This window comes from Xiphias gladius, chromosome 11 (assembly GCF_016859285.1).
Source record: "Xiphias gladius isolate SHS-SW01 ecotype Sanya breed wild chromosome 11, ASM1685928v1, whole genome shotgun sequence".
NCBI lineage: Eukaryota > Metazoa > Chordata > Actinopteri > Istiophoriformes > Xiphiidae > Xiphias > Xiphias gladius.
In genome coordinates, this window is record NC_053410.1 from 23,386,985 (window position 1) to 23,445,439 (window position 58,455).

Consider the following 58,455-nt stretch of genomic DNA (forward strand, 5'->3'; position numbering starts at 1 on the left):
AGCTTGGGGATTCTTTGAATTATTTTCTGGCGTCAAACAGTCCTTTATGGTTGCCACCTATTGTGGCTGTATAGACACAGGAACAGACGGGGTAAGTTTATGGCTGCCTCAGCATTTTTTTTTTTTTTTTTCAATCTGTTAAATGTGTTGGTAATAATAGACAAGCTCTTACAGAATACTGCACTGGTGCAGCGGTGCCAAGTTGGACTGCAGACTGACTGATGGGTTTCTTATGCTGCATCTTTATTTTTGGTGTTTTCTTGCAGATCCAACAGCAGAAGATCAATTTGTTTTTCTCAAAACTCCAAAACTTTGAAACATTCGGTGTAAATTGTGTGGGGGCTGCACTGCCCTCGCAGTGTAGCTGTGTCTTTTCCTTCACGTCAGGTAACATCTAAAAAAGCGATGGTTGAAGCTTTCTCGAGAATCGCTCATCCAAAAAACTTCACAGTTGACGCCGCACTTCCTTGGGTCCTCAGCCACACACCCATGAAGTCTGAAGTCGATTGGATGAGCGCTCGTCGAGAAAATCCAACTACTAGATAAATAGACAGACCCAGGCTAGGCTGTTTCCCCTGTTCCCAGTCTTTACGCTAAGCTATGCTAACCTGTCTCCTGGCTGAATGTGAGCAATTCTACCAATGGGAAATGTTCCCTTCTCAGATTTCATTTTAATAGTAAACACAATCATGTGTTGCAGAAAAGTCTTTTCCTCTGCTTTTCTATCTTGTTAATTAATCTTGCAACCTCTTAAATTTATTTTAAGACCCCTTGAGGGCAAGAAGAAATGTTTTTTGCAGTTTGCTTTGGAAGAACTTAACTGACCTGACCTCAACTCCATCAGTACCTGTGGGATGAACTAGAACACCAAATGCAAGCCAGACGTGGTCACCCAGCGTGGGTGTTGGACCTCGCAAATTCCCTTGTGTCTGAATGAGAGCAATTCCCTGCTGGCCAGGTTCAAACCTCCGGTGGAAAAACTTCTCGGAAGAGTAGAAGCTGCGGAATATCTACATCGGGCAGTCACATATGGGTGTTTGGGTGTCCTCCTACTTTCAACCATGGAGTGTATTTCTAAAGCTCATTTTTACAGATTTGCTTAAATGTAATGATCCCTCATTGTGTATTACCTTCCTATATCATCACAGTGCAAAAGGTCACAGACGCACAGCGCAAAACCCAAATACCAGGACCATCGTCAGCTCGAGCATCTTCCCACGCGCAGCGACTTCACAGGCCAACTCCTGGATTCTGGCTCTATCGTGTCACGAACGGCGGCCTCACGCCCACCCACCCGCATCGCGGCATCACACGGGCACCCACTGTTGTCCCCCCCCTCGGGACTCTGATGTGACAACTCGGCACACACTCGCCCGCCACACACAACACTTGACACAACACCGTGCACCCCCGCTCACGCTTGCCCGCGCCCGAGGGGGGAAGCTCGCACAGTCGCCAACCGCCTCCTCGCAAAACGTTGCCTCTGTAAGCTAGCGAAAGCTCGAAGGGGAATCCATCCTCAAACGAGATTCAGACGTCACTGAAAGTCAAATCTCAAGAGCTGCCGGAGTATGTCAGCAATACAAGGAGATTCGTGTAGGAAACGGCGACAGTGCTCAATGTCACAAGATAACGTCGCCGTAATTTTTTTTTTTTAGATTTAGGCCTGAAAGCATTCTGCTCAGCAAGCAAGTCCCCGCCTACTGTCAGAGGTTTCGCTATGTGAAAGGGTCGAACTAGGTGTGACTTAAATGGGATGTCTTTATTAGAAGGGCTTTTCGGAGAATGAGAAGCAGCGGGTCTTAGCACCTTACAGTCAAGTGTTATTTCAGGAAATTAGGTTAATCATGCACCACGCTATCTCTCATGAGGAGGCATTAGTCCGAGGACAGCAGTATTGTGTGTCATGTTTACTTGGTAACCGCGGTCTGTTCGTTCAGCCTGAATTTCATATCTGAAATTCCTAGTGCATGTTGATTAGTGTTAATGTTTCTCTACAGGCAAGTCACTCTTGGAATTCAAAATGACTGTTGTCAGCGTGACTGCACTTGGAGAGAGACTAACGAAGATCCTCGTTCTTTGTATAACCTCGGTGCACCACGGGGGAGGGAAATTCCCTCGTGTCTGTATTGTTGTAGGCTGTAGAGGTGTAGGGATTTCTTTTCTGATGAGTTACATCGCCCTCTGCTGGACGGAGGGGAGAAGTGCAGTTTGCTTTACGGCCCAGGCCATACTAGCCGTATGTGGAAAAACATGCAGGGTTGTTTAATAGATTTGGGGGGGTGGTTTAAGCAGTGACAAAATATAAAAATAAAGAAATGAATTACAGTGACTAATGCTTTAGATAGATGTACACAGGCTACGATATAGGAGCTAAATCTAACTTCTACCAGTCGTTCCGGTCTGGCCATAACAGTTCTGACAGCACAGTTGGTGCCTTTAGGAGCTGTCGTGGAACGTTTCACTTATGGATATTCCTTAGGACACTGCAAAACCCATTGCGTCTGTTTGGAGATAAACATCGCGGAAGCAGTGCCAACATTTAACAGACAAAAACGATATGTACTACATAACTCAAATATTGTTTAACGTCATTTATACTCCCATTAGGGCTATAGAACCCACCTACATACCCATGCGTTGCAATAACAGAAGTAGGAAATTACAAGGAGCACGGGAAGGCAGCAGGAGAAACAGTCAGGGGTACAGGTTCCGCAGTCTTTCTAGACTTTGTGAACATATATTTCGCGATGAATTCACAGCCTCCACCAAAGCCATGGGAAAGACGCATTCCAGGGGCAATGACTGCACCTGTAAATTACAGGTAAACGCGCTTTAGCCGCGTTAGCTATCTCGCCGTCGTAAGACCTGTTTTGTGTTTACTGGCTACAGTTGTCTTGCTGTTGTCGCAAGCTAGCTAATACTAAGGCTGTTGCATGAGAAACCAAAAATCTTAAGACAGCGACAAAAGTTATTATTCAGCAAATAACCAGATGGGAAAATAACCAATTTACCCATCGTATTCACGTTTCTCAGTTAGCTATTTGAAGACTTTTACTTCTACCATGGCTCATTTACGAACTAGGCCCAACGGGGCCCTGTCATGTGTCCTTTACCGGTTCACGTAGTGTTTCTCGCCACACTCCACCTATGATTCCCCCGCTTATTTGTTACCTTGCCCATTACTGAATGCAAACACCACATAGTGCATTAAAAGAAACCGAGTAATAATTCTTAATAACCATTCATTAATTTTCCATACGATATTCAATACAAAGTCGAATAAAACTGTATTTAATTCTCTTGTTACTGCCATAGTCTCTTCTGTTTACTGTTAAATATGAGGCACCAGATTCATTTGAGGTTACCGTAGTTTTTGTAATTGCAAGCAGTTTCATACCAATAACGTTTTGACCGGGTTTGAAGAATCTTATTTTCAATGTGTACCATTGTTCGAGAAACGCCAAAGTGCTGTTTTAAGTATCCAGGTATTAACACAGAAGAATGAACCTAATGCCTGCTGTAGTTTTAGCTTATCATCAGGCCCTTAGCTAATTCAAATATCTCTTATAACTACAAAAATACCAAGCATATAGTAGTAGTATGTATATGCATATATATATATGTACACACACACATAAAATATGTCAGGTCACCAAAAAAGTTTTTAATTTTCTCCTATCTTGACCTTTTTCATCAAATAGGTCTGCAGATTTTGTACCAGCTCCAGGCCCCTCCACTTCTGCCGGCCCTCCTGTCCTGACCAGGATGGCACCCCCAGTGCCCCCTCGTCCCGTCCAGCAGTCCTACCGTCCATCCTACAGCTCTTTCCCCCCTTCTTACAGCCCCTATGGGAGCTCTATCTATGGTGGCTACAGCCCCTACAGCTACAGTGGTGGCTATGGCCTGGGAGGGTACAGCCGCTTCTCCCACACGGAAGATGTTGCCCCCAGTAGGTTTGTGCAGCAGGCGGAGGAGAGCAGCCGCGGTGCCTTCCAGTCCATTGAGAGCATTGTCCAGGCCTTTACCTCAGTTAGCATGATGCTGGATGCCACCTTCTCTGCTGTGTATAACAGTTTTCGTGCCGTGCTGGACGTAGCCAACCACCTAACACGGCTGCGTACACACTTAACGCGGGTCCTTTCAGCCTTTGCTCTGGTACGCACCTTGCGTTACCTCTACCGACGGTTACAGAGGCTGCTTGGGCGGAGGTCAGAGACTGAAGTTGAGGATTTATGGGCAGACAGTGCTACTGATGCCCTAGCTACTAGTGCATCCAGAGGGTATGGGACTGGGATGGAGGATCAGACTGTCAAATCCTGGCCTATCTTTCTGTTTTTTGCTGTAGTCCTGGGTGGACCCTACCTCATCTGGAAACTGCTAAGCTCCAGCCCTTGCTCTGAAGAAAATGGTGAGACTTACAGTACATTCAAGATTATGTACTTGCAGAAAGGATAGTGACTTTCGACATTTTTATACACAGAAATTGTTAAGTTCAGGTGCGGTCCCCTCTCCACAAACTCGGGGTCAAACCTGTAACAGCCTTTTTTGGGGCTTTTTTGTACTTTAGATCAGCAGCTCTCAACATGAGCCATTAAGGCCCAAGACTCCGCAGGGGTTTTTTTCCCAGTCAATCACAATGACTGCTGGCTTTACTAGTTACTTGCAAAGAAAACTTGCACCATCTTGTGGTTCAGTGGCAGACAGTTGAGAACCACTGCTCTAGAAAGTATCAGTTAGACAACCTTCACTGATAACTGGGAAACTAGTTAGGAAATATTAGAGACCTACATCAGTTATACCCAAGGCAGCAAGTAGTAGCTGATGTTATCTGTTTTTGCTTGAAAGACAAATTAAAATATTCCTCCAGAGATTAGTGAAAAGACATTAAATACCAGAGAAGGCAGCGAATGTCATAGCACTAGTGTATGTAGCCAGTCTTTTACTCCCAACTATAACGAGTGAAGATGTTTCATGTTTCTTTATTTAGCCACTAACTGGGCCAGCGGAGAGGATGACCATGTAGTCGCCAGAGCAGAGTACGACTTTTCAGCTGCATCTGAGGAGGAGATTTCTGTGCGGGCGGGAGACATGCTCAACCTCGCCCCTAAAGGTGAGAGCTCCTTAATGACTGCCGACTATTGTTTTCTGCCCTCACGTTTCCCTCACAGAAAAATGATTTAACAATCCTGGATGAACTAGGCCTTTATGTTCAGGGTTGCAAATCAGTGAACACATTTTACGGCAACATTGGCATTTGGTATGATTTTTACATCAATGTTACTATTAAAATAACCAGATCTCTGGTCTGGTTATTTTATCCATTAAAAGTTGTGAGTTGATTTTCCAAAAAAATGATCATGGCACACAATATATTATCGATATCATTATATACCATGATTTTATTACACTGTTTTATGACCGGCCTAGAATATTTTGGTAGATTTCTTGTTACCTTGTTTTATAATAGATAACACTTAGAATGGTAAATGGCGACATCCTCTATTTTAAATAACTGTATATCAAGTGTTTACTTTTCATTTATTGTTTTTGGTGAGAATGTGAAAGTAATATTGTCTTCATAGGTGGAGGTTATTTTCTTAATTTTATTATTGCACTGTATTTATGTGTAAATGTTAGATGCTAGAAAGAGTGGTTGGTGCCATGGTAACAATGAGAGCTTCCGAAACATTACGAGTGTGTTCTCCTGTCCATGTAAGTGCAATGTGTATATTGCACCGATATCAATCAAACAGCCTTTAAAAGTTCATCTTTTGAGTCAAGCTTTCATCATCAAACTGTCAGTAATGGAGGAGCAAGTCAGGCCTTGCAACCATAAACTAGTGTTTTTTGCAAAGTGAAAGTTGTGAAGGCACAGTCCCTCTGATTAACTTAGAGTGACCAAAAATTCCTCCATGTTGATGAGCTCAGACCTTTTATTGTCTCCTGTGTGTAGAGCAACAGCCCAGGGTGCGTGGCTGGCTGCTGGCCAGCGTGGATGGTCAGACCACAGGGCTTGTCCCAGCCAACTATGTCAAGGTCCTTGGTAAGAGGAGAGGCCGTAAGCACGCAGAGGTGGAGAGGCTTTCCCAGGTCCAGCAAGGGAACACACAGGCCTCCCAGACACCCTCGGCTGCACACCCACAACCGAATCCTGCCCAAGGCTTTATCCCAGGCCTTGGTTCAGCCTCCACCCCAGCTTCCTCAGAGGAGCTGCTAGAGTCAGTGTACAGAGAAACACCAGCTTCCTTCAGTCTGGGGACATCCAACTCCAGTGTGCCCCCAAGCACAGTCCTAAACATCCCTGAGAAGACAGACCTGTGATGTTTGTGCATGTGTGCATATCTATGCATGCAGGTCTGCGGGTGCTCATAACATCGGTTTGCTCAGTCAGTACTTGTTTGCAATGTTTAACTCTGAAGCTTGACTAATAATCATCCTACAATAGATAATTAGGGAAGCACCATGGACCTCATCAAGAATTGCTCGAAGTAGTTCCTAGACTCATCTGTAATGATTCAAATCATCTAACACAATCTGGACCTTCTGATAAAGTTATTGGTCAAAATGGTTTTTACTGTTTTGTTTGGAGCCAGTGTGTTTGCCTTTTAAATGACTTTAGTCAGAGCTTGTATGAGAAAGTATTGTGTATTCTCTAAATATGGTACACTGCTGTTCTTAAGATCTTGTCAGATACAAGATGTCATGTCTTGCGATTGTTCAATAACAGAAATGATATCAATGTCTAAGTTAATGAAGTGCACTGATATATCACCTGTATGACAGTTCAAGAACAAATCCAAGGTGTTTTGTTTGATACTGTAATAATGTAACCTTGTGTTTGGTCATGGCCCTCACTTGTAGGCTGCTTGGTCCACTGTAATGTCTTTCTTGTGAAGCAAATGGAATTGGATTCATTTGGGATGGGAAGGGGCTAATTTTGCACATTTTCAACAGTTCTAAGGAAATAAATTTGTAAATATTTAATATAATTATTTTGAAAATAAATATTTTTCAAAATATTTTTGTCCACTGTGTAATATCTTTATCACATACATATGTGCGTGGGTGGGCATATATTTTATAGAAGGGTTGTCACATCAGACACATCTAAAGAGTTAAGTAAGAGCTAATCTAAACGCCAAGAGCTTATTTAGTTAATATGTATAATACTACTAATAATAATGATTTTTTTTTTCATTGTACTAAATTAGTTTTTTCAAAAGTCTAAGGAGGATTTATGGCAAAACACTAGATTTACGGCCACTGTCTCTAGGCAACAGAATGCCTAAGCTGGTGCAGTGCGACAACGGGGACGATTCACCGTTGTAGATAACGACGGAACAATACAAAAAGCGTGTAAATTATTTTAGGACTTGGCCGCTGAGTTTGTATTTTGACAGTGCAGCCTGTCGATAACACGATTCCCGTGCTACTGGGTTTAAAAATATACAAAAACCTAAGTACTAGTACGTACTTACTTAGCTAGCTGATATGCTAGGTGATTAAAGCTAATGTTGCCTTGAAGGACTATCGGAAGTACTCGAGTGTATGGATAGAATTGAGCTTTAGTAAATAGTAGTTTGACAGAGGGACCCTAAAGTCAAGATCTACTTTTTCTTAAATATCTTACAGAATTGGTCAAATAGCTGCTTTATTCACAATACTTGTGCAAGACTTGACAACTTATTTAAAAGTGAGCAAATTGTTCATGGGTATAAACCATACAATTTATCCTGACATCGCAACCTAACAAGTAATTCGCCTAATTTGGATAAGAAGGCAGCACAAAACAACAACTGAGCAATACTATGCGACTGACCGCATCATTGTCCGTCGTGACGCATGTTATGGGCTTGTGATTAGGGGTTTACCAGTAGTACCTGAAGGCAGCAGATCCTGTCCCGCAAAGTTAGCTAGCAGTAGCAATGGATGCAGCTAGCCGATAGGAGAAGACCGCAGCATCAGCATCATCCATACACGATGACATAAAACAGGCACCAGCTTAGTTCACTGTACGAGACGACGGGGAGGAATATCTCTGGAACCAAATAAGTATGTAAACAATTTTTTCTCCTTGTTGCTGCTTGATTTATGTACAGAGAGCCATCTGATTTAATTTGACCTAAAAGCATAGGATGTTGATGGAGCAGGAGGACAGAGGGACCCGGCCTGCGCTAGCATCATTACTCTGTTGAGACTACTGATGAATTTAAATCCTACTCCTGTATCAGCAGATGTATGTAAAACGCACGAAAACTGTACCTCGTTTTCGGCTGCTAACATTAGCCCTGAGTGAATCTACGCAGAGCCCTCTGGTTGTTATGACCTGGGATGTATTAAGCGATTGAAAATCATAATAACTTTGACTATTAGTGAATGACGCATTACACAACCATTAGTCACCAAACAGAATCAATTCACGCACAATTTAGTTTAATTAGAGACTACGTATTGTAATGTGTATGTGAAATATGTGAGTTTACCATTTGTAGGTTAAGGTTAGTATAGAAATATGAATAAACTTTATGGAAGCTGGCTGAAGTGATGTAAGAATGATTACCCTTCACTTGCTACATTCTCAGTTGTGACGAGTTTGTACTCATGAATCAATATTGATGCCATACCTCACAAATAATAATGTAATGATAATTTCAGTTGGGGTAGAGCTCATTAATGATTTGGACTAACAATTATTTTCATTATTGCTATAAAATGTCAGAAAATGGAGGAAAAGGTCCATCACATCGTCCTTAACCCCTTCTTTTCACCCAACCAGCAGTCCAAAACCCAAAAATATTCAGATTACTATCACATAAGACAACGAAAAGTATCAAATCCTGCCACTTGAGAAGTTGGAATCAGAGACTGTTCAGCATTCTTGCTAGAAAAATGTCTTAAACGATTATCAAGATTGTTGCCAATTAATTTTCTAGCGATTGACCAGTCACTTGGTTCTAGTTTGCTTCACAGTTCTAATTTGGGTATCAGGATCAGGTAGATAGAGGCATTCATTGTTGACTTACTGCCACTTGTTTCTTGTCTCTCTGTCTCTGTAGAGATGAGCCGCTTCTGCTCGGACAACAACAACTTCCCCTATGACAACAACGTCCTAGTTTTGGACATGGTGCTGGGCTCTCTGTGGGGAGTACCCCAGCCCATAAACTGGGACAATGTAGCCAAGCTAGTTCCAGGATTCACTCCCAAGGAGGTAACTATGAATGCTTCCATCCATCCACCCCTCTATCTTCCCAGTCCCATTCACCAGTCATTCCATGATGCAGTAACATTAGGCCTGACTTGTTGATGAGGAATAATTTCCTGGCACTGATGTGATCTTGCAGTGTGCCCGTCGATTTGAAGAGCTGAAAAACACGGGGGGTTTTCCTCATGTGGACAACCAATGTAATGCCCTGACAGAAGGAGGTACCTCCCCTTCAGACTGCCTGTCCACACTGCTGGGCACTGGGGAGATGGAGACGGGTAGCAGCCAGAGCACAGGCAAAGTTACAGGTTAGTCAGTGCCACCATGAGTAGTGCAGATAAAAAAAACTTTGTTTACTTTCTTTTCTTGACATTGTTATCTTATTTTTGCTATTACAGCTTAGCTTCCTCTCGGCAATAATATAAGTTTAAGTTGAATTAAGTTGAATGAATACTTTTTTGTGTAGCTCAGGCTCAGATCACTTTATTAGTAGAAAAGTCCTCAGGCTAGTAGAAAAAATAGACTACTGGAACAATCGAGTATTTTAGAGCAGTAAAATACTTTGTTAAAATGTACATCAGTGCAAGAAAATGTGTAGCTATGGTACTGACGGTTGCTGTTTTTTGATAAATGTGTTCAGAGCATGTTTCCATTTTTTCTGCTGGTGTCACCAGGCTCCAAATCGACGTTCTCAGGAAGGGCTGGTGCTGTGGAGAAGAAAGAGAAAAGAGTATCAGCAGAGGAGGATGACAGACCTCAGAAGCCACGAGAGTAAGTTGTAGTAACTCATCCTCAGTTTTTACACAGTCCTGTTTCCCATTGTAGTGAAGCCAGCTAACATCAATGAAAGTGTGGCTCGCTGCACATACAGATCTTAAAGCGATACTCACCCCCTGTAGAGTGGAAATGCAGCTGTAAAAAGTTTGCAGTTTTATGTAGTTTTCTTCAGTGGAAAGTTTTATTGACTGGTCCATTTTTGCAAATAATGGCTATAAACTTTTTCCTATAGTCCCAACATGGTCATCCATGTGTGTGATGAGACCAAGAACCTGAAGCAGGACTTCACATGTCCCAGAGATCTTCTGGTTAAAGAGATGCGTTACTTTGCTGAGTACTTGTCTGTGGACCCCCAGAGATGGGAAGAGGTGGACATCTCTGTTCACTGTGACGTGCAGATCTTTGACTGGCTCATGAACTACGTCAGGAGGAACTCTGCAGGAGAGGGAAACAAGGACAAACCCCGGCTCGGTAAAATCCCCGGAAGAACTGTAAAACAATAATTGATATACTGTTATTCCACGTTGGAATGCCTGAGCTGTCACATACACCACCTGTTAGTGTAAATCAGTGTTTGATTATTTTGTCACTGAATGTGGTGTGCGTTGAATGTGGGTCACTGGCTGTGTGTTCTGTGCTGTTTGTTGGTTGTGAGGGTTGCTTGGTTGGTCATGTGGTGTCTGTCGGTTACAGAGCCCAGCAATGTGATCTCAATCCTGATCTCCTCCGAGTTCTTGAAGATGGATACGTTAGTAAGTGTTGTGAAGTGTGATGCTAGGTGTGGTGATGTGCTATGGGCTCCTTGTTTTTCGGATGCAACGCAGAGAACTTACATTGCTATTTAGAGTGTTGAAATTGAATGGTGGGAAAGGTTTTTGCGAATTTTTCTATTTACATTTACACTATGATACCAATAATTTTATGTTTTGCAACTAATTACTTCACCTAAGTCAGGGAAAACAAGAGGCCCATAGATAATCTTTGTTAAGTTGATGTTGCATGGATGTTAAGAATGTAGATGTTCTTTTGCCTCCAGGGGTTATTTAGAAATAAAGTTAAAGTTATTCAGAAAGTACTTGCTATACTCATTTAGGCACTGTAAGAGGAGCTAACAATGTAGCAGCAGTGTTCTAATAGTGTTTGTGTACATAGGATCATAGAAATGAAAATTACAGTCCTTGTGAAAGGCTCCTATTAAGTGGTATATCTTTGTCCATGTTCAGGTGGAGGAGTGTATCCAGTACTGCCACAAACACATGAGTGCCATCGTGGCTACACCCTGCAACATGAACTGCATCAACAGCAACCTGGCAACACGCATCGCCGAGCTCTTCAACCACAATGAGGCAGACGACATCAGGGACAAAAAAGACAAGTTCAAGAGGTAAGATGCAAGTGTAAACAGTCAACACGACAGTCAGTCACTGTGTGGACTGTGCTTGGCCGACCAGTGTGGAGAAAAATGGACAACGCGGGAGAAAGAGAGAAGAGGAGAGAGAGAGAAAAGGTGGAGCTGAGATGGAGCACATTAAAAGGAGAAAAGCCTTGGAGGAAAGTGCAGGCAAATGCTGCTAAATTGTAGATATGTTACAGATATGTATGGGCAAGGGACATGGTTAGTGTTAAAAGAACATACTAATGGGGCTTCCACGAGCACATCATGATATCACAACTATCCTTCCCCAATTTGATTCTATTTTTGATTACAGTTGTGTAAGAAGTATTCAGAGCCTTTTACTGAAGTAAAAGTACCAGTGCAACAATGTAAAATACTCCATTAGAAGTTTAAACTCCTGCAATCAAAATCCTTAAGTAAAAGTACAACAGTGTTACCATGGCAATGTACCTAAATCATCAAAGTGTACAAATCACACACATTACTATTTACAAATTACAAATTATATGAATATATGAAGTACAATTGACTCACACTTGAAACTGAACACACACACACGTGGCTATTCTTCAGCTATTTTTAAGCTTTTTTTGAAGCAGTTTTTGTGTGTAGCACTACAACTGAAAGATATGTTACTAGTATAAACAGTTAACAGAACAAATGTGTCAACAAAATGGTTAAAGTACTGTGTATGTTGTCTGTTAGGAATATGTGGAGACTGGCCTGGGCTGATGTTAGATTCCCGGGACAAATTATTATTTCAGTCCTCAAAGCATCTTAGTGGCAGCAACTAGCTGATCTGACAGTGCTGTGTGGAGAGTCAGGCCTCGGGTCTTACAAATTCAGTGATTGAATTCCTCACAAAATATACTTTTATGTTCGTGACGGCATCAATGCAACAGCAAACAATGTTGGATTTTTCTCTCTCTTCCTTTATTTCCTTTCACCTTGAAAGCAAATTGTTCCAGAAGAAAATTGAGCGTCTCTTTGATCCCATCTATCAAAACAGAGATTCACCGGGGAACGCCTCCACTCTCTACAGGTGGGTAGGAGCAGTTAGCTTCTTAGTTCCTCCAAGCAGAGTTTCCCTCAGACGGGTTTTTGTCACTGCGTAGCAACAGCATTAATTAGTTAATTTGCTCATGCTCTGGCATGTTTGAGAGTTCATAAATATTAGCAGCATTTTTTTCAGTTACCTTCATTTTTCATGTTGTCATTATTTGTCATATGTGTGTTCAATCCCAGGTGTGGTCTGTGCCTTAAAATGCTGACCAAAGACACAGAGAGGAAGATTTCTTGTGTGCCAGGGAAAATCAACATTGACACCCAAGGAGAGATCATCTACACACACACTAGGTATTATAGCAGCCAGTCATTATGACTCTGTTTCACAGCAGTGTACCAGGACAAGATTCACATAATCATAGTTCCTGTATTTTCAAGGGGTAGTAACAATTCTTTATTATTATTCTTTATATTTGTGTGTGTGTGTGTGTGTGTGTGTGTGTGTGTGTGTGTGTATGTGTGTGTGCGGTGTGTGTGTGTGTGTGTGTGTGTGTGTGTGTGTGTGTGTGTGTGTGTGTGTGTGTGTGTGTGTGTTTGTGTGCATTTGCAGACAGAAGAGCTGGGATGTGCATGAATACATCACTGGTCTGTATGAGGAGTTCAAGTCCTGGGTCCTGGTCTACTGGAGAATCTGGGGTACCGTCAACTACCTCACCTGTTCCAGATGCCAACAGGTTAGTGTGTGTTTGTGTGTGTCTGTGTCTGTGTTTGTGTGTGTGTGTGTGTGTGTGTGTGTGTGTGTGTGTGTGTGTGTGTGTGTGTGTGTGTGTGTGTGTGTGTGTGTGTGTGTGTGTGCATGCATGCGCGAGAGACTTCACATATATGTATTGCACATGTGATCAAATGAGGAAAAGTTAATGGATTCACTGGGGATTCTATGAACCTGACATATTCATCAAATACTTCATGTGCGTGTGTGTGTGTGTGTGTGTGTGTGTGCAGGTGTTTGTGTGTGCGGAGCTGACCCACTGCAAGTACCACCCAGACAGTGTGCTGTACCCCGGCCTGGGTGCCGAGAAAGGCTTGCATGGCGCAGGAATCTACCCCTGCTGCAACCAGAGGGTTCTCCGCTTTGACCCCACTGGTATTCCCAAGGCACGGACCCACATACACACACTCACTTACTTTATCCCTGTTGTGTAATAATGCTGACTGTAGTGTGATAGTGCAACAAGAGCATAAAAGGGAACCACAAATGAATTGAAAAGTTGCCAGATTACTAATGTTTGATCAAAACCTTTATAACAGCTCTTAACCAAAACAGCAATCTACTTGGTTACTAATGAATATTTAGTTGTTAGATGAATCAAACCATGTTTGCTTTCGCATTCCCCCTAAAATGGCAAATCAAACAGGTGGATTGAGTAATGGCTGCCCTGTCAATATTTAATTTAACCCTTTCTACTTTTGGTTCCATGCCCTCCATCCTCCTCCAGCTGGGATAGCCACTGACCCCTGTTAGTCCTCTATGGCCACAGAGAATGAATAAATACAGCTCGCAGTTCATCCTGACACACATAACACAAAGCACAAAGGCTGTGTGACAAAGGACGAACAGTGTAACCTACGAGTTTAACAGTGTGTCTTGTTATTACATGCTCTTTTGTAATAGTGGTTCAGTGACGTGGCGTTGTGCTTACTACAGAATAGAACTCTTCTTTCATTATTTTCCACTACATTTCCTTTGTAACCAAGAAATAAAAATGTAAAACAAAGAAAGGACAGTAGAAACTGAAAAGTAAAGAGCATTCTTATTACTAACATTAACACAAGATTAATTCAGTTCATTGCTTGTCATCCTACCATTCCAACATCTTTAATGTCCCTTGACCAACCCAGACATTCAGTGCACAAGCAGATATCTGAGGCTGAAACACACTGCAACCTGCCATTGCAAAGCATTAAAGATTCACACTTGCTGTCCAGTTTTGCCTCATGTTGCTCAGCTGTGTTGAGTTGCATTGCTGCTCATGGCCGGAAAATAAAACCGTGCCAAACAGGACTTGCAGTTTGCAGCACATTCCTAAATGTCTACACGAATGGTAAGAGGAGGCCGTTGAGTTTACTTTGACGTAATTGCTGGCTCTGAAAGTCCTGAACATTTGGAGTTTTCTTGTGCTGCTTCAATCTGCTGCTGCCTTTGCTGTCTACGATTCTACTAAGAAGAGGAAATCCTGATAAAGTTGAGTGTGTGTGTCTGTGTGTTCAGGGCTGTAAGATGCGAGACCACATAGTGAACGTACCCGATGAGGAGAACTGTGATGAGGTAACCTCAGCCCAGACCAGGGTCCTGAATGACCTGCTGCTGCACAGAGACGCAGTGTGTTTGTCGAACACACCACCTGCAGACGGGTGAGCATGAGTCCGTGGATCATTTCAAGATTAGTCTTTTTCTGGCAGTGTGTGTGTGTGTGTGTGTGTGTGTGTGTGTGTGTGTGTGTGTGTGTGTGTGTGTGTGTGTGTGTGTGTGTGTGTGTGTGTGTGTGTGTGTCTCATTGTTTTAAATAAGCACATGTTTTGAGAAGTCCAAGGAAATACAGTTTTCTGATAACGTGTCTGTGTGTCAGTCCGGAGGAGAGTCCATCCAGTGCAGAAAAGGTTCAGGACTGTGATGTGCTCTTGGAGCCAACACTCCTTGGACCTCTGAGAGGAGACGGCAGCACTGTAAGTCTCCCTCTCTCTCTCAGTCTCTCATTCTCATTTTCTTTCTCTCTGTCTGCTTCTTCTCTTTTACCTGTGTGTCTCCCTCTGTCCATTTTCTGCTTCTGACCTCAGTTTTCTCTTTTTAACCAGTTTTCCCTTTTGAAAAACTGGAGTCTGCAACTGGTAGGACCTTTTCCTTATTTCCTTCATTACACAGTATCTGATTCTATTCTGGTATTGATCATTTTGTTAGGCAGCCATATTCAGAGCTGCAGACACATGCATGTGTATGCAAAGGGAACTGTAGATGGTGCTTTTAGTGAGATCCTTTGTTAGATCAAAGATTGAGGGTGCCCTCGCAGCTGGGTGGTAATGTCTGTGACCTCGCAGAGGCAGCAGTCTCTCCTGTCAGAGGATGAGGAGTACACCACGGGGTCAGAGGTCACTGAAGATGAGGTGGGGGATGAAGAGGAGCTGTCCAAGAAACAAGGTGGAGTAACAGTCTAGCTTTTTGTCACAGATAACACCTGCGTTATTTTGTTAAATATTCATTCTGATTTGGATGCTGTTGTTGGAACCACATTTTTTGGTGTTTGCCATCAGGCAGAAATACTGAGTGATAAAAGTCTTGGTTGTGGTAAATGCCTCCCCTTTGGTACCTGCAGCTTTGATTTGAGCCACACTTATTTCATCATTCAAATTTTTCAAGGGATGGTTCATTTTGTACACTTGTTAATTTTCCTTCCATTAATTAGATGAGAACATTGAGACCGTTCTATGTCCGTGCATTTAGTACACAGCTGGAGCCAGGACATGGTTAGTTTAGCTTAGACAGGAAGTAGAAAAAGCTAGCTTCAAAAATATGCCCACTTGCACATCTAAAGATAACCAAGTAAGGTAAAGTCACACGTTGCATCTCATACACAAACAGAAAAGTAAAATGGAGGATTTGTAGTTTTAGGGGAGAATTTTTTTTATATGTTATACTTTTCAGCAGTCAAATTACACTAAAGTTTAATTTCATAGTAGATGAAATATAGACGAGCAAGCTAATCTTTTGGTATTTTTCCCCAATAAATGACTAAAATGATTCATCATCAACATTAAACGAAAACAACTAAATTCACTTTGTGTTCAACTAAATGAATAATCAGCTGGTCATTTCAGCGCTGCAGAGTTTGTCCAGTTGGGGACAGACTGATTAGACACAAGATTTGTTCCATAATAACAATCACAATCAGTCTTTGACCCTCAGTTCTTTTCAGTAGTGGTTTAACAGTTAGAGGAAGAAAAAGATGGAAATGGATGAAAATTGTTAGTGATAGTTTGTGATACTCATAAGTTGTCCTGGTTATATTTTCATAATTAAAATGCTCATAACTCATGCTCAGGCTCATAACTGTACTTGTCATTACTATTATAACCACAGTTTTGTACTGTAATGACAGTTTAATTGCAGTGTATATGGTTGATTGTGTGGAATCACAAAAACTGTCTTTATCAGTGGGCTGTGATTGAAAGTCATAACGGTTATTTCTGAAGTGACGGGGAGAGCATCCTTATGGCTAATCACATGAATTCCAAAAGACATTTCCAGGCACTTTGTAGTTATGGCAAATGGGTGAATTGAAGAATTGTTACTTTTTATAGTCATACTAAGATTATACATACGTAGTTGTTTTTCTTATAGTTTTTCATGTTGTTATCTGAAGATTGAGAGTGCCGTGAGAGGTGAAAATCAAAAGAATTAATGATAGAAGTAAACATGTTGCATCACTTGGACTGCCTCTTATCACGTAACATGTGATGCCTTCAGGGTCTGATTTAGTGTGGCTAATCACCCTTAACCTCACAATAAATGTCATGTTTATTTGCATTTAATGTATCAGTGAATTTTGGTTCCTTTGGCCCTTGCAGTGCCGATAGCAACTTCCCTTCATTACCGAGTCACTGTCCTGGTGTAGATGATGAAAGCGAGGACACATGATGAAACGTTGCTCTATTTATAGCGTACGGGCGCTGTTCCACCCTCACGCTACATTTCCATCACATCTATTTTTATCATTTCGTTTTTCTAGCCCTTAGATTTTCAAGGCTGGAAAAGAGAGCAGGTGCTGAGTTTGGCCAGCAGGTGGCATCAGAGGCCGTAGGCATATTCGTCATGTTTTCTGTTTTTCTCTTTCCAGCTGCCAAGAAGGCCAAAAAGGCCCAAAGACCTCTGAAAAAACAAATGTCCTCTCCAAACTTCCAACGCAAAGACAAACCCGAGAAAGTGAGTCAGTGATTTCATTCATATTCAATTCAAATTCCTCAGCGGAGTAAAATACTGCAGAATGCAACCTGTGGTCTTAAGGTATGATACGGTATAAGGTAGCAGCATAGCAAATGTTGTTGGTCAGTAACGGAGTGTGTCAATTATGGAAATGTCTCAAATTTTGAGATGGAACTGGCTTTTCATAATAGAGGGTCTTTTTATTTCTTATGAAATGAGTGATACACCCTAGAAATTGTTTATAATGTGTTAATCCAAGCAAAATAATTCAGCTTCAAAGAATTTGTACCTGCTCTCTAAATGAATGCATGACTACACCAAAACATCTGCTTAAAGAGACAGAGTTGAACATCATTTCCGTAAACGTATCTGGTACGCTGCTTATTTGTGGTTCCTGAACTTCCTTTATTACTGCAGATTCAACCAGAAACATTGGAGTCTGTTTGATTGGACACACTCTGTTAACACTACACTGCTTTCCCTATATTGTTTAATTCTACTCAAATAACTCAGTACAGTATTTTGCACTTAAATGGCAAACTGTGACTTTAGAGCCTGCATTGGTGTGTTTTCTAAATCTGATTCTCTTTCCCTCAGTCACAGACCAGGGACAACACACCTTTCACGTGAGTTCAGCTGCAAACGCGATCATTTAGAATATCCTCATGCACATGCTTACGCATATCGGTATCCGTTGCAGTAATTATGAGTGCATCTGACACTGTACGGGTAAAGAAATGAATGCTTCTCAGTACTTGTGTTTGATATTTGACTGAGCTTTGGTTTACACTGGTGCCTGTGGTGTGTTTTGTTTTTGTTTTTTTTTTTTGTAGAGTGAGCGTCCAGAAAAGTAAGTGGGACAGCTCTCGCTCCATGCGCTACAACCAGGACGCTCAGAGAGAAGAAGGTAAAGGAGGACTCTACAGGAAATGAATGTTATAAATACTTTTATATTTTTAGGCATGACATTTTCGTACCATCCACTCAAATCAGGCTGAGACTTACTTTATTCTTTCATTATTGCATTTTCACCAACTGTACATCAAGTTCTGTCTTGTTGTGTTTTTATTCTTTTTGGGCATTTTTGTTTTTATGAACCAGACCAGCGTCGCATGGTGGAGATCGTCGGCCACCTGACTAAGATGAGGTTTGGAGACCAGGAACAGAGCAAATCTAAGGACACTAAAGAGGTGTGTGTGTGTGCGCGTGTTGATAGGTATGCATGCAGAATGATGTATCACAATGCTGGAAATGCAAGTTTGACCAGGATTTGACATTATGTTAGTGTTGATCTGTCAGACCTGTTTCCCTAGTTGTTACAGCTGCCTGGTGTCCTGATGATTGTTTTTGGTCTGGACTGTGTGTGTGTGTGTGTGTGTGTGTGTGTGTGTGTGTTATTGCAGCCTGCAGGGGGAATCTACTCCAGGCTGGAGGCACAATTTAAGAGTGCCTCTCAAGCCAGACAGAGTTCAGAGAAGACACCCAGGTACTCTGTATAGTGCTTTACACACACACACACACACTCACTCACTCACTCATATTTTCTCGTCTTCTATTTCACAATTAACCGTCTTCCTCTTATTCTGGCTCTGTAGATCTAAAATACGCTACGCTCAGATCCGGACAACATAAAGGACTCGATGGGGAAAAAGGCCGCTGATCTGTTGAAGAGAAAAACATGAGAACTGACTAAGAGTCAATAGAACGAAGAGGAAGAGGCGAGATCCTTCTGTGAGGGATCAGGACAGAGAAAAACACCTCCGACTGGCAGCCCCTGCAGCACGGCCACCACTTATAACCTCGCTGTGGACTCTCCTCCCCCTCATCCCCTGTCAGTCCTTTACCCTCCCCTCTCTTCTTAACTCAGGTGACTACGTGTGGATCACCATCAACTGCGTCCTCTGTCACTCAGCTCGCTGTTTGTTTTTGCAGCTGTGACCAGTCCCTGAAAAACAAAGAGAACTCTGGATCCAGCTCAGCTCTTAGGAAATGCACTTTGACTGATCTCAGTGTTTCTTCAGGATTTTTGTTTTGGAGCCAGACAAGCGGGGGTTTCTACAAAAGACAACATGAGAAATGTTCAAGTAGGAAGAGAACTCAATTCTCTTCCTACTTGAAGATCTGAATTGTTTAGATCCAGTAAAGGCCACACTAAAGAGAGTAAAACACTAGTTTTAGAGAGAAGGCCGGATCCCCCATCTGCTAAAGGCCAGTTTGGGGATAAAATGTTCACTGCGTCAACACAACTTCAGCTTGTTTCAGTTAATCTGCTCATCACAGTGCACCAGTACATTTAACTCTGCAGTAACTCTCATTGTCTTCTGTGGGGAAGTCCAGCCACTGGATGAGACAGACGCTACAGTTTTTGACAAATATTCACCCCAGCTCTGGTGGGGATGGAGCTCTAGTCATTTCTATGTGTACTGGAATGCGAGTGTACTGTTCAACACTGGGACCAATAAAACATGAATGGCACTGAACCGAGGCCAAAACCTGCATTTGACATGTTCTTTCTGCTCGTTGTCCACTGGGTGGCAGTATATCACCTCAGAGGAGATACTGGGCCCTCAGAAGTCAACTTTGCCCCAGTTTGACCACAACCTGTCACCTCTGCTCCAACTCACAGCCAGGTGATAACATAGAATTACATCTGGATAAAGAAGATAAAGAAGTTGTGTTCTCCCTTAATGCAAACCATGTCTTTTTAGTCTGCAATGGGTTTTTTTTCTTGCCCAAAAGACTAAAAGAACGAGAGCAGTTTGTAGAAACTGAAAGTCCCGGGCAGAGGGCTGGTATGTGCCACTGGGTAGAGGGTCAGCCACCCCCTAGGTTTGAGAGGCACCGATCGGTGGGTGTGCTAACCTGGGTCTTCCTGTCTAACTTACTCACAGGGGTATTAATAACCCTGCCTGCCCACAGTGCAGACACAGAGCAGGGCATAAGGGGGCATGGACTGTCGAGCGAGTGGGTAGGCGGGGGCTACCCCAGCTGTTCCCTCTTCTCCTCGACAGCAAATGCCGAGAATGTCTGAGGATATCTGGATCTGGGTCAGGAAGAGAGAGAGGAGGGGGGGGGGTCCAGTTACAGCCGGACTGAATTACGGTCCCACAGAGATGGGAAGATAAAGAATCAAAGCAAACATATGCACCAGTAATAAACCAGAAGAAAGAGATACTGAGTCCTGAAAAGATTACAGGCCACGCAAAAGGTAGATTCAATGCTAATAAGCGCAAAAACCTTCCTGGACGGGGGAAGCTGGGGCATAAGAAAAGAGATCTGGCCTTTGTAGCCAGAACGAACATAAAACCCACGACTGACGCTCTTGACTTCCAACAAAATCAACCAACGTCCTGTGAAATTAACTATTTATTGTAGCATTTCAAGCCTGACGGTGACTATCTGCTTGTGCTTCAAGTCCACCAGCTTGCTTCTCTGGTTGCATCAGAGCTGACAGGTTGTTGGTTGTTGTGTTTCAACTTTCAGTGGCAAAGCATCATCATAACCTTTAATCTAATACCAGTAAGTTAACAGGGATTAGTGGCAGGGTCAATTTACACAGCACCTACCTTGGCCAAAGATGTCTGAGTGGAAATGAGCGGATGCCGCAGGAGTACTGTGTATGACAAATGGCCTCCGTCGCCTCCGTCATCATCATCTACCTTACCCTCTAGGATTTATGTCAGTGTGTGAAGAGAAGTGTGTTTGAGTTCAGGTCGGAACAGTCCAGGTGAGTCACTGCACTGGGACCAGGACTGTCCATATCCTTTTTTTATGTTTTAAAAAATCTAGTTTAATGTAACTTCCAAATGTACTCGTTTAAACTGGGAAGTTTTTTGATAACAACTTGCCTCATAATACCCCAAGACTTTCCTAGAAAAGTTCTCGTTATACTGACACTAGACTTCACTATTAAAACCCCAGGGTTTTCCTGGAACTTAAGTGAGCATGTTGCTTTAACAAGAAACATTCACGTTTTTATTAGGAGATACACATCCCAGTTGTTGCCTGAAGAGAGGACCGTTGGAGAAACAATGACTAGTTGACTCCGTTTAATGAAGTTATATTTTACGCTTCGGGATGAGACACTGGAATTCTGCTACTGCCCAGCAGACAGTCTTGCTTTATGTATGCAAACACTAAGCACCATTTTTAAACAGCATAGGGCTGCACACGAGATGGTACAATATAGTTACCATGATCTTCAAATTCAGTTTTCTGAGTTTTAATGACATTATAGTGAGAACTAATTTTACATGCCTGTAATACCTAACGCTTCCTCTATCTAATGCCAGAGGAAGCGTCGTCTCTAACAATACAGATGTACAGGTAGCTTTTCCTGCTGGTTCACTCTCAATGTAGATAAATGCTGAAAAATTAAGCTGTAAAGTTACTTGTCCACGTCCCAGGACAGGAACACCCTTTTTTAAGCTCCCCTGCCACCATGTTATCAGCTCCAAATCTTTCACACTGCAGGATTTTGAGCTTCATTTCTCACATCACTCGAGCGTAACCTTTACATGATTTGCTGTTTCTACTAGTTTGGGCCGAGGTCTTGTTTAAATATTGGTGATTATTTTTCCATTTCTGTAAACTTATTTTTAGGTTTGCACTTGCCTTTACATCTCTGTCAAATACTTTGCAACATTTAAGAGGCAGTGATGAAACAGATGCCTATAAAAATGGGTCCCTGTTGTGAAATAAAGAAATCTGAGCAAAGGCAGGGTTATAAAATTCTCAACTTTAATCAGTTCAAAAAGTTCACAACAAATGTAACACCTTGAGAAGGGAAATTTGCCATTAGAGATTGGGTGCTTATTTGGATTTATACATTCTTTTCCTAATTAAACTCGTTGGCAATTCATTTGCTCTGTGGACAAAAAGCCTTTTGTTTATTTGGACAGAACTCAAACAGGTACAAATGAAAAATGCAAAAATACAAAATTAAATGTAAACCCAGTTTTATTTTTCATTTTGCTCTAAAGGTAGTGTCTTGGAGCACTACTGCATGGTAAACAATCTAAATTAGTACAATTCAAAATCTTGAAAGCCATCTGAGTTAAACAGGAGTTGTTATAAAGATGCAACCAACCAAGAACCCATAAATACCTCCGCCACTTCCTTAAAACATCCCATTAATGAAGGCTCACAAATGAGCAACAATCCTCTTAGAGGAAAACAAAACGCTGATGTCGACTAGGCGACAGCACACACGCGCACACACCCACAACAAAAAGAAACAATAGAATAAAAGGAAAAAAAAAAAAAAAAATGTTCCCATGGTAGTAAAGATGCTATACAATTGGGATGATATGCACATATTCGGTTTTGCTTTCCCTAAAAAAAAAAAACTTCCTGCCGGCAGCAGCCAAACACTTTTTTCAGGGGAAGCATAACTTATGAGCAACAGATGCTGATACACAGAGCAGCATCTCTCAGCCTTCATTCATTATCCGTTAGATTCACATTCTCCCACAATGCCGTGGGGCACCAAGTAAGCGGTGCGTGTGCCTCTAAAAGTCCACTTCCTGTCTTCCTCACCACAGGTCTAGAAGCCCCTATGCCGACTTGACACATATGCTGTTTTCACAAAAACCCTGCTCAGACTGTATATATAATATATTTATATATAAACAAATATATGGGAAAAAGGGAAGAACTAGGAAAAAGAGAACGAGGGAGGTGGAGGGAACAGAACAAAAACAAGATGGTTAACTTGTCCTAATCGTCACAACCTCATCATGCAGGTCTTGGGATGGGACAGAGACCGACAAAACGTAAGCTTAGATTAATGGTTCTGGAAAGATATTACACAAAAAGTCCCCATAGAAAACGCAGATTATGTAAAAAGGGCCACAGGGTGATGCGGTAATCATGTACATATTATTGGCATTGTTTTGGTCGACAAACATCCAGTGGGACGGCCCACTCTGCAGAGGGTGAGTGGCCTCACGCCACACTCAAGTGCCTCTCTTGGGTTTTGTTGTGTTTTCTGTGGTTAGGGTTGGTTTGTTTGTTTGTTTGTTTGTTTGTGTTTGTTGGTTGGTTGGTTGGTTGGTTGGTTGGTTGTCTGGAGTACTGTACAGTTTGGTTGAGCTGGTGCTCAGTCACACATCTCCTCAGGGATCTCATGAGGGTTGAGGATGCCCGGGACCGACATCTGGATCTTGTGTTTCTCCTCCTGGGCCTGACGGAGTGACGCCTCCCTTTCCTCCAGGAACAGGTCCGAGGTGTCCTCACCTGCAAACTCCTGAGAAGAGCAGCAGAGGACAGGGTCAGCTGCAGGGTTGACGCTGTCCTCACATTTTCTAAATCCACCTATCCTACTGCAGGATCCTGACTGGAGATGTAACTAATGATTGTTTTCTTTATCCATTATTGGATGGTTAATTGATTAGTCTCTTACTCTAAGAAATACGTCAGAAATATAAACTACCTAGAGCCCAAGGTGGAGTCTTAAACTGTCCAAAAACACAAATCCATTTACTTTAAAACCCAGAAAAAGCAGCTACTTCTCCCATTGAGAAAAGGAAGTAGTCAAACAAGTCATTTATTGAACAAAAAACGCTAAATGATGAACTAATTATCAAAATTGTCAACAAATATTTAATTTGTTGATCTCATAATCAGTGAACTAACTGAGTGTTTTAGCTCTAATCCTGATCACACCTCAAAAGATCTTTAATTTTAAGATTATAGTCTGGAAAATAGCCATCAATAGCTGGCATTGAGCCTGATAGCTGAAAACTGGACCCATCATCCGGCAGTGTCCTTCAGTGACTTAGCACATCACTGTGTCACTCTCACATACCGTTTTATTACAACAATGAACTGGCCCAGCAGCCGCAAACCTTCCATACACTTAGAAGGGCGACCTGGCCATGTAGGAAAATGTTATTTCTGGAAACAACGGCTATGCAGCCAGCTATGTAGTCACTGATAACCTCTGTGAGTAGAGACAAAGGCCGCGCGGCACAGAGGTATGCGGGGCCTTGTTCAGTTTAGCTGAGCTTATTAGCATAGAAATAGACACTCCAAACACATTACATTAAATTAATGCTTAGTATTAGTGATTTCTGTGTATGGTTTGATTCATACCCCAGACAGTAGCTCCTAGGCTGTCTCTATGCCCCTCAGAGCTAGACAGATAGCTGCTGCTATCCAAAGAGACGTAGGAATGAGTAGGACTTTTGACATGACTCGTGCACTCTAACCACCTCACCTTTATCTGGACGAGGAAGTCCCTAAGGTGCTCCTTGAAGGCAGGAATGTCCTGGTTTAAGCTGAACAGCCCAGTCACAAACACCTTCACCTGAGCACTGAAACAAACACAACCACAGTGATGATAAACTAATGCGTATTTTACAACAGCAGAGACTGTGTGGGTGTGTGTTCGCTCATGCTCACTCTTGTAGATGAGGGAAGGCAGTCTTGAGCAAGTTGGCCACATACTCCTGGATGAACACCTGATTGTTTGTGGGGCTGGTGGGGTTCAGCCCTGTGGTGATCTTCCCCTCCTCCACCAGGTTGAACATGTAGGCCAGGATGGATGCGTGCATGGTCAGGCCTGCAGGACACACACCAACACATGCCCGTTTGCTACAGAAACTTCAAGAATGTCATCTTTTTAGGATGTTTATGTCGATCGGTGAGCTCTGGCTGTCCCCGCATCTCCTTTGTCAACTCACCGGCAGTGTGCGATGTGTCTGTGACCACGGAGAAGATGTGTTGCAGGATATCACAGAAGTACGTCTGGTAGAAACTCTGAGCGGCTGCCTCCTCCTGGGCCACGTTCTGCAGCATCGTGTAGAGAATCTGGAGACCTGGGTGACCACGAACATGCACAACACTTCAGCTTCCCACATAAATTTCTTCCTCACCAAAGGAACAGTATAGCTGTGCCAGAAGCCCCACGTGATACGTAAATATGAGCGAGAGCTGAGGTAGAGTATCACAGTGCACCTGCAGTGTCAGATTTCTGACCTCTAAGCAAATGAACTGGCCCACATCCAGTTTTTGCTGTTTGAAGATTATCCCCACCGGTGAATTAAGTATTCATGCTCTAGGTGTTGTTTCTCAGTGTGAACATTAATAAATGTAGTAAAGTGTGTGTGTGCGTGTGTGTGTGTGTGTGACAGCAGCCTTACCAGTGTCGGCCACGTTCCTCATGGTGTGTTTGAAGGCCCAGATGATGGAGTCCAGCACCAGTTTGAACTGGGCGGGGGGGATGGCGAGGAATGCAGGAAAGCAGTGAGAGTTTACAGCTTGGAGCAAGTAGAAGAAGTGGGTCCTGTGCTCTGGATACTCCTCAAAGTTCTGGTGGAGAAACACAACAGAAAAAAGGTTCAAGTTAAACTATGTTCGGTCTGGTCTACCCGTTGTTCACAAGCCAGAACAGGTATTCAGAAAGCACATTTGTATAACACAATCAATGGAATCAACAAGTGTGATACATTCCTTCCATGCAGAATATCACCACCATGAGCCAGATGTGGCTTTTCAGGCACGCCTGACCGTACATGTTGAGCTTCAGATGCACACAATATGTTCGAGGCGGGATAACTAAATGAACAAAGAGGGCGACTGCGTTAAGGCCACAGACCTTCAGGAGACCCGAATCACATTTTTGTCCCAGGGTCCAATATTGCGGTAACCCATCCCTGAATGGGTCATCTTCACATTTTGAGTGCTGCATGCTCCTTTTTTTTTCCTCTTCTTCAAACATGAGGCTGTGGGCAGGCTCTGAATAATTTTTCTTGTGGTTTCAGAGATGACACCAACGAGCAGTTAGGAAACGTGAATGACTGACAGCTTTTCGCCCGCAACCTATTTTTTCTGCATTTTTCCCCCAGCATGTGCTTAATTCAAGGGCCGTACAATCATCAGGGATCCTCCAATCGAGTCTGGTCGGCTGGTTTCTAGCTAGAGAGCCATGACTGGAAAAGGCTGCAGGCAAACCCTCCAGCCCGAGGACCACTGGACTGCAGTTGTCCCTGAAATGAAGTGAATGGAGTAAACTGACCTTTACTTTGAGGGTACAATGTGAACTAGATGTAAAACATGAAAAAAATAAGACTAAATATATATACAGGATATACACACTGTTAAAATGTAACCTGTTACAAGACAGACCCTGTTCCTGTACCGAAATGCCCATATCAACCACGTTCCTCTTGCTTCAAACAGAAAGAAAATCCCTCCAGGACAGCACTAGTTAACTGTCTGCTGTGAAGGCCATATCATATAGATTGATTACCTATGTGCAAATCAAACCTGCCAGGGTTTTCCACTTCCGTGATAAGACTTAGGCGCAGCGCCTCAGCAATTCTGCGCGGCGCCTAAACCAAACGACCAGAGTTCTCTGGCGCTCTGGAGAGAAAGGATACCGTATTGGCTCGAATATAAGACAATATTTTTCTCTGAAACTTCGGTTTAAAAAGGTGGGGGCTGTCTTATCTTTCAGGACAATTGTGTTCATTCATTACAACAGTTATTCTTTTTGAATGGAGGGAATAGCAGTGTAACTTGTCTTTTGCAGAGTGTTGCACTATCGGTTATTTGTAGCCTTATTATGTTGCCAGGCTAGTGAGTGTCTTCGAGTCCGTCCAAATGTTATGTTATTCCAGTTTAACCTGCAGGAGTTTCTGAAGGCTGGTGTAACATGTCCCACTGCCACAGAGGAAATAAATTCACGAGGAGTGAAAATGACTTCTTAGCGTCTCCTGACGTCTTGACTGCAGAAAGAAACCAGGGAGAAAGTCTGTCAGAGGGTGTCAGAGAAAATGATTCTGAGAGAGGAATCGACTGGCTACAGTAACACAGTCAGCTGACCAGTGTCCACTGGGAAAGCGAGGCGTCCAGAGACGTCCAACCCAACAAAAGCTTTGGTAAACTGACAAACGCTGTTATGCTGTCAGAGGACTATAGGAGGATGAGAAAATTGCAGTTCAAAACCGTCACTATCAGTCTTGTTTAGCAATGTTATGTCCTACCTTGTTGATCATGTTTAGGGTGCATTCGAAGACAGCGTCAAAGATCTGGGGTATCTCGCTGGTGATGTGCCCCCCCAGCTTGTTGACGATGGTTGCCATGGTGCTGAGGACCTCGGGTTCTCGGGCAGCGGGGACATTGCGCTGGTAGTCGATGAGGACAGCGTCCAGCAGCGGTGGAACAAAGTTCTCCCCGACCTGGAAGACAACGGGGGGGGATCAGCAGGGATCAACACATTAACATCAGAGGGATAAAATCAGGAGCAGCCAAGTCTTTGAGAACAGGTGAAATTTAAGACTTCTTAAAGCCTCGGTTTTGACAGGTACAAAGGTGCAGCTCAAGCATTTGTATAAATCTCTGAAAAGGTGATCAGTCCTGTAGTACACTGAGACACTATGAATATTACACACAAAACTGAAGACTGATTGTTATGCAGATAAAAACACAGCTGAGGGCAGAAATGAAATTTTTGTGCTTGATCTAAAAATACCAACTGGATTAGCTCTGCTTCTTTTCTACTGTCAGCCGTTTCGCTGATTGCCACAGCGTGCATTATCACCTGAGGACACACTAGAGTAAAAATATATCACTGCTGTTTGCTCGGGACCACATTCATTTTTGTGAATTTAGAGTGGACCGTTCATCACCCCAAAATAGGGGCTGTTGTTCCTCATGACAGCTTCAGAAATATGACATTTCGTCCGCCAGCAGTGATGTGCTTCCACGTTTCTCACCATCTGTGGGTCGTTTGATCGGCTGACCCAGCCTGAGATCAGTTTGAGTGTCTCTCGTTTCACTGTCCTCATACTCCGGATCAAGGGCTGCTTTGTCACCATCTCACCTGTACATAAAGGGGAGACACACATTAAAAAAGCTGTATGGGGGGGGAGAAAAAAAAAAAAAAACTCCCGGAACGTGCACGCAGCACGCTCTGAGGCTCACCCTGGATGACAGGCACACAGAGAGGGCCGGTAAAGAGACAGATGAGCACGGTAAAAACTTTATGGATTTTTGGACGGTCCACCAGCCCACCGATGCGACAGGATCTCTACCGGTGCCCCCATTGGCCAGTCCGACTATGACAGACGGGTCCATTGCCAATCAATCAATCAACTGATCGATGTGCTTGACACAGCTCTACAGTGGAATAAGATTTAACCCATTTAAAATTGTAAAAGAAAAAGATGATAGATTTGTCAACCGTGGAGACTTGGTTAAACCACGATTTCTATGAAGATACTGTAGCTCTCCTTTTTAATACCAGTATTGCAATATTTACCCAGTTGTAAGCAAATTTGCAATTCAATGATCGGGACTGCTGAAAATGGACATTCCCAACAGATAATCCCAACAAATATCAGCACCTTTTTCCCAGCCCTAAAGGTAAGGCTGCTTTATCAGGTGTGGTCACTTCATTTCCTGTCTTTTGAAAACCCATCTGCTCTGCACTTATTAGAAGATTAGATACTTAGATACTAAAATAGACTAGATACTCTTGTCTTTTTTTTGATAGCCAAAAATGACCACAACATTATTCTCGAAAAGGTTAGGTTAACATTTGAAGAGAATTTTTTTCCCTAATGTACAATCACCATATCTCCCCTGCTCGCAGTCAGAGAAGAGTGCAATTGAAAAAAATCCTTGATATTCGATCATTACTGACACATCTCATACTGCACTTCTCCTTCCCTTTTAAGCACAGAAAGCATCAGAGATGAGTCACCAAAAGCGCATGCGAGGAAAAAAAGGAAACAGTCTTGCTAGGCTATAAACCTGAATGACAAAATACTAAAATGCTACTGAGCAACTAAAGGCTATAATAGAACAGAAATCTATCGCAACTGTAGGGCCCAAAAAAAAAAAAGGAAAAAACCAACCACACAAAATGATAGGTTGTTTTAGTGAATGTAGCTTGAGCTTTCATTTCCGAACCAACTCTTTCATCACAAAGTACTAACACATGGCGATGAAAGCATGTGGGTATTTTTCAAACCTGGCAGCAGACTGAGGCAATGCTAGATTTACACAAAGGACTGCCGGCCAAAACAACAATGAAGCGACACAGTCTATGCACTGTACAGATCCATACGCAGGTTTAACAACCAAAACAAGTCCTCCACAAGTGCAAAGTGCTACACAGAAGAGCAGACATGTCACGTTAGGACTCATTTACTTTGCCTTTTGAGGACAATCCCATTGATATTCTATCCAGAGACACTACAAATGGTAGAGACATTAAAGACTGACCCTCCCTGCCATGGTGTGTGGCAGGATATCACACCACACTCATGGGGAACCTCAACAATCTCTTGACATCCCTTCCAAGCTCGTTACATAGAATTCACACCTTAAACACACCTGTGTTCCCTGACTATCATGTGACTCATTTGTCGTCATTGTGTGAAGAGCAATGAGATCAACCTAGAGACATGTTATCAGTCAGCTGTATTACCACAAACGCACATCTCCCTTACCATTTGTCTGAATGGCAGCAGAGATGTTTTCACTGAGGCACTTGTAGACATTGAGCATGTCAAGGTAAATCCGTCCCAGCTGGATGACAAAAGGGTGTCCCACCGCCTTACAGGCTCTGACATTGGTCTTCAGGATGCTGCCTAGCTGTTTCACAGTCTCGGGGTCCTTCAGGATGTCCACGTTCTGACGGTGGAGAGATGGAGCAGCAGGAGGAGGAACGGAGCAGATTATAGATGAACACGCTGTTCTTGTTTGTCGGTCATGGACATATAAACTGTTATGTTGGGTAATAGTAGACTTGTCTCTTACCTTAGTGGCCTGCTGGATGATGCTGTCCCACACTTGATTAGGTAGCAACATATATTTCTCTATGAGGTGCTCCTGAACAGCCTGATCTGTCTGGGCCCCAATCATATAACCTACTGCCTCATAGAATGTGTGCACCTGGACACCAACAGGAAAACTTGTCAGAATGCGAACTCGATTGGGCAAGTTAGAGAAACGATGTGGGAAGAAGCTGAATTCTGGTAATAGATGTGTCTTTTTAGTGCTCAGACTACGCATGATAAATCTCTAGATGATGAAAATGCCTGTGTATCACTGTACTGACCTGTTGCGGTTGGAGGTCGCAGATGATGGTGTTAATGTTGTTGAGGATTTCGTCGATGAAGGGCATCACCTCTCCCACCTGCACCTGAATAAAGTGGCGCCGGCACTTCTGGGCAATCTTGATGAACGTGTCACAGGCCATATCCTGAACTCCATCATGGGTCTCTGATGAAGAGGAGGCATGGAGGATGGTGTTAAGTTTTTAAAAAAATGCACATAATTTCAAAATATGATATTTATAGATTCAACATTTTCAAATTGATCAAAGCGTTGCATGCAGGTTAAAAAAAAAAAAAAAAAAAAGAATTTCTCACCATGCATGAACTCAAAGAGCTTGTTGACCACAGTTTTGAGGAACTTCCAGTGGGCCCTGAGAAAGCGTGGATACTGGCCAACGATATACATGATGTTGGAGGCTATGATGGCCTTGTTGTCCTTTCCTCTCTTCTGTTCACACAGACCCAGCAGATCCTGAGACAGTCAGAAGATTATTCAGCTTCACATACATGCAACCTCGGCTCAGTATTTAGTTTTCATTTATGTACAGCGGCTTCAAAAAGTATTCAGACCCTTCACTTTTTGCACAGTTTATTGTATTGTTTATTAAATTTCATATGGATATAACTGGCATTGTGTCCATCAAGCTACGCTCAATATTCCATAATGACAACGTGAAAACACTTTTTATTTTAATTTTTGCAAATTTATTCAAAACCCATGCAAAAAGTGAAGGGGTCTAAATACTTTCTGAAGCCACTGTTTATATGATCTCAACATTTGATAGCCTCCGCCTTAGCACCACCCAACTTCTGACTAATGAGTGAGGGAAACAAGATCTTGGATCTTGAGCTGCTTAGATTTAAAGTTTTATAAACACTGACCATGCTGGATTTCCTACTGTCCATATAAAGCCGTGCTCTTAGATCTCCATTGCCACCCTGAAACTGTTCAGATATGGACAAGTTCAGTTCTTTTTTTATACCTTGATAACCGTGACCAGGAACCTCTTCTCGTCCTCCTCATGCATTGCTCCACTGATGGATCCGATGGCCCAGCACAGTGTGTTGAGGTTCTTCCAGGACCATTCAGTACCGTTCACCTGGTTGTGAAGCTTCTCTGTCATTATGCGTTCTGTGTCTGCATAGTCCAAGTGAGTCAGGTACACTGCAGGATGACAGAGCACATTTTTACCAGTCAGTCAGTATATGATGGCTGATAAACAAAAAGCCTAAAGGACATCTCTGTACAGTAGTGAACCGGGACAAAAGTTGCCATAAACATGACAAAGATGTGCAAAACAGAGGAACTGAAATGTTTTACCCTACGAAACATCAATGGTCGGTGTGGCGAGTGACACTGATCAATACATCCATCAATAGCCAATTTTACCCGCAGCTGGGGCTCTACAGCTGCTGTCTTATGACCCTGCAGCAACATAATCATCACTATCCTTATGTTTTTAGACTCAATGTTACAAGCAGCCGAGTAGAGAGTCCAAGTATAAATGCTACAATTTTCACTGCATCCATCCATTTTTTTAAATAGCTCATCCGCTTCTGGGTCGCAAGGGTTGCAGTCTATCCCAGCTGACCAGGTTGCCAGTCTGTGAGTTTGCAATCGGTCTAACCTGCATGGCTGTGGACTGTGGGAGAAAACCAGAGCACCCGGAGGAAATCCACGCAGACACAGGAAGAACATGCAAACTCCACACAGAAAAACGCCCCGGCCAGTCGGCAGTGCTAACCACTGAGCCACCCTGCCGCGGTGTAAAATTCACCTAGTCTTTAGGAGGGCTAATGTGATCAGTGAGCATATATGCAGCTGTTTATCAAAAAAGTTATTGAATGGATGTATAAATTAGACGATATACAAAAATAATGGGACTCTTATGTGGCTATGATCAATTAAACACAGCATATTTAAATTCAAGTGGCCAAGAAAAAGTAGACTAAGCATAATGACAGTGGATGTGAACTTTGATGCTCTCATTACTGAGGCGTACCAAGGGTTTCCCTCATGTTCTTGTAGAGGTTGATGGAATCTGTGTCCTTCATGAACTCTCTCACCACCTCCCCCTGGTCATTCTCCACCACCAGTACCTCCTCCGGCTTGGCCATCCGACTTACCATCAGCAGACGCACCTGTCACGAGTGATAAAAATCTGTCAGCACATACACACATGGAAGGCTAACCTGCTTATCTCACACTTGCGCACACGCACACACTCGTGCACGCGCGCGCGCACATTTCAAACATGTCACGGTGCTGTCTGTGTGGGCAGAAATGTGAAAGGATACAATGAAGTGTTTGTCTCAGGGTTATATTCATACACTACACAACATGTGGTGACATGTAAAATATTATCACCACAGAGAAAAAAAACTGTTGTTATTTTGCTTGACTGGCTGCTGATTTTCAGTAATCTTGTAACTAGCAACCCTTTTGGCAGCAGTGTAGCAGCCACCTGTTGCTTGACCAGTGCCAACTGATTTGAGTGTGACTGTGAGCTAAGACTCTGCAGGTTCCACAAACTGAAACCGTTCTGCCCCCCTGAACACCACCCTTCTGTACCATCTCTAACTTCTAAGTAAGGAATGTTTCTTCAAAGAAAAAGTCGCATTCGTAAATTTGACAACAACCGTACAAATTCAAAATAGTAGTTGAATTTTTTTTAGCTGATGGCCTTGTTGTTAACATCCCAACGGTGCATTAATTCGTCATACTGCATCATATTACATCAATTTGTATGCAAATGTCATCATGTGCAAGGACAAGGGATATCAAAGCTATATATGTGTTAATTCCTTAACAGAGCAGTTAAGTAGAAGGTAATTGGCTGTGTGCAGTACCTTGGAGAGTACGGGCAGATAGAGCTGTCTGCGTGGTGGCACATCGAAGTGCTGGTTACCAGAGAGCAGAGGGGACGTTGATGTAGAGAAGGGACTCTCTCTGTAGAGCTCAGCAGCCAAGTGGTTCCAATACTCCAGACATATTTTAAAGATCTCTGTCTCTTCCACCTCTGACACCAGCAGCATGTAGTGGAGGGCCTGAAAGAGGAAACAATGCGACTATGAACGTAGCTGTTGACATGAGACAGTGTTTGTTAAATAGAATTATTTGCTTAATCTGTAATATATATTTCCGGTTTTCTCCTGTGTATGTAAGCAGTTATACCACTGTGATAGACAGATTGTTGTGTTCCTGTTATTGACGGTGTTCTTTCTTACTTCCATTAATGTTTCTCTGAGGTTGAGCCGCTTCTCAATGAGCTGCCCGTGCTCCTTAAGGAAAGTACAGAGGAAAAGACTGAGGTTCTGGATGAAGTTCTGCTCATCATCTTTCCCGTTGGCGTAGGCCAGCCGAATGTTGGTGTTCAGGGGCAGCATCTAAACAGATGTGGTTCAGATTAAAATTCTGCTCAGCACCTAAGACACGGGGAAATGTCAGTGTTCTTTTATCTGAACCCATTATTTAGCCCACCTGCTTGAGTTGACACATGGTCAGTGTGAAGAGTGTGACGAACTGCTCCTCATACTGGCTGACGCTGACGCCGGCAATCTCTGTCAGGCACTTCAGTGTCACGTTGCGGAACATGGGCACGTTCAAGAACTGAAAACAGATGAGACAGATGTTCAGTTTAAGACCATTTTGGTTAAACATTTATGTCTCTTTTGCAAATAATTCATTCTGACACAGGAACAGTTCTACAACAGCAATAAAATTGCTACATGACACTGTGTGCGTCTGTGTGTCCACACCTTATACACCAATGTGCTGATCAGTTTGGTTTCGAAGATGTAGCCCAGAGGAATCCAGTTGAGAAAACGTAGGAGGGTCTCCAGAGTGGCGTGGACGAGAGGGGCATTCTGGGAATTTTCCTAAGGTGCAACCAATGAAATGACAAATAGGTGAAGAATAAACACTGGGCTATAACAGAAAAATAAATATTGTATAGCAATGCTAAATAGTAAGAGATGAGGATGTGCATACCATAACAAACTGGCAAAGCTGGAATATCTGGGAGAATTCATTGCACATGCTGAGAAAAACAAAGGAACATATTAAAGAACATATGCACAGTTTCCAACATAACATTTTTTCCCACACTGGCCTACTTGGCCAGAAGATCAGTTTTACTGGCCCCATGTACATTTTCACTGGCCCGGCAGCCAAAAAAAAGGAAAATAACCCTTTTTCTTCTATAATTTAATAATTGCAGGGGCCCTATATTGCAACACTTACGGTAAAAAGACGTTTCAATCAATCCCTTGCACTATAAGACATTAGTGCTTACGTTAGACCGCTGAAGGAGATCACGCGCTCAGTAACAGTCACGTTTGGGATCTAAACGGTCTAATGAGCAGATTTACAGCAGTTCTGTGCTCGAATTTACCTTCGACATGCCACAGTGGGAGCCCCTGTCCACCCGTCTGTTCATAAGCGGACCGTCAGTCAACTTGTCCTGCATAAACTTTAAGTGGCCCCAGGCCATCGGTTAGGTCGGATGCTGATGATATGCTGATGATGTGCATCTAACACACAACATTCCTGCAAGAGAGACGGTCTCTCTTTCAAGAGCTCCTGAAACTAAAATGTAAAAGTTTAAATTAACTGAATATGGTGTTTACTGTGAAAACAGTCTGGCTTCAATTCCATTAATCGATTGCTGTCATCTGTGAGCTGTGACTAACAGATCATGACGTATTCCTTTTGATCAGTTTACTTAATAGTTGACTATCTAAAAAAAAATAAAATAAATCACTTATTCATTGAATTTAATTTTTCATGCGGAATAGCGCCTCTGATCTTTTTCCATGAAAGTGAGTGCACTGAGACCAAAGATACATTTTACTCCATTCTGCAGACATCTGCCATCGAGTTTAGCTTAAAACAGTGAGGTGAAGATTCTTTTTCCAGCAGACAATATACTTAAACATGCACTACAGATCTGCCAGAATTTTAAGTCCAAGAAAGTGCAAATACAAAAAAAAAAAAATCAGTCACGAGACTTCAACCCCAGGAAACATCCCTGGGAACATCTGAAGAAGGAAGGAGCAAAATAATCTGCAGACCAGCTGGAGCAACAGGATAATGTAATGAAACATCAACCACAGTGAATTGGGCTATATTGGAGAAAACTGTCTCACGATATGGGGGGAATGAGGCTCATTCGTCTTTGACTTCCTGCCTCAAACTGTTCTCAGTATCAAAATATCAAAGATTCCTATGCTGCCCGGACCAACAGAGCGACTGAAGAGCTCATTTACACTGTGCTTGCATGCCGGTAATTAAGACAACATTGAAACTGCACAATACTTATAATAATATTGATTGACTTGTCAAATGTGGTTTTGTGGTAATAAAAGGTATCAATGGCAAGAGGCAAATCTCCTGTGCATGGCAAAGGCAATTTATCTGCAACTGAGCATAGACAAAGATCATAACATTACATCATTGGATTAACTCCCTGCCGCAATATTTTCAAATGCCAACACAGAGATCATTTTTTGATGCTCTGAAAGTGCTGGAATAATGTGGACTCTTTAAATTTGGTAAAACTTTGTCGGTGCAATGACAGACAAATGTTTTATAAATACTGTAATTAAGTTGAATATTTAGAAATTTGACTTTACTGAGATATTCCACACCCTGTAGGTTTGCAAGGTTAATTAGGATAATGATGAAAGCAATTTGTAGGTTTTTCCGACATAATCATCAAAACAAATACTTGACACTTGCTAAAAGTACCCTGATATTGCTTCCCAGGGTTGAATACAATAAGCTGTAGCATGCTGACCTGTCTTTTAGGTGCTTTGCCTTGACCTGGGTCATCTGGCCACTTGAGAAGTCAAAGACCTCCTCGCTGAGCAGCTTCAGAATGACCATGTTGTTCTGACAGAGGCTCTCACTGGTACGGCTTGCCCCCACAATGTCACTGATGAAGGTCGGCCAGTGTTTGGGCCACTCCTGCTTCAGGATCTACAGACACAGGGGGCACACATATATATCAGTGTTACACAGCTCAACAGAGACATTTTCTGCTCAGAGAGACATAAGATCTGAAAAAGAAAAATTTAGGGGATGAATCTGTGACTCGCTAAAAATAACAACTTCTTTCAATCTCAAGTCCCCTTTTAAGCTTTGCAGAAGAATTTACTAGCAGCATACAGTAGGAAACAGAACGTAAACATGCGTTTACGACATTACATGATAACAAGGGATCCCCTCAGTACAACATTTTAAACACAGCCTCCTGAATGAGTGTGGAATCTGGAGCTCTACAGACCCTCAGGGCCAAAATAACGTTAGCTCAGCTGACGCAAGAAGTGACTCATTCTCACTGGCATTAATGCCAAGTCACTCATGTAACCAGTGAGCCAATCTCTCTCTCCTTCATGCAAATATACATTAAAAAACACACACACACACACACACACACACACACACACACACACTCTTTTCTACACTTACACTAAGTCAAGTTTGTGTGTGTGTAGTTATGATTGATATCAGTGGAGAGGTTACACAAAGACACTGTGAAAAAAAGAAGTGCTTTTGTTAACATCTGTGTGCACATACAAAGCAGGAAACCCCCCCCCCCCCCAAAAAACCCCAGAAAACCACGTGTAAAACTTAGCGCTTAAGGTTCCTACACTGTGTGGGATGCTGAAGTTACAAGTACAAATTTTGACCCGAACCTGATTGGACAATGACAATCGAATCACAAAGCAGACTGTCTTAACCCTCAAACAGCCTTTTGAAGTTGTGAGAACCGGCCAAAATGTCCTCAGGGCGATCGTTTCAAACCAGAATTTGTTCACACAACCACAGAAAGAGACACAGACACACACACACACACACACACACACACACACACACACACAGTGGTGGTATCAAAAAGGGGACCCCACTAAATCATAAGGTTCTCAAGGCCTTTCCGATATATATCTCAAATGACTCACAATAGTGTCCTGAAGTGGACTGGACTATTTTGTTAATCAGACAGCACAGGGTAGTGAACAGCTCATTTCTACAGCTGAACATTTACAGGATTCAGCACTTTCCTGGAGTAAGGGTACAATTATCACTGACACTATGTTATATATTAGGCTGTTGTGTACTTATTTTGTGTGTCATATTTGATAACTACTTTGCTGGTTAAAAACTGGTATATCAATAATGACTAGAGCTTGCGCTCTCAAAATGATCCTCTTTTCAATCAGGAGGCCCCAGCCGCACTTTTTATACATCGGCTGCCTTGGCTTAGACATTCAAGGAGAATTAATATGCAATTTTAATAAGAAAACATGAACTTAACTGACGCTGACAGGTTAAGAGCCAGTTAGACTAATTAAGAGTGACATCTTCAGGTAAAAAAGTATCACTACAAAAGCTGAGGGGAGCAATGAGGCAGCAGCATGGTGCCCAAACCCATCCTGCTACCCTGAAATTCTATTTACATAACGACAGTCAGCGTATCTTTCTCTTTTTATATGAATTGCATAGTGCTGTGTTTCACATGCAGATGTGATAAACTGTCTAACACTTAGAGGATGTGAATCTGGTGAAAAGACCACTATATTTTTACCTGTTAATCACTGAATTGCTCTGCACATACCCCCTCACTGTAGTTACAAAAAGGCAATTAATCCATAACCCACACATAGCAATGCCGTTAAGATTAAATCACTGATTGACAAATAAAAAGTTACGGGTTAGTACTATTAGTTTACAGTTGCAGCCATAATTTTCAGACAGAGGGCTTCATCTGCTATAATTTATTATTAATAGTCATCTACCTCAGCTTTTCATCTGCCTAATGTCTAACAGGCCAACACTCAGTAGCCACTCTGACGAGTTAGCCTGTGAAACATCGCTTACTACACTTTGTACTACATATTATATTCTTGTATACTGTACTCTGGATCAGAAGGTGCAGTCAGCAGTCTTCCCGTGTTAGTGGCTTTCAATTGTCCTAGGCAACGAGTGGGATGCGAGTAGCTGTTGTGAACCGAGTTCCCTGCTACGGTCTACTCTCCTTCTGTCAGTGTGGATAACTTCACCGAAAGTGTTTGCTGCCACTTCTTTGTGCCTCTCCACAATTCACTCACATGCAACACTGGGGGGTTAGAACAATATTGAAGTGTTTTGACACAGCACAATTATGTTTGGGCATCATACAGACACTAGTGATCAATTTACACACAAAAACCCCCCTCAAAAAACACGCACTCTCTTGCAGACTCACCTAAAATATCCATACAAAAAACACTTTCATTTTGAACTTCACTCTAAATCTGAGTCGTAGGCCTAAATAGTACTGAAAACCCATGCCTGAAACTATAGTGCTAAACATGAGGTGCTTTGCCAGATAACGTGACTTTGGTATCCTGTTTGCATTAAAGAGTGTGCTCCTGCTCAACCCTCATGTCAGAGTTTCCAGTTTCCAATTTGAAGAAGAGAAAAACAATGTCTTTACTCTTCCATAGCCTAAAGGTGTAGTACAACAGGGAGTGTGAGCTCTAAAAACAGCTGATATATGGTTCTAAAAGCAGCTTTGAAAACAGTTAATTTGGTAAGAGATTTTTTGACTTACCTGAACAAGGATCATGTTCAGCTTCCCAATGTACACCTTTTCTTTCTAAAAAAGTAAAGATAAAGAAGGTATAAATGAATGGTGGTGATACCCTCTCAGTTTCAGAACTCAAGCCCTCTCTCATGTTATCATTAATGTGGAGCATGGCATAACATACTGAAATGTAATTACACAAAAATAACGAAACGAGGAGTTTAAAAAAAAAAAAAAAAAATGAATCAAACATTGAGACAATTAAACCGTGGTATGACTGAAAAAGCACAGCAACATAATTAAGGTTTGACATTTCTTATTTTGTAAGATTCAGAGTAGATCCATAATGTTACCCTTTGTCATAAGGAATTAAAGATATGTGTTTGCAAGAGACGGTGGTTCATTCAATTTGAAAATAAACTTCAAAAATCTAATTTATCCTAGAATTATAGCCTATAGTTCTCATTTAGCTGGCAACAGCACTCTGTAATTTTTAAATGTTATCTTCACCAGAACTGACTCTTTTCCACAGCTAACTAGACATGTTTGCCTCGTAACATTTAACTGGTACCAAACAGTGGCTACTGTCCAGCTCATCTCTGATTTCAATTCCACTTTAGTTTAAAAAGCACATTTAAAGTTTTGTTTTAGGTTTTATTTCTGGACATTAAATTAAGTTTTTAATTTTGTTGCAGTTTTAGTTTTGCTTTGTTTGGTTTTTTTTTTTTACACTGTCATGAGTATCTAAAAAAATGTTTTTAGTTGTTATCTTTGTTTTCATTAACAGCAATAGTACTGCTAATATTAGGTGCTAAAGGGAAAATATAGCCTCAATTAAAACTTGTAACTTCAGCTACGCTGGGCAGCTATACACGTACATACACACAGATAGCCAACATGGCTTCCTCCTTCTCATGGCATGCTCATACAACTGGGTTACACAACCAAGTGACAACCAACCAAAGTGACTGTCTGACAGTTGCTGTAAACAATGACAGATAGAAATTTCAGTTCATTTCATTCCATGGCTGAATCACAGTAGACACCTGTGTTTGTTGACTTGCTTCCTCTCTTATGTGATCAATGCATTTTTTCAGGTGGGCTGCTAATAAACCAGAGACAGTGACCGCAAAGAAGTGATAGGTTACATTTTAAACCCAGTCACTGTGTTTGCTGGGTTTTTCAGCCAACTTTTTTTTTTTTTTTTTGAAGTTGGCTGAAAACACTGCTGAAGTCACCATCTTTGGTCTGAATTACACAGCACTATGGTTACCAGCATTACGCACTGCTATCCTGAGACACACTAGGAGAACTGACTGTGTACCTGCTGCTACTGATGTAACATGGACACAAAAACAAAACAAGATTCACTCACATTACTAAATGTGTTTGTCAGTGTCAAATGCAAGAACATAGCCCTGGTTGTGGTAAGTAATACTGTAGGCCACATCAGTGTAGTTATGTGTTAACCTTGACACTAAAAAGTCCATTTCACTGGAATTATTTTAGTTACACGCAACTGAGATGCGGCCATTGTTTTGTCAACTTCTATGGTATCAAGTACAAATCCTACACTAATGCACCCATACAATTACTTAAATTAAATTCAAAGTTTACTCACCTCCACATTTGATGCATCTGATGAAGTCTTGATAATGAGACCAACAACATACTTTTTTATACCTGGCAAATACACAAAGATATCAGAAGAGCACTGTTAGCATGCACCAATAAAATTTGTAAATCTCAACATATCCTGAGATGGCGAGCTGCCTGGAGCACGATACTCAGTAACCCTTACACTGTCTGCTGGCTCATAACTAGCTGAATCTGCCAATCTTACCCCAGTACAATTGTACTTTAAAAAAGGTGTGGTCCTCCATTTACTCTTGCAAAGCCAGTTTGTAAATACATGGATGTGGGCTGCAACTGCCACTGAACTTCTATTGGGCAAAAGTTTTGGTCAGTTCAGTGGAAGCTACATGTGTTTTCACAGACAGTCAAGATTGTCAATGTGAGCAGAGCATCTTAGAAAACTGTGTTTTCAGCTCCCTCGCATTTGTTTCTGGACTGTAACTGTACTCAGTTCTGAAAATTATGTGCTGGGGTGTAGTGAGCGGAGCCGAAAACAAGGCAATACTCTGGCACAAGGGGGGAAAAGACATACTTGCCGGTCGCCCTGCACTGGGTTTGCCACTTGAACAAAATTCAGGCATCTACGGTCAGAAGTAGGGAAGTCTTAGGTCAATGAAAAAATGAATTTTGAGCAAAATTATAAAATAATGGAGGGAGGAAGAATCATCTGATTTGCACATGATTGTTAATTTTATTTCATAATCATTCCTTTTTGCTCAAACCAAAATCTTTTAAGACATTTTATATCCCACTCTGTTTTCAGATTCTTAAAACAATCTAAAAGCAAAAATGACTTCAGCAGCAGGCAGTAACAAGGGACAATAAATTTGAGTTTTTAAAACTAAGTAAACAGGGAAATGTTGAGATAAGCTGAAGTACAATTGGCAATTAGGCAACAATTAAAGTCTGAACATTAAAACCTTATGTTACTGTATTGGTATACTGCAACACTCTGTAGCCTTTGATGCTTCTACTCATTGTCCTAGGTCTAAGAAAAAGTAGAATTTACAACTTCACATAATGTTCATAATAGCCATTAATGACATTTCCAAAGGCATATAACTAAAGCTCCTGTGTTGAATGTGAAAATTTCTGACTTTGGCAACGCTTAAAGATAGTTTCAAAAAAGGACACTGTGGCAGAGATGAATGCATGCCAGTAACCCATTCCTCTTTGACCTATGGGTACAATGAGATGAATGATCTTACAGCAACACGGGGAATGTCTTATTTTCTACAAACAAAATCATATGCCTCCAGAATAATCTGAAAGACTCCGTCACATATAAATTCAACAAATGGGGGCTTTAACATTTCAAAGCGATGTAGGCAAGTGGGCTAAAATGAACTCCGACTGAAGTTTCCCTACGTCTTTATATATGCGTCTCACAAAGCTTTAAAATCAGTGCTAGGGTGTTTTGGTTGTTTTCTCTCTAAAACAACTGCTACAGTACAGAATCCAACCATTTTGCAGCGGCCAGTGCACACCAGTCAAGCAGAAAACAAACCTGCATGCTTTATGGGGGAATACTCCTCAACTTGGGAACAGCACATCACAACATTTAAAAAGGCACTAACACGTACAGACTGCACGTATTTTGTGAATTATACCACAAAATAAAGTTTTACCTTCACATTGATTCCTGGGAAGAATCTTCCATCTTGTTTTGATAACCGTTTCCAGAATCTGAAGAGCATAGTACTGTAACACGCAAGGAGGAAGGAGCATTAGGATGAAGCTTTATGATAAGAGTCGACAAAAAGCATTGTGTAATTTTTTATACAAACCAAAAACAGTATGAAGTGGACCAGCCTGTAATAACTTGCATTTCTAAATTGGATTGGACTGAACCACATCTTTCATGCAGATTTTCTAGTTTGCAGAACATTCACTTGTGGTTTGTTTTTTATATCTATGCAAGCAGCATTAAACTGGAACACTGCAGAAGTCCTGCTGTTTCTCCCAGCATCACACCAGACAGCAAAACACAGCAGAAAAATAAAACAATTCATTAACCAGCTTTGGTTCTGATTGCTCCAAGGGTGATTCTCATATTCTAGAAGACATAACAAGGTCTAAGTTAAATGTTCTTTTACGGAGACTGTAGAACCTATGTAGGGTTGGGCATCAACAACTGGTCTTGAATTTGGACTGGTTCCAATATACAGTATTTAAAAACTGTAAAGAAAATTTAAAGAAACTTGCCATCTGATTTTGCTTAACTACTCCTGAAAGTAAAGTCTGAACCTTCTGTGCTTCCATCTACCTCACTGGTTATACGTTTGTCAACACACAGCTTTAGTGCTCGCAGTAGACAGACTGTGGCTTGAGCTCAAAAGTTTAGTTTAAAACAGAAAGTAGTGATACAGTGAAATCTAATCACAGCTCAAAAGTTCGCTCATGCAAGGAAGAATGTCTGTGTATCCTGAGAAAGCATTTATTTCAGCATGGCTATAAGGCCACATTCAGACCAACTTTACAAGAAAATGTTGGGTGCATGAAAAAATGCACTCCATCCATTCATTTGAATGGAACTATTATTTATTATTACAACTATTATTGTAACTTTAATTATAATTAACTATTATTTATTGAGGCAGCAGGAGTGCCAGTTCAGGGTCGCCCCACAAAAAAAGGTGAACGTGGCTCATCTTTCTCTGCAATGCAACCTGACGTCTTCTGGTCTAGCTGCTGAGGTGGTCAGCCTAATACATGCGAGTGCACTTTTGGATTATATTGTAATATGAATGCCTTGTTTCTAAATCTCATCGCCACAAAAAATAAAACAATTGTTGATGTGATAACTTTCCAGAGCAGTAAAATACTCCCTCAAAATGTTATAAAGCACTGTGCAGTCTGATAAACCTTCAGATTCATGGGATTATTACTCACACTGGACCTCCTGAACTGAATTTCACCTTTACCTGACACTACACGCCCCCAACAACGCAGCTTTGCATTTTTTAAGCACAAGGCCATTTTTGGTCTGGTTGCCCACTAAGAATGCATCACTTCCAACTCCCCCAGTTGAAGACGTAAGGCCCCAGAATCTAATTCTACATTGTCCAAATTAAATACAGCCAAGTATAAAATGGGGTTATTATCATAAATTAAATATGTATCCTGTTTTTTCTTCCTAAAAAAAACTGAATCCCAAAATACCTTGTCTTTTATGACAAGTCACTTTTTATGGCAGCCTAAATCTGCTGAAAATTAACGTAGTTTGTGCATTCATAATTTGGTTTCTTCTACTACTCAAATAGTATGAAAAGAATCTAAACGAGCACTTCAGAACCAGGTTCAATAATCAGAATCCAGACCAGTAAAATCTCATCGATACCCAACCCTAAACCATGTTTGTCAATTTTCCTAACAGTAATATATGCAGTACATTATGGTTCAAGTCTAAGGTAAACCTAAATTAGATCCCTTTAACTGGTGTGTCATAAGGAACAGCAAGAACAACCACAGGTTATGCTCTGTATTAATTTCTGATTGCTTAATAATGAAGTATGAAGAAAACAATTAAAAAAATTTAATTTTAATTTCAAGTTAGTTTTCGATCTAGTGTTACTTCAACTGACTGTTTCAACTGTAGGGATCATCAATTCAGGAGAACAATGATTCCAAAAAATAATGAATGACATGTAGTATAGGATGTTCCTAAAGCAGGATTAACAATGTGCTACAGACAATGGACGCTGGAAGATTAAAGGTGAAATCTCCTTACAGACACACTGACTATTCACCACTGACAGGTGTCACTTGGAGAGCTGCACACATTTCTGGTATGTTTTGTTTCACCTTTAACTCCCAAACACTTTGCACAAACCACCACAAGAGGTAGAACGAGAGAAATTATCAGCAGGAAAACTGCCAAATGCTTTGCAACTTTTTAGCTGGGATAAGTACATCATTAAAGGGTCTTGGCTGAAGAACTGAGGGAAACAGAGGGGAGAGGAGGAAGGGTATGCACTGTAAAGAGAGAGAAGGGTGGGGTGGGAACAGAGCCATGATCCCTACAGGTGAAATTAAGTCACCAACAGATTGTCTCTCTACAATGGAGCCTACTGACTGCAGCCTGCACCCTCCCTCTGTCCAATGAAACAGATGCAATAGAAACGGATGAACAGAATTCAGTCAAAGGGAATTTAAAAAGGGTAGACCTTGTGGAGGCCTGCCGTCAAAGCCTAGCTGTGTCATGATGCACAGGATGACACACCCCTTTTCTTCCTATTACAAGCCATAAACATAATGGAACATTGTGATTAATATCAAATAGTCACAGCTTGAATTCATTACATTTTTTTTTCAAATATTATAATTACTGCAGTTACTATGGAAAAAGCCAAATATTCAGAGTGCTTTGAGATTATGCACTTTTTAAACTAATGAAACAAGATAAATGCAGAATTCAAGAGGTGTTTACCTTTTGTTTCCTCTTTTCCTCTAATGCCCCTATTTTTTTTGGCAAATTACAAATTTAAAACTAAAAAAAAAATTAAAATAAAAAAAAAAAAAACACGGTTGATACATCAACTCAGACATTAGTAATGAACGTCAGTGTTAAAAGCAATCTTACAGGCAAGCAAAACAGAAAAAGGCAAATGTCACCATTACTTTGAGGAAGTCGTGGATGTATGGCACTTTAATTACTTCATACTCAGTTCATACATTCATTTTCCATGGACATAGGATTAGGCTAAATTATTAAATATCATAGTCAATTTTGTTTGGATGATAAAATTGTGTATCTTTAGTGAGTGTTTTTGAAGACTGAATCACTGGGTTCACTATTCACAGTCAGTTTGCTTTATCGGTTGCATCACAACACAGAAGGGCATGCTGTAAGGGACGGGACCCTTATCTGAGAACTTCAAATGACAAAGAAAATGAGGGAAGGATATTAAAGATTTATCAATAATCAATTTATTACAGTTATCAATCTAATAAATCAAGAATATATATTAACTAAAAATACTAGATACGGTTTATTGTTTACAACTGTGTGTGTTTTTAGAAGCGAGACATGCCGAAAAGTTAGTGTGTGTGCAGATCACCAGTGCTTTTATGTGACAGGAAACTGTGGGGTAAAAGGTGTTACTGGCATGCTTCTGGAAGATTGGCTTTACTCAAACTACACGCCTATTAACAGCGGTCCCTTATCTAAGCAGTTTACTGTGTTTGCCCTTACCTTAGCTCACTATCTCGCAAAACTGATGCACCAAATCTTAATCAAAGAAGAGTTACAGTCACAGCTTGAACATGCAACTGACCCCTTGCCATGCAAATGTTACCATATATCTAACTAGTAAGGAGACCGGGGGAGCCAATTTTAGGTTTCCACTTGATGTCATTATTTGTAAACTACAGACCGTTTTATTGATGCAAAAAACAGGTTATACTAATCCTGCATTTTGAGTCTCATCTAATATATGTGCAGGAAAGCATTTAACTTGCACCGAGGCATCTTTAAACTTTAGAATTTTATCTGACCATATGTTGAATAATTACAAGCGATGCAGGTGCAACAGTTTTTAACAACTGGATCATTTTGTTTTATCTAATCTGTGACTCAGAATTATACTTGTGTTGATTTATGATTCAACTATCGAATTTACTTAAATAAATAATTTACTTAAATGTGTCTCTCTAGACAAAGGAGTGAACTGACCAATATTGCTTCTGATTACATATTAAAACAACAAACTACTGCTAACATCAATTGAGTTGATAAGGCTGCTATGATTAATAAAAGGTGAAATAGCAGGAGTTCATTCTTATCCAAAACCAACAGGGCAGAGTCTTAAAGGCTTATTTGGTATTTAGATTAAATTACCACCAGAAGTTGTCCATTGTTTCTCTGGTAGGTACAGATCCAACAGAATTTGTTTTATCAGAAGGACAGAGGTCCTGCATAGCTCAAGAGTTAGGGCATGGAGCAAATCCTGCCAGGACTACATAGCCAACCTCTGCCGGGGCCATGCGCACCCACAATATCCATTTACGGTGCATAAAGTTGCTTTCAATGAAAAGGATCCACCCTATAGTATCTTTTAGATGAGAAGCATGCCATAAACAAAGCACTGTGACCTAGTGTAACTGTTTTCCTTCTTTCCCTGTTTTGTTTCTTTCTCCACACATTGTTTTTTCAAAAACTTCTTCCTCAAAGCACCTGTAGGTGTCTTTCCACCAGTGTTTTCTGGACCGGAGCTAGCTTACTTTGGTGTTCATGTTCTGGGAGAACTCGAGGATGGTGTCCACTCTTGTCCAGGCATCCGGGTGCTCTTTTAAGTGTGTCAACACTTCTTGTGCCATTCTTTGCTGTAATACAAATATGAATGACACATTAGATTCATCTATTAGGAGATCTGCAGGTGCATTTTGGAAAGCGTGGCAACTATAATTTCTAGAAATGTCTATAACCGTCATGTTGTCACTCCCAGACAGGTTTATTTTACAATTAACATACAATGTGTTTTAGGTCACTTTAGGTACTTGTGTCAGATGGCTTATAAAGCATTTGTTTGTGCTTTAAAACGTACCTGTGGTCCCACCCCATGATATAGACAGTTCACCACATTATCCAGCAGGTTGATATCCAGTTTCTGGTTGAAGTCCAGCAGCTGCTGTGCTGCATGGTCTGCTAACATTGTCATAACTGCTGGCATAGAGCTCTGCAACAAGGACAGCGGAGGGAGGGGTCAAGAGTGCACAGAACACATTCAACAGGCAAAGTCATGTGAACTGTGTGTTTAGAAACAATTCCAAACAGCTGACCATGTCACAAACACGCCCCCCCCCCCCCCCAGAGCCACCAGTGGGCCATCATTTTAAGAAGTTAAGCTCATGGTTTCACAAGCCCATCACTGGTCAGAAAGTATACTAATGAAAGGAAGGTTTTGTCTGCTCTACTTTCGGACTGATTTTGGAAAACTGCAATTCAGCTGAAATTTTTAGACACTTTGCCTTTGTCAGGTGTTGTAAGTAGGGACTTTGGTAGCAAAGACAGATTAACTTTATAAACTCACCCTGTGGCCTTTAACACCAGGCTGTTACTGTAAAAATAACTTTATTTGTGATAGGAGGGCTTCTACCAGACTGACACCACACCATCTTGCTTAAAATAGGTCATAATGACCTGTAAATGGTTGAGCGCACCATTCATAAACCAAAGCCAACGACATATGCAGTTGGCTTAAACAAAGAACTGAACAACAGATTCAAACTTGGAAATGAGCCGGCAGTTACTGCACAGACCCTCCACATTTCCTACTTTGATGTCCTAATCGAGCACCTCTTTCCGCGACCATATTAAGGAGGTTAGCCGAGCCACGTGCCAAATATACAAGGCTACGTCACGTTGTTTACATCTGTAGGAGACAGAGCTCACTCCTCCAAACTGCGACCGCAACGCGAGTGGCAGGCATCGGTGCTTAAAAAGCTGCCTACGGTACGCAGTTTACAGCTATGCTGACAGTCACAAGCCTTGCCCGTACTGAGGCTACTGCGAAAAGCGTTTACGCTGCACTAGCGTGCTAAGCCCAGAATGCTAACACTAGCTAGCATTTACGTTACATTTCTAGCTCTCTGTTAGCAGTGTGTCGCACAAACAGTTCACATGTGGTCCTACACCGCTGACTACAACCACTCCCACCGAGGACACCAGGGACGGGGGCGCTCATAATTTTACTCATTGTACCATTTAACAGTGCTGTTTTGGGAAGTTGACGCTTTGTGTTTGGGCTACTCTCCGGAAAGACTGGAAACGGTTTGTCCCAATGGTCAACATAACATTTTTGGACGCTTTACACTACACAGAGATAAAGTTAACACTGGCTACCGCTAAGCTCCTAGCAACATCAACTTGACATCCGCTCACATCACGCACACGAGTGATGCTGCTGTGGTGGGAGAGGCACAGATTTAATCATACAGCGTTTGGTTACTTATTCATCTGCAGTGATACACGTAACGTTACAAAATTCAGCCTAGTTTAGTTATGCATTTAGTTAGGTTTAGTTAGAGCACTTTCTCTGACAACCAACATTAGCTAATCTTTATAAAGTGGTAAATGCTAGCTAGCGGGCAGTCGATGGCTATTTGGTTATACCACTGATGCTACTTCATTCTGAATTTAGCTCGTCTTTTCATGAGCACTATGGCAGGCAAGGTAAACTATAAGCTAAGACAACTTAATATCCACACCACAATGCATTTGATTCCCTGTACAAGTAAAGCCAAGAAACGTTAATCACAGCATGGCAGGTTTGCACTTCACCCCAGTTACCTACCTAAAGTCCAAGGCTCTGACTGAATAGAGTGGCGTTTGCCAAAGAAACTACAAGATATAGTGAGTACTTCAGTATCACTGTTGATTAGAAAAGATTTCCTATTTCTGCAGCGTTGACTATCTCCAGCTCCAGCAGTGAGTGATGTCTGGCTGGTAAGAACCACTGATGTGGATTCCAAAACTACTATCACGGCAAACCCAGGAATATGTTACTCCGATACATTTTACGAAACAAAGTAAACCTTGATTCACTAATTATTTCGTTACTCTAACAATTTCCAGCGGGGCGGTATGGAGGTTGTGTGCCTGCGCCTCCTCTCCTCTCTCAAGCAACTAACTCGCAACCGGTTGAAACCGGTTCAGACTGGGAGATTCCATCTCGGTTTAGTTTTCAGCCGATGGCGCCGCGTAAAGTTTGGACTGGGGTTACGCCCACACCGCGCCGCCATTGGCCGCTGCTTTGGCGGAGACTTCCTAGTTGATGTCCTATTGCGTGGCTGACCTGTCAGTTTATTTCAATTCGCTCAAGCGCCCACGCGACTACTCCGCCCGGAGAGAAAAAGAGGGCAGACTCCCATGCAGAGTGGACTTCTTCACGATTCCACTTATCAGAATAGCGAATAACTTAGCGGCCGCTGTTTTATTGCGGCTCCCGAGGGTTAAGTTATATATTACTTTCATTCTTGTAAAGGATGTCTGGCGTTACTGCACGCGCGTAAAATACGTGGTGTAAAACCAATGCCATTTAGTGCTTTTTCTCCGCTCAGAGTCTGTGAAGGTTCTGCTACTTTTCAACGTGATATGTCCTGAGCGGACAGTAGCTGTCTCTCGCAGGTACACTGAGGTTGCGTGATGTGATTAGCCGCTAGTACCATTCATTTGCCTGTTGCTTGTAAGCTGGTAATTTTCCACCAGCCACGAGTGGGAGTGGTTACATGATCATGAACGCACGGGGTTAGAAAAACGACCTGGAGGAGAATTTGTCTCTCGAATGGGCAACAGTATCAAAGTCAACGGTGGATCTTTCAAATATATGGTTGCCAGAGGCAGCAGAGACAAAGAAACGTGTTGGCGCTGTCTGTATCTCGCTAACTGAGAGCTATACAGTGTGCGCCGCTGTCAATTGAGGATGCAAACATGACAGCGTTTTTTTTTTTTTTCGTTTTTTTTTTCTCGCTGTGGTCACGTGGTCCAGCGCGCTACTTGATGGAAAAATACTGGATTTGGTGTGTAGTGGAGACAGTACACAACCCAGTAAAGTCATTCAGGAAGGATTTTTCGAAGGGCGTTCGAGTCCTTACCCAGCAACACTGTCTGCCACTCATTTCTTTATGTCCCTGCGACCCATAGAAACATGCACAGGTCACCCATGTTATCCGAAGTAGTTTGGTGCTGAAAGGCTGTTTGTGCACAGCATCTCATTTCTGTGTTTGAAGTGGAGGTTGGATCTGGATCGGAAAACAAATGTCATGCTAGTCCTTTCATGTTTTAGATGTATCAGGAGATGAAGATGTGTAACAGCCGCGAAACCTATTATGACCCTAGCTGTGTTGTTTCAGAGTTGCACATCAGCCATTATAAGAAGGGCTTTATAATAAATCAGTTCACAGCATATACTGTTATGGCATGGATGCATGTCGTAATGGATTAAATTGCAAGTGGATTTGTGATTGTAATATAAGAATCAGACTTTGGTGCAGAGTTTCATATGCTTCATGCCTCACAAAATCCTTAAAGTGTAACCTAAAATCCTAATGATTTTATTGAAAAGAATTTTATGAGCATAGCATTTTGCATCTCAAATGTAAGTTATCTGTCATCTCACCTATTGTATCTGTGCACTGTTGGTGTCATTGTCCTTGGATCAGCCTCGCACCCCAGACAGTTGGCTTATATCCGAGCCTTTGTTATTAACAAACAAGATTTCAAAGCCTATTATCTGTGTTTTTGATTCCTGAATGCCATTTGCTTTGCCCTCCGTGCTGTCACGTTCCAAGAATCCTAGAAAGAAATTGAAACACAAACATTTCAAGACACAAACAGGTCAGCCTACTTTTTAGGAATGGAATAGTTTTGGAAAAAGCAGTGTCTGGAGTTCAGCGCAAGACATGCGGGATGTGGGATGAAAGATGTTCATGTAGGTCCCTGTAACTCTTTCTGTCCCATGACTGCTGCTTTGACTGTTGATGTGGTTTATCATTTACACGTACTGTATGCCCACAGTTGTATACACCTCTGATATCAGATTTGCAAACAAATACATAATTTTGCACATTTTTTAAAATATCTAAAGCATGCAAACACTTTATAAAGTTTGCATCAGTTTGCTGTTTTTTTTTGTTTTTGTTTTTGTTTTGTTTTGTTTTTTTTAAATGTGCTACTGAGAAAATTCTCATCATTTCATTCAGAGAGTGTTTTTTTTCACAAAGAGTCAGCTGCCTTCAGGCCCTCACTGTCAACACAACTGAGCCTCTGTCTCTCTTGGTCCAGTGCCGGAATTTATTGTTAGACATGTGTGAAGTTTGGAGGTAAGCAACCTCAGCCAGGCGTAGGCTGGTTAAATCTTGTTCTGTCTGGTCGGGGCATGGTAGCCCATTTACATATATTATCATTGCACCATGGTAGGGGGCTGACCTCCATGTGGCAATCAACTAAAAACAACTTGTAATTTGTTGTGCTGGCTCACACTGCTCTTGCCCCACAGGCTTGACATGTAAACTTATAAAAGGAAAAGGAGAAATGAAAATGGGTTCACAGTTTCAGAGATATTACGCTATAATAACAATGTGACAACAAAAGTCAAACTGTTGTCATATTTAGGTCTCTTGGACATCTCAAAGTGATATAAATCATTTCATGTGCTTATACTTAATGCAGGAAATAATATCTGTTAACCCAGGATAAGAATCATACCTTTTGATTACCCTGCTACTCCAGTCCATGCTTCAGTCCGGACATTATATAAACAAATAACAGCGCCATCTTCTGCAACATGGGTGTTTAAAATGACTGCATCTGATAAGTGATCCTGGACCACCCTCTGCTGGGGAAATGACAGGCATGTATTTATTGGAACGAAAGCCACACTAAAACCAGGTAATACAACTAAAACACATAAACTCGGATAGAAACCAGCCAAAGTGGAATCAAAACAAAATTAATTTGTTGAGTTGAGTTTTTATGTAAAGGAAACAAATAAAATCCAAAATTCAAGCTATAATTGAATTGTATTCAACTGTGAAAAAACATGGTGTTGCAAGATAAACTACAATAACTCCACTAATTCTAGGGAGAGCTAACATCTAAAATATGTATAAAATGTTAATCAAATATTATCATTATTTGTATTTGAAATATGGTTGTCCTAGTATAGATTGCCCTTTTAGAATATTTGGGTATGGCTCTGAATTATTGCTTTCTTGCACTGCTCATAGTGGTTGTGACCCCCATAACACTAACAATAATTGGAGTTTGAGCGCTACAGCAGTCAACCCTTTCAAAAAGTAGTTTCCACATGTTCAAAACAACATAAAAACATAGCATAAGATTAATAATTGCCTTTATCTCAGCAGATTTTATTGCAGAGACACCTTATTCCAAAATTGACTAAATGGTTAAACGTAAGACTAAGCAACCTACTAAGGAACTGAAAAGCTGTAAAAAGATTTGTACAATTTTGTCCAATGCACAAGGTGCTGTATAAGGACGAGTACAAACTTTTAGATGCTCTTTTGCTTTCAGTAATAAGGGAATTACAAGTGCCATCAAAGATCTGGACATAGAAGCCCTCACAGCCTCAAATTCATTTGAAATCATTAAATGCAGAGACTGAAAATTCTATACAGATTTTCGTTCTTAGTGGCAGAAATCTTATTTTTCTAACCATAACTATCAGTGTGATATAGAGCTAGGGAAGATTTTCAAAATCAAGGTATGACCTTAGAGTAGCAAAGGCTCAGGTTTGTATTTGCATGTTTGGTTTAAACAATCACCTTAAAGGACCAGTGTGGGAGATTTAGTGACATCCAGTGGTGAGTCTGTAGACTGTAACCAACTGAATACCCCTCCTGTTCCAAGTGTGTAGGAGAATCTATGGTGGCCTTCAGGTAAAGTAAAATCACAAAAGGACCTCTCTAGTGCCAGTGTTTGGTGTGTACGTTCTGGGCTATTGTAGAAAAAAGTCCGGCTCTGTGGAAGAGGACCCACTCCCTATGTAGATATGAAGGGCTCATTCTAAGCTAATGAAAAGACATCAATTCTTAGTTTCATGTGAGTATACACTAATGACAACATAATGTTTAGTATTATGTTTAATTTCTGCCAGAGATCCCCCTAAATCATACACACTGGTCCTTTAATGTTACTCAAAAAATAAATACATGTGGTCTACTGGATAATTTAACAATATAGAAGAGCTAGAAGCCATCAGTGAAAAATGTTTTAAGTTTTTTTCTGAGAAATGTTGGAATATGAAATGGCACTAAATGCTCATGAACTTCAGAAGCTGCTGCTAGAGAGAAAACTCTAACAACAATCGTGAAAACAGAGTTTAGTCTATTCTGAATGCTTTGTTGTTGCTATCAGGAATAAACATACAGTAGATGCTGGGCAAAAATGTATTTATTCAAGATCAAATGATACAGGTCTTACTGACACTACAGCTGGATCTTGTTCAAACTGAATTGATTGGACATAGTTTAGAAGGGCACACACCTGTGTATATAAGGTCTCACAGTGTACCCTGCATGTCAGGACAAAAACCAAGACATGAAGTCCAGGGAACTCTCTGCATGACAAAATTGTAGCATGGCATAGATCAGGTCTCTACTGTAGAGTGGCTAGATGGAAGCCACTTTGAGTAAAAGCCATTAGGCAGCCTGCTTGGAGTTGTCAAACTCCAAGCAGGCTGCTAAACTGATGAGAGAAAAACTGAACTCTCTGGGCAGAGCTCCAAACACTATGTCTGGCGAACACCAGGCAGTGCTCATCCCCTCGCTAATGCCATCCCTACAGTTAAGTGGTGGTGGCAGCATCATGCTATTGGGGTTCTTCTCAGCAGCAGGGACAGGGAGACTGGTCAGAACCGAGGGAAGGATGAATAACAATCATCCGAAGCACACAGCCAAGACACTGCTGGAGTGGCTTCGGGACGATTCTCTGACTGTCCTTGAGTGGCCCGGCCAAAACCCAGACTTAAACCCCATAAAACATCTGTGGAGGGACCTGAAGATGGCAGTTCAGATTCTTCCCATCCAGTCTGATGGAGCTTGAGAGGATCTGTCAGGAGGAACGGGCTAAAATGCCCAAATCCAGGTGTGCAAAGCTTGTAGAGACTAACCCAAGAAGAATTGAAACAGTAATTGCTTCCAAAGGGGCTTTGACAAAGTACTGAATAAAGGGGCCAGAATACTGTTGTAAATTAGATACTTCAGTTTTGTGATTTTAATAAAGTTACATACATTTCTAAAAATATGTTTCCACTGTCATTATGGGTCATTGAGGGCAGATTGATGGGCAAAAATGGCAATTTTATCTATTTAAAATTAAATCTGAATGCTTTTTGAAGTCCCTGTATATCAACAAACAGGCATTTATTACTAAATGGTATGTTCCCACATATTCCTGGGAAAGAAGGAGATAAAAAGGCGTTATGTAGGCCAACTGTGGTTTAGCTTTGTAAACATCCAAATTATATTACATGGATACTCTACACTAGCAATATTTTATGATATATTATGTTTAGTAGAAGGAAAAGTAGGAAAAAGTCAGTATGACCTACAAATACTCACACTTGCATATACACTTCAAAGTTATAATCCTTAAGATTTCAGTCCTGGTTGATTTAGCAACACCAAGTGCAATTTTATACTTTACAGCCAGCACTCCTTGAACAGCTGCTTTGTCAGAAATGCAACTGGTGTATTTGTTTACAGTGCAAACAGAAAACTCATGTTGTACATAGTTGTGTGTAAGTAGGCAATTTGAATGCAGGACGCGAATGGTGGACTCCACCACTAACAATGAAAACTACTATATAGAATGGTATTTACATTCTGTAAATACATTGAATGGCTATTGCAATAAATAAATAAATAAATATTTTAAAAATGGGGTTTGATTTGATTTGATTTCATGAAAATTTTAAGGATTAAAACTTCAAATCCCAACAGGAATAATATGGAAATATTTATTTACTGTACTACACAAAAATTACAAATTACTATAATTCAAAACATCCAAGTCTCAGTGGTATATAAGCTTGAATCTGAAACATCCTGCAGTCCTGTAGTGTGTAGCAAGAGTACGGTAGCCTTTAAAATCATTACTTGAAAAAAAAAAAAATATTTAAAACGTGAGTGCTATTTTTTTGCAACACACATTGAATTTTGAGTTGGTGGAGTTATATGTTTCCTGGTTTAATATGAAAGATTTTTGGTAAACTAATATGACTTCCCCTGACTGAAGTCAGCTATAGGCTTTGCTGCGGTTCTGCACATCAATAGACCTTTAGTTGCTCTGACGTAATCTTCAGATATGTTATAACGAAGACACTATGAAATATTATACTGTTTTGCAACCATACAGATAAGTAGGTGGGTTTTTATCTTTGGCTTTATTCTTGGGTCTCGCATTTCTATTAATGTTAATGTCCAGTTGAACGATGAAAACAACTGAAAATAATAAAAAGTGGTATTCACAAGTAAATAAAAGGTGCTGAACATTTTATAGTTTGCCTGCAGAACATATGTCTATTGGTCACACTAATTCTACTTTGTAGCTTCAAATGCTTATTCTTTTCATATGTCTGAGATACAACTTTCAGGAATTGACCTCTTTTTCCATTCTATTTCCATTTCAATTTCATGACATGGTAGTTATATCAAGCATAATCAGAAGAGGAAATCAGTTTTGCTGGACTCACTCAGTTTAAGAACTCTTAGAACTACATGCTTTTACATGCTTTTTTTTGTTCGTGAACAGACATTTTCCTCAGAGAAAATGTATGTTGTCTACTTCAAACTGAAACTGTTTACTGGCTAATAACTGAAATCATTCAGCTTGTTAGTTTTAGTTCTATAAATATGTCTAAGCCGCTGTGGAGGCAGAAATAAACTCACTGGTTGCATTAATCCCCACTGAACTAAGCTGAAGATCTGCGATTTTTCTTGCCCATAACTTCAGGGCACGGTCAACCTGTGTGTGGAGTGGTTTATTTGAACTCTGGAGTGTTTCCTCCTTTGGCTCACTTATTTGGTCAGGTGAGAGCATTTGATATAAAGTAGCAACATACAACAAACACAGTAAAACAGATGAAAATGTGAGTCTCAGCTCTCCTCCAGTACAAGTCAAGGTCCAAAACCACTGGATCCTACATTTCCTATAATGCAACTCAAGTGCATCTTTGATCATCCCCATGTCTTCAAAACTCCACATCTGCTTTCTGTTAAAAAAAAAACAGTCTTCGAGATTAATCTGAGATAATTCTGATGACATCATCAGGGTTATTTTTTCGGACTTCAGAAAGAGGCCTCCAGCACCACATGAGACATTATACAACTGTTTATACAGGCTAAATAGTACTCCCTATAATGAGTAAACTGAACTTGATGTTTAGAATCGGGTGGAGTGCCGTTTTAAATCTGACCACTTTCTTCCCCCAATCATGGTAATGCTTTACAATACGGCCCACAAATTAAAGTGTAATTATATACTACATTCAAGGTTCAAATAAAATGTGTGTTTTTTGTGTTCTGCCTTTGTCATTTTTAAATTACTAAGGCAATATTTTAAAATTATATGCTAGGGTAATACTGTCACTGCATAACGGGAAATGAAAAGTGGGGTAACAATGCTGATATTGCAATGTAATTATTGTTGGTATTATTTATTTTAGAATGACAATAGTGTGACAAAAACAGTTTTTGTGAAATAATTTATTAAAACTTTTTTAATGAGGTGTAATTATTCGTTATAATTAATTATGTTCTCGTGTCAAATGTAGTGTACTGTACATCTTACGACCAATATACTGTAGATGTTAGCGAAAAACTAAAACAGCTTTTATGTTATGTCATATCATTGAATCATAAATAATAAAGGAGCCAAATACATACATACTTTCACTTATAAAGAGACCTTACTGAGATTTATTGGACAATTGGCCATTGCCTTTTAGTGACAGTATACCACCAACAGGTCAAAAGACTGGAAATGTGGGAGAAAGCTCCCTTGTTAACTTTAAGTACAGGGTAAATGGGCTGTAATATAAAGGCTTGTTCAATCTGTTTTCACCATTATATTCTCAACAAGTTATCCAACCTGAACGAGGTTCAGGAATAGGTCGTTTGTCTCTCCCCTCTGATACGACCCATGGAAGTGTCTCCGAGGCATACTGGAACTTCGTCGTCATGGTTACAATAATCAACGCGCGGTTAAGCTTATGGAACGGTTGTGGTTTGGCTTAGGCACAAAAACAACTTGGTTAGGTGTAGGAAAAAAATTCTGTTTTGGGTTACGAGAACTACTTCGTTAAGATTAGAGGACCTTCGTCGTCATGGTTGTTATAACAAACACGCAGGTAAGATTGTGGCATGGTCATGGTTAAAAGAAACTATGAGGTTCGTCAGTGTCAAATAGCAAACCAACAGCGGACTCCTGTGTCAAGGTCCTGTGTTTTGTCGACCCATCCGTCCATCCACCCCAACCTCCTCTGAATGCAAACTTTGTTGCTCCTTATACAACATCACCTGACTTCCTCTTTTGCTCTCATCATAATTACTACAGTCAGTGGAGGTCACCTAACAATAAACTGTAACTGAGGGGTAGTAGTAAGCTGCTTACACAGAAGACCTAAGGCCATTTTTTAGGGGAGGACAGTCTTTATATTCTTATCAGCGTAAAAAAGAATCTGAAACCTTTGTGATTTAAAAAAAATTACACTGAAATGGTCCTGGGGCAATAATGTGCTGTAGGCGCCCACTGACACCCCTATTTATCCCACCCTCTTTGCATTGTGTATTCATTAAGCACAACTCTATTTAGTAAAATACACAATTTAAGCAAAATATAAACTCAAATAACGGGTTAAGTTCAACTTTGGTGAACTTTGACCTGCAAATTTTCACCTTTGACAAATAGCAAGGTATCTTGACTGTTCTGACCTTTGAGAGGATGGAGAGCCTCAGAGTCCAAAGTGGTGCTTATCAGCTGTGTGTCACCATCCAGTTGTATTTAGCCTCCTCTCTTGGAGTAAAAACTGTTCTGGAGAAGAGGAATGGATTTTCAGACATTTATGAGAGCTGATGGGACAAATACGTCTTTGGAAGCCAAGCTAACAAGCTAAAGAGTTTGTGAACTGACCATTGGTGAGCTCGCTAGCTCTGAGAGCTATTCTGAACGACAAGTGCTAGCCCAGCCAGCTAGCAAGTTAGCACATAGCTCGGCAGCTTCAACAGTTCACCCACTGTTCCTGTGAGTGTAGTCACTACATCACCAAATTAATTTTACTATACTTTCTGGTGTGACTAAG

General features: G+C 41.3%; 3 protein-coding genes across 7 annotated transcripts; 2 read left to right on the forward strand and 1 right to left on the reverse strand.

The window, feature by feature from the left end:
* The first annotated feature begins 2,387 nt into the window (after positions 1–2,387).
* pex13 (peroxisomal biogenesis factor 13) lies at positions 2,388–6,963 on the forward strand. Its single transcript, XM_040140202.1, has 4 exons — positions 2,388–2,824; positions 3,705–4,411; positions 4,991–5,113; positions 5,957–6,963. Exons 1-4 carry the CDS (start codon positions 2,751–2,753, stop codon positions 6,322–6,324), a joined length of 1,272 nt encoding a protein of 423 aa, XP_039996136.1. The 5' UTR covers positions 2,388–2,750; the 3' UTR covers positions 6,325–6,963.
* A 325-nt stretch (positions 6,964–7,288) lies between these two features.
* On the forward strand, positions 7,289–19,840 carry kiaa1841 (KIAA1841 ortholog). Of its 2 annotated transcripts, XM_040138340.1 has the most exons (21): positions 7,289–8,055; positions 9,060–9,211; positions 9,345–9,513; positions 9,880–9,976; positions 10,215–10,453; positions 10,676–10,734; positions 11,206–11,366; positions 12,334–12,420; positions 12,624–12,734; positions 12,994–13,117; positions 13,386–13,538; positions 14,653–14,795; positions 15,011–15,107; positions 15,237–15,269; positions 15,477–15,576; positions 17,273–17,358; positions 17,956–17,984; positions 18,192–18,265; positions 18,460–18,548; positions 18,762–18,844; positions 18,954–19,840. In XM_040138340.1, exons 2-21 carry the CDS (start codon positions 9,062–9,064, stop codon positions 18,988–18,990), a joined length of 2,121 nt encoding a protein of 706 aa, XP_039994274.1. In that variant the 5' UTR covers positions 7,289–8,055; positions 9,060–9,061; the 3' UTR covers positions 18,991–19,840. The 2 variants fall into 2 exon arrangements, with proteins under 2 accessions (XP_039994274.1, XP_039994275.1); XM_040138341.1 differs by lacking the exon at positions 15,237–15,269.
* A 2,236-nt stretch (positions 19,841–22,076) lies between these two features.
* Positions 22,077–49,772, reverse strand: xpo1b (exportin 1 (CRM1 homolog, yeast) b). Of its 4 annotated transcripts, none has more exons than XM_040139173.1 (25): positions 49,602–49,772; positions 47,179–47,310; positions 46,856–46,957; positions 42,262–42,334; positions 40,620–40,681; positions 39,026–39,070; positions 36,227–36,408; positions 34,420–34,468; positions 34,188–34,307; positions 33,910–34,038; positions 33,657–33,815; positions 33,279–33,476; positions 32,432–32,570; positions 31,412–31,593; positions 30,744–30,900; positions 30,431–30,594; positions 30,130–30,264; positions 29,820–30,003; positions 28,080–28,186; positions 27,348–27,542; positions 25,503–25,671; positions 25,044–25,178; positions 24,763–24,922; positions 24,578–24,674; positions 22,077–23,605 (listed from the first exon to the last, which is right to left on the reverse strand). In XM_040139173.1, the coding sequence occupies exons 1-25, from the start codon at positions 49,605–49,607 to the stop codon at positions 23,459–23,461; spliced, it is 3,228 nt and encodes a 1,075-aa protein (XP_039995107.1). In that variant the 5' UTR covers positions 49,608–49,772; the 3' UTR covers positions 22,077–23,458. The 4 variants fall into 4 exon arrangements, with proteins under 4 accessions (XP_039995107.1, XP_039995109.1, XP_039995111.1 ...); XM_040139175.1 differs by lacking the exon at positions 49,602–49,772 and adding an exon at positions 48,928–49,343; XM_040139177.1 differs by lacking the exon at positions 49,602–49,772 and adding an exon at positions 47,910–48,891.
* Positions 49,773–58,455: the final 8,683 nt, after the last annotated feature.

Coding starts and splice junctions, on each gene's coding strand:
- kiaa1841 (XM_040138340.1), top strand. CDS start 9,062: ATGAGCCGCTTCTGCTCGGACAACAACAACTTCCCCTATGACAACAAC. Junction 10,454..10,675: donor CAAGGACAAACCCCGGCTCG/GTAAAATCCCCG, acceptor TGTCGGTTACAG/AGCCCAGCAATGTGATCTCA. Junction 12,735..12,993: donor ATCATCTACACACACACTAG/GTATTATAGCAG, acceptor GTGCATTTGCAG/ACAGAAGAGCTGGGATGTGC.
- pex13 (XM_040140202.1), top strand. CDS start 2,751: ATGAATTCACAGCCTCCACCAAAGCCATGGGAAAGACGCATTCCAGGG. Junction 4,412..4,990: donor CCCTTGCTCTGAAGAAAATG/GTGAGACTTACA, acceptor TTCTTTATTTAG/CCACTAACTGGGCCAGCGGA. Junction 5,114..5,956: donor GCTCAACCTCGCCCCTAAAG/GTGAGAGCTCCT, acceptor TCCTGTGTGTAG/AGCAACAGCCCAGGGTGCGT.
- xpo1b (XM_040139173.1), bottom strand. Junction 33,816..33,909: donor CCATGTGTCAACTCAAGCAG/GTGGGCTAAATA, acceptor ACATCTGTTTAG/ATGCTGCCCCTGAACACCAA. Junction 23,606..24,577: donor ACTTCCTCGTCCAGATAAAG/GTGAGGTGGTTA, acceptor TGCTCTTCTCAG/GAGTTTGCAGGTGAGGACAC.